At 44.4% G+C, this 72,089-nt stretch overlaps 1 protein-coding gene and 3 non-coding genes across 4 annotated transcripts; all 4 read left to right on the top strand.

The window, feature by feature from the left end:
- Positions 1 to 55,178: 55,178 nt before the first annotated feature.
- On the top strand, positions 55,179 to 58,241 carry LOC125510795 (elongation factor 1-alpha). The gene is made up of 3 exons (XM_048676058.1): positions 55,179 to 55,327; positions 56,088 to 56,557; positions 57,181 to 58,241. Exons 2-3 carry the CDS (start codon positions 56,096 to 56,098, stop codon positions 58,060 to 58,062), a joined length of 1,344 nt encoding a protein of 447 aa, XP_048532015.1. The 5' UTR covers positions 55,179 to 55,327; positions 56,088 to 56,095; the 3' UTR covers positions 58,063 to 58,241.
- A 789-nt stretch (positions 58,242 to 59,030) lies between these two features.
- On the top strand, positions 59,031 to 59,124 carry LOC125511792. Its single transcript, XR_007285118.1, has one exon. It is a non-coding gene; the product is annotated as a small nucleolar RNA Z221/R21b (small nucleolar RNA).
- Positions 59,125 to 59,466: 342 nt separating this feature from the next.
- Positions 59,467 to 59,557, top strand: LOC125511794. Its single transcript, XR_007285120.1, has one exon. It is a non-coding gene; the product is annotated as a small nucleolar RNA Z221/R21b (small nucleolar RNA).
- A 484-nt stretch (positions 59,558 to 60,041) lies between these two features.
- On the top strand, positions 60,042 to 60,135 carry LOC125511793. Its single transcript, XR_007285119.1, has one exon. It is a non-coding gene; the product is annotated as a small nucleolar RNA Z221/R21b (small nucleolar RNA).
- The last annotated feature ends 11,954 nt before the right edge of the window (positions 60,136 to 72,089 follow it).

Genomic DNA, 72,089 nt, shown 5'->3' with positions numbered 1-72,089 from the left:
CGCAAAAAAAACGTTCCCCCCCCCCTGACTGCTGGGACCCACCAGCTACACCTTCGCACGCAAGGAAGTGCGTCCGGGCAAAAAAATGATTCGCCCCCCTGACTGCTGGGACCCACCAGCTACATCTTCGCACGCAAGGAAGTGCCTGACAGTCGGGACCCACCTGGTCGAAGCATACGTAGCGTTGTCATTCTGGTCGCGAACGTGTACGTACATACTGGTCGATGTAGAGGCGCGCACGTGTCATAGTAGAGGCGCGCATGTGTCGTAGTAGAGGCGCGCACGTAGCATGTACACGTACGTACAACGGCCAGGGTGCAAGAAAGAAAATACGGCCACGTATGTGTACATACGGGCGGGGTCTCGAACGCCTACTCGCACATACGTACGGCCAGGGCTCGTGTACATGGCTGGGTCGGAATGGAGAAACAGCGTCGTCGTCGTGTTCATGGGGAGGCAACGGAATGTGTCGTATTCATGGGGAGGCAACGGAATGCGTCGTGTTCATAGGGAGGCAACGAAATGCGTCGTGTTCATCGGGAGGCAACGAAACGCGTGGGAGCCAACCGGCTGGGTCGGAACGAAATGCGTGGTCGTGTTCATCGAGAAGGCTTGGACGGAACAGGCGATGGAAATGAGGCCTGGTGTATCGTAGAACGGAGGAAACAGACCTCCTACGGTCGAAACGGGGGTCCTGTTGATCGGGAGGGGTGTGGAGTACCGCAAAACAGAGGAAACGGACCCCCTACGGTCGAAACGAGGGTCCTGTTGATCGGGAGGGGTGTGGCGTACCGCAAAACGGACGAAACGGACTTGTGTTGGAGCGCTACGGTCGAAATGGGGGTCCTGTTCATCGGGATGGGTGTGGCGTACCGCAAAACGGGACTCCACGGGATACTGTTCATCTCCACCGTTGACCTCCTCCAGCCTCCACGGGCTACCATTGACCTCCTCCAGCCTCCACGGGCTCATGTTCATCCAGTCTCCACCGCGCGCTACTCCACCGGCTACTGTTCAACCACCCCTCCACGGGCACCCCTCCTGTGACGCCCCGAGACCGATGTGCCAGGTGTCTTCCAGTTATTCGCCTGCGTGTTGCATCTTGTCATGTCATCATGTGCATTGCATCATCATGTTTTGAAAACTTGTATTCGTTCGGGTTCCCCTAGTCCGTCTGTTGTCCGTTCTGAGCCCAGACACACTTGCACGCGCCCGCGACATGTCCGAAATATTATTTTATAAGTGCCGGAAAATGTTCTCAGATTGGGTTGAAAGTTGGCATGCAGTGTTGTTATAGCGTTAGTAGGTCGCCTGCCAAGTTTCATCGCTTTCGGAGTTCGTTTGATAGCCCAACCATTAAACTATAGAGGCATTATAGCCGGGCACACGTCGGACGTTTTCGGTCTCCGAAAACAGTCGCCGGGCCTCCCTCTCTTCTCTTCTCTCAGCTCGAGACCGTCTACATAGCTCACTACCTACCGCCAGGCCCTACCTAACCTCTCTCGTCAGCCCGCGACCCTCCTCGCACGCGCGCCCGAAAGCTGTCCCGGACCCGACTCGGGCTGTCGCTACCGTTGTGTCCGGATCATCCCTGAACGTCTACAAAACATCACCGTTTTCTTATTTGAACTCCCTACCTATTTTATTCTCGTCCGTCAGATTTTGAACCGATGATCCAAATCCCTCTCCTTTAATCCCTTTGCTATATATATCTAGCCTAACCCTAGAACCTAGGAGGCTTGTCCCTCCCCGCCGCCACTCCTCTCCCACATCAGGATCTCCTCCCGATCCAAATCCATCCCCTCCCAAATCCCTCTCGTTTTCAACACCAGACCAACCCGAGCTCCTCCCTCGCTTGAACATGCCGTCCCCAACCACTCTTGCTCGATCTCCACTGCAGCCGGTGCTCAAGCCCTCATCGCCCCCACCTCCTTCCTCTCCCTTCCCTGTCGGGCTCGTCCCACCGCTGCGCAAGGCCCAGCTCCTCCCGGCCGGCTCCTCTCCACTTCGTCAGGCCCAGCCGATGGCCAGATCCGGCCCCGTGCACCCCAGCCCATCACCTCTGATGGCCCAAGGCCCAGGGTGAGCAGCCCCTGGTTTTTTTCCCTCTGTTCGTTGGGCCAGCCTTCAGATTCGGCCCATATCATGTTTTTTCCAACGCCTGCGAATTTAGCTATTTTCCAGAAAACTGCTATTTTACAGATTAGTCCCTCTACTTCATGCTTTTAATATCTCACAAACCGTGCATCGGATTAAAACAAACTTAACATGAAACTTGCTTAGTTTTTCATCTAGTTTAATAATATGCCACTTTCATCCATGTTTAAAATGTTTAAATTGATGTTTGGTTAAATTTGCTCCTATGCCATGTTAAAATGCTTTAATTCATAACTAATTAACCGTAGCTCCAAATTTAACAAACTTTATATGTAAATGGGGTGGAAAATGCCTAGTTTAACATGGTGGCTTTACTTTGCATGTTTAACAACTCTAAAATAATGTTTAGGGCAGAACAGTACCAAATCTATAATATGCTCATGAGGAGTTTTCGGACTTGTTGTTTGTTGTTTCCGACCTCATTTAAACTTGACTAGATAGGTAGTTTTCTTTGCTTCACCCTCTTGCCATGCTAACAACATTTAACCTTGTTGTATACATAAAACAAGATCGAACTAAATAAGTCATGTGGTGTTTTCTTCAATATGCAACTCCGTTGCATATTGAGCTCCACTTAATTTGTAGGGTTGCTTGTGCACTTTGCCATGCCATGCTTCATTAAACCGGACATGCATCATACTCGATTGCGCATCATGCCATGTTGATGTGTTGGTTGTTTACTACGTTGTTTGCTTCTTTCCGGTGTTGCTTCTTCGGGTCTGTTCCGATAACGTCGTGATTGTGAGGACCCGTTCGACTACGTCTGTTTGTCTTCTTCATGGACTCGTTCTTCTTCCTTGCGGGATTTCAGGCAAGATGACCATACCCTCGAAATCACTTCTATCTTTGCTTGCTAGATGCTCGCTCTTTTGCTATGCCTATGCTGCGATACCTACCACTTGCTTATCATGCCTCCTATATTGTTGAACCAAGCCTCTAACCCACCTTGTCCTAGCAAACCCTTTGTTTGGCTATGTTACCGCTCTGCTCAGCCCCTCTTATAGCGTTGTTAGTTGCAGGTGAAGATTGAAGTTTGTTCCTTATTGGAACATGGAGATGTTGTTCCTTGTTGGAACATGTTTACTTGTTGGGATATCACAATATACCTTATTTAATTAATGCATCTATATACTTGGTAAAGGGTGGAAGGCTCGGCCTTATGCCTGGTGTTTTGTTCCACTCTTGCCGCCCTAGTTTCCGTCATATCGGTGTTATGTTCCCGGATTTTTCGTTCCTTACGCGGTTGGGTTATAATGGGAACCCCTTGACAGTTCGCCTTGAATAAAACTCCTCCAGCAAGGCCCAACATTGGTTTTACCATTCGCCACCTAGCCTTTTCTTTCCCTTGGGTTCTGCAGACTCAAGGGTCATCTTACTTTAACCCCCCACCCCCCCCGGGGCCAGTGCTCCTCTGAGTGTTGGTCCAAGGCTACCAGGGGCAACTCTGGGCTGGCTTACTCGACGTCTTGCTCATCCGGTGTGCCCTGAGAACGAGATATGTGCAGCTCCTATCGGGATTTGTCGGCACATCTGGGTGGCTTTGCTGGTCTTGTTTTACCATTGTCGAAATGTCTTGTAACCGGGATTCCGAGTCTGATCGGGTCTTCCCGCTAGAAGGAATATCCTTCGTTGACCGTGAGAGCTTGTGATGGGCTAAGTTGGGACACCCCTGCAGGGTTATGAACTTTCGAAAGCCGTGCCCGCGGTTATGGGCAGATGGGAATTTGTTAATGTCCGGTTGTAGAAAACCTGAAGTTGACCTTAATTAAAATACATCAACCGCGTGTGTAACCATGATGGTCTCTTTCCGGCGGAGTCCGGGAAGTGAACACGGTGTTGGAGTTATGCTTGACGTAGGTTGTTCTAGGATCACTTCTTGATCATAGTTTTTATCGACCGTGCCTTGCCTTCTCTTCTCGCTCTCATTTGCGTATGTTAGCCACCATATATGCTTGTCACTTGCTGCAGCTCCACCTCATACCTTTTACCTTACCCATAAGCTTAAATAGTCTTGATCGCGAGGGTGCGAGATTGCTGAGTCCCTGTCACTCACAGATTACTTCCAAACCAGCTTGCAGGTGCCGTTGAACCATGCAGATGTCGCAACCAAGCTCAAGGAGGAGCTCGATGAAGATCTTGTCCTTGGTGTTGTTTCATTCTAGTTGATCAGTAGTGGAGCCCAGTTGGGGTCGATCGAGGACCATGTCGCATTTGGGGTTCTTGCTTTTATTTTGGTTCCGTAGTCGGACCTTGACTGTATTTGGATGATGTAATGCTTTATTCATGTACTTGTGTGAAGTGGCGATTGTAAGCCAACTATGTATCCTTTCCCTTATGTATTACATGGGTTGTGTGAAGATTACCTCACTTGCGACATTGCTTTCAATGCGGTTATGCCTCTAAGTCGTGCTTCGACATGTGGGAGATATAGCCGCATCGAGGGCGTTACAAGTTGGTAATCAGAGCCTTCCCCGACCTTAGGAGCCCCACTGCTTGATCGAATTAGCGGACGAGTTGAGTCTAGAAAAATGTTTTGAGTCTTCTAGGAATTATATATCAGAGAGTTTAGGAATTCTTTTTACTCCCCAGTCCCTTCATCGCTCTGGTGAGGCATCCTGACGTAGAGTTTTGACTCTTCTCTTCTCAAATTTCACTAAAAAAATTAGGATCACGCGGGTATCTTGGAATCGTTCCGATCGATTTGTGACGAGAACATTGTTCTTGGTGCCTCCTGTCATTTAGGGGTTGTGGCAGTGTCCCGGGGAGTTGAGCTCTGAGGTGTTGTCGTCACAATTTTATCGTTGCAGTTCTGGAATACCTGAGATTAGTTCGCCGACATCGAAAATCTCTTTTATGCAGTTGTTGGTGAGATAACCTCGACGCCACCCAGTACTGGGGCGGGAGTTTGGGAGTATTGCCATAACTCGTATAACGGATGCTTTTCGAAGGTTGAGGTAGATGATTTCCGAAGGTTTCTTGGTTATGTGTTGAAGGATGGATACAACTGGATGTAGGATTTGTTAGTTTGGGTGAGATATTATGCTTCCCCTGTATCCCTAACACCTGATTGCATAACCGGAAAATTTCGGGAGTTTATAAGCGGGAATTCAAGTAGATCTTAGGATTTCTTTCCGATAGATGTATGATATGAAATTGGGGTTCGACGTCTAGTGGTCCGCCTATTCACGGTTGGTTTTACAGTGGTCTCGTTGTGTCTTAAAGAGTCCTTGGCTATGCCGACTCGGGGTCGCTTCGTATGTCATGTGCACTGCCTTGTACATGATGGTGCTGTACGATCGAGCCCGTGTAGGCCCCACCACGAAAACTTCGGACAAAATCTCTATCATATGTTTGTTCCGGCTTATTCTGCAAGCCAATACTTTGTTTTGTTTTGAGTTGTGGTATTCAAGTTGCTTCGAAGTCAAATGTTGATTCCATCCCTTGTCTAAGTGGTGTTCTCATACTCCGTTGTGAATACCAATCCTTCTCGATAATTGAGATTGTTATGCCAATCTTGTTCTACCGGTGTGTCTCTCTTCAAGTGGATCCGATCATTTCAACTTCCACAAGATCAATTATCACTTCTTCTCAACGGTGTTTGTTTCATCCGCCCAAATTGCCTTTGTTTTCCCACCCTCCCTCCCTTGTTTTCTTCAAGGACTCATATTTCTTAATCAAGTATCCATGTTATTGATGCGAAGTCTCTCCATTCCTTTTCCGTCAATGTTCTTACCCGGTGATTCTCATGAAGATTCTAATGGAGCTTCAAGCTCATCATTCTCGGTTTTCTTTCTTCTCCGGTGGGTTCAATTCAAGCGTTGGTTTTGACCATAGTCCTTTCGTTTTGCCCAATACCTTCTCTTGCCGGTGCACCTCTAAATCATTAACTTTTCGTTATTCATTTGTTCCGGAGTGCTGAAGATATCTCGAAGATTCGTGTATCCACTCTTCTTTCATTCAACCTATTTCGAGGATGTTATATCATTCAAGCCTTTTTATTCAACCGGTGCATTCTCCTTTTCAAGTAATCTTTTCAACGGTGTATCTTTTGAGTGGGCCCTAACCCACAGGTCTTTTCCCAGGATCTTACCTGACTCTTCTTATTTTCCTGGTGTTACTCTCAAATTCTTTTCCAAGTTTGACGTACGAATGAGTTATCATCAGTCAAATGTTTTTCTCCAAGATCTTTCAAATTCTTTTCATCATTGACTCAATCTCTTCGCTTTTGATTCTTCCGGAGTGCCTAAACGATTCTTGATGGTGTTTCTCATCATCATTCTCATATTTTGAAGACCAAAGAAGAGTTTCTTTTAAATCTTGCTCCATTCTCTTCAAGATTTGTGATTCTAGCTTGTTGCCATCCTCTCATAATTATTTTCGATTGTGGGAATTCTTTTCACCCATCCGGTGCAATTCAGGAGTCTTTTCAGGTTGAGTATCCAGAGTCCATCAATTCGGGTTTATTCATTCTCAGCTTTCAGTTATCATTCTCCAATCTTACCGGTGCTTCGTTCAAGTGATCTCTATTCGGCTTGTGATCTCCTCGTTCTCATGTATCTAAATCCTCTCAAGCATCTTCGTTCATTTTATAATTCTTCCCGGAGTTTCTTTATCTTCTCGTCGTTCATTTTCAATTCTTACGGTGTTTCGCTCAAGATCTCTTCCTTGGTTGTCATACTAATTCTTTCATTGTTTTCTATCCTACCGGTGACTTGTTGAAGACTTTCTCAAGTTTGCGCTATATCTATCTTAATCCTTTCGACAAGAATAAGTAGTGTGCCAAATCCGTTGATTGTCATCAATTTAATTGGTGAAGGATACGCATAACGTAATTCTTATTCTTGCTTCATCCAAGTGATTAATTCTTTATTCCGGAGGCTCATCAAATTCGCGGTTTCACTTGATTCATCTTTCTTTCCCGGAGTCCCAAGCTCTCGCAATTATATCACCATGGAGATTCATCTAAATCATTACAAGGTTTCAGCTTGTGTTTTCAACTTCTTTTTCCTTTTGTTTGATCATCCTTTTGTTATCGGAGTTCTTCATGAAGGTTCTACATGATGGTTCATCAAGGATTTAATTCCTTCTCGAAGTGTTCATCGAGATTCTTTTCTAAGGAGCTCAAGCATTCTTCATCTTGCTATCCGGGGTGCAATTCTTTCTTCCGTATTATTGGAGGTGGTATTATGTCATTTTTGACAATTTCCGTGTGTTTCATGATTCACATGTTGTCAAGAATGAGATATTTTAAATCCACCAATCTCTTCGTTGGAGTTATCTTGTATCATGTTTCTCCTAAAGCCTTCTCTAAGGATTGTTGCTATTTATGGTGCTTATAAATGATCCAATTTCTTCATCTATCATACCGGTGTAATAGTTTTTCTCGTCTCCTTGTTCATATCAATCCAATTCTTCTTCCCGTGAGTGGCTGGTTGTCACCTCATAATTTGAGATGTATTCCATAAGACCATATCAAGCTTATTATTTTCGTTGTTGGTTTGTCAACAACTCCGTTCGACCCTTCTTCTAAAGATGCCTTCTCAAGCTCTTTTGTGACAGAAGTTGGCATTTTCTTCTCCATTCTTTTATCTCAATTATCTATCTTCTATTTCTTTCGTTCCGGAAGCTTTGTGGTTGCTCTTCTCAACCCATCATCTCTTTCGTCAAAGGTCATGTTCTTTTCATGATTGTCCATTTAACCGGAGTGTCGTGCCCTCTTTTCAAGTTCTATCACCTTATCAAGTTCTTATTCAATTACTTTCTTTTAATCGGAGTGCTGCCTGAATTTGCTCTTCCTTGTTTCTCTTTTCTAACGGAGTGTTTTCAACTTCGTTCATCCCCGTTGTATTCTTTTCTCGATATGGCTTAACCTTTTCAAGGTTCTTTGGTTTCACTCATTTGTCAAAGGAGCAACTAAGTTTACCTTTTCTCTTTTTCTTTTCCATTGTCCCTCCGGTACCATTCTAGATCTCGGGACGAGATCCTCTCATAGTGGTGGAGTGTTGTGACGCCCCGAGACCGATGTGCCAGGTGTCTTCCAGTTATTCGCATGTGTGTTGCATCTTGTCATGTCATCATGTGCATTGCATCATCATGTTTTCAAAACTTGTATTCGTTCGGGTTCCCCCAGTCCGTCTGTTGTCCGTTCTGAGCCCAGACACACTTGCACGCGCCCGCGACATGTCCGAAATAGTATTTTATAAGTGGCCGGAAAATGTTCTCGGATTGGGTTGAAAGTTGGCATGCGGTGCTGTTATAGCGTTAGTAGGTCGCCTGCCAAGTTTCATCACTTCCGGAGTTCGTTTGATAGCCCAACCATTAAACTATAGCGGCATTATAGCCGGGCACACATCGGACGTTTTCGGTCTCCGAAAACAGTCGTCGGGCCTCCCTCTCTTCTCTTCTCTCAGCTCGAGACTGTCTACACAGCTCACTACCTACCGCCAGGCCCTACCTAACCTCTCTCGTCAGCCCGCGACCCTCCTCGCGCGCGCGCCCAAAAGCTGTTCTGGACCCGACTCGGGCTGTCGCTACTGTTGTGTCCGGATCATCCCCGAACATCCACAAAACATCACCGTTTTCTTATTTGAACTCCCTACCTATTTTATTCTTGTCCGTCGGATTTCGTTCCGATGATCCAAATCCCTCTCCTTTAATCCTTTTGCTATATATATCTAGCCTAACCCTAGAACCTAGGAGGCTTGTCCCTCCCCGCCGCCACTCCTCTCCCACATCGGGATCTCCTCCCAATCCATATCCATCCCCTCACAAATCCCTCTCGTTTTCAACACCAGACCAACCCGAGCTCCTCCCTCGCTTGAACATGCCGCCGCCAGCCACTCTTGCTCGATCTCCACTGCAGCCGGTGCTCAAGCCCTCATCGCCCCCACCTCCTTCCTCTCCCTTCCCTGCCTTTCTCCCTCACCTCACATCTCTCCCTCTTCGTTTGCTCGAACAGGAGACCACGTCGCCGCCCAGGGATGCCAAGCCATCAAGCTCCATCGTCACCGAGAGCAATTTCATCCTGCCCCATGGAGCTACACTGCAGGACCTCCTCTGCATCGAACCCAAGTCAGGCGCCCATGTCGACCAACCCTCGTTGATCCGCTTCTACTTCGGCCTGCGTCGGATCCCGGTGTCCCCAGCTCGCCTGCTGCGCCGCCAAGTCCGGTCGGCCTGCTCTTCGCCGTTTCCCGCTCCTCCTGCGCTCGCACCTGCAGATCGCCGCCGAACCAGATCCTCGCGGCCTCTCTGTTTCTTCAGACGAATAGGAGCTCCAGGAGTCCATGGCGACGCCCTTGCCTCGTCTTGCTCCGGGGGATTCGAACGCCAAGTGCCTCTGCCCCGTCCTCACCTCGTCGGAGAGGTTTCTCCTTCGCCAAGTCCAGCGCCGCGCCCTGCTTCCTCTGAATCGAAGACGCACGCAGCCAGCGCCCCTGATCCTCGCGTTGACCGTGCCATGTACCCGCTCCTTCCATGTCCCTCCAGACAGAGCTCGATCCAGCCGACTCGGACTCGTCCCATCGCTGCGCAAGGCCCAGCTCCTTGCTACGTCTCGAGCTAGCATTGGTTTTCCCCGAAGAGGAGGGGGTGATGCAGCACAGTAGCGTAAGTATTTCCCTCAGTTTTTAAGAACCAAGGTATCAATCCAGTAGGAGGTCACGTGCAAGTCCCTCGTACCTGCACAAAACGGTAGCAACTCGCAACCAACGCTTAGGGGTTGTCAATCCCTTCACGGTCACTTACGAGGGTGAGATCTGATAGAGATAATATTTTTGGTATTTTTGGTATAAAGATGCAAAGTGAAAAGTAAAAGCAAAACAAGTAAAATAAAGTAATGGAGATTGATATGATGAGAATAGACCCAGGGGCCATAGGTTTCACTAGTGGCTTCTCTCAAGTGCATAGATATTCTACGGTGGGTGAACAAATTACTGTTGAGCAATTGATAGAATTGAGCATAGTTATGAGGTTATCTAGGTATGATCATGTATATAGGCATCACGTCCGTGACAAGTAGACCGACTCCTGCCTGCATCTACTACTATTACTCCACTCATCGACCGCTATCCAGCATGCATCTAGAGTATTAAGTTAAAAACAGAGTAACGCCTTAAGCAAGATGACATGATGTAGAGGAATAAATTCATGCAATATGATAAATACCCCATCTTGTTATCCTCGATGGCAACAATACAATACGTGCCTTGCAACTCTTTCTGTCACTGAGTAAGGACACCGCAAGACTGAACCCAAAGCTAAGCACTTCTCCCATTGCAAGAACTACCAATCTAGTTGGCCAAACCAAACGGATAATTCGAAGAGACTTGCAAAGATAACTCAATCATACATAAAAGAATTCAGAGAAGATTCAAATATTATTCATAGATAAGTTGGATAATAAACCCACAATTCATCGGTCTCAAAAAACACACCGCAAAAAGAAGATTACATCGAATAGATCTCCACGAGAGAGGGGGAGAACATTGTATTGAGATCCAAAAAGAGAGAAGAAGCCATCTAGCTACTAGCTATGGACCCGAAGGTCTGAAGTAAACTACTCACACTTCATCGGAAGGGCTATGGTGTTGATGTAGAAGCCCTCCGTGATAGATGCCCTCTCCGGCGGAGCTCCAGAAGAGGCCCCAAGATGGGATCTCGTGGATACAGGAAGTTGCGGCGGTGGAATTAGGTTTTTGGCTCCGTCTTTGGTCTAATGGGGGTACGTAGGTATATATAGGAGGAAGGAGCACGTCGGTGGAGCTCCGAGGGGCCCACGAGGCAGGGGGCACGCCCAGAGGGGCGCGCCCTCCACCCTCGTGACCTCCCCAGAAACTTCTTGGAGTAGGGTCCAAGTCTCCTGGATCACGTTCGGTGAGAAGATCACGTTCCCGGAGGTTTCATTCCGTTTGGACTCCGTTTGATATTCTGTTTCCTCGAAATACTGAAATAGGCAAAAAACAGCAATTCTGGGCTGGGCCTCCGGTTAATAGGTTAGTCCCAAAAATAATATAAAAGTGGAAAATAAAGCCCAATATAGTCCAAAATAGTAGATAAAGTAGCATGGAGCAATCAAAAATTATAGATATGTTGGAGACGTATCAGGCAGCCCCAAGCTTAATTCCTGCTCGTCCTCGAGTAGGTAAATGATAAAAAGAGAATTTTTGATGCGGAGTGATACTTTGGCATAATTTCAATGTAAATATTCTCTATCATGGTATGAATATTCAGATCCGAAAGGTTCAAGACAAAAGTTCATATTGACATAAAAATGATAATACTTCAAGCATACTAATCAAACAATTATGTCATCTTAAAATAACATGGCCAAAGGAAGTTCATCCCTACAAAATCATATAGTTAGGCTATGCTTCATTTTCGTCACAAAAAGATGTTCCCAACTTCTATACCCCCGATGACAAGCCAAGCAATTGTTTCATACTCAAATAATCTCAAACTTTTTCAACCTTCGCGCAATACATGAGCGCGAGCCATGGACATAGCACTATGGGTGGTATAGAATATGATGATGGGGATTGTGTGGAGAAGACAAAAAAGGAGAAAGTCTCACGTCAACGAGGCTAATCAATGAGCTATGGAGATGCCCATCAATTGATGTTAATGCAAGGAGTAGGGATTGCCATGCAACGGATGCACTAGAGCTAAGAATGCTCAACAAAAGAAAACTAGTGGGTGTGCATCCAACTTGCTTGCTCATGAAGACCTGGGGCATTTTGAGGAAGCCCATCGTTGGAATATACAAGCCAAGTTCTATAATGAAAAATTCCCACTAGTATGAACAAGACAACTTATGAGACTCACTATATGAAAATCATGGTGCTACTTTGAAGCACAATATATGAGACTCACCACATGAAGAACAAGGTGCTACTTTGAAGCACAAGTGTGGAAAAAGAGATAGTAGCATTGCCCTTTTTATTTTCTCTTTTTTGGGGCCTTTCTTTTTTTCTTTTTGGCCTTTCTCTCTTTTTTTGATTGGGCAATGCTCTAATAATGATGATCATCACACTTCTATTGATTACAACATAATGATTACAACTCGATACTAGAACAAGATATGACTCTATATGAATGCCTCCGACGGTGTACCGGGATGGTGCAATGAATCAAGAGTGACATGTATGAAAAATAATGCATGGTGGCTTTGCCACAAATATGATGTCAACTACAAGATCATGCAATGGCAATATGACAAAAGTAAAGCATGTCATGATGATGATGATGGTGATGATGGAAGTTGCATGGCAATATATCTCGGAATGGCTATGGAAATGCCATGATAGGTAGGTATGGTGGCTGTTTTGAGGAAGATATAGGGAGATTTATGTGTGAAAGAGCGTATCATATCACGGGGTTTGGATGCACCGGCGAAGTTTGCACCAACTCTCAATGTGAGAAAGGGCAATGCACGGTACCGAAGAGGCTAGCAAATGGCGGAAAGGTAAAAGTGCGTATAATCCATGGACTCAACATTAGTCAAAAGAACTCATATACTTATTGCAAAAATTTAGAAGTCGTCAAAAATCAAGTACTACACGCATGCTCCTAGGGGGATAGATTGGTAGGAAAAGACCATCGCTCGTCCCCGACCGCCACTCATAAGGATGCACAAGCCAGGTACACTTCATGCTTCAAATTTGTTACACAACTTTAACCATACATGCATGCTACGGGACTTGCTAACTTCAACACAAGTATTTCTCAAATTCACAACTACTCAACTAGCACGACTATGATATTATCACCTCCATATCTCAAAACAATTATCAAGCATCAAACTTATCTTAGTATTCAACCCACTAAAAAGAAAGTTTCACATATCTTGAATACCAAGTATATTAACATTAAGCAAATTACCATGCTATTAACGACTCTCAAAATAATCTAAGTGAAGCATGAGAGATCAAGTTTCTTTAAAACAAACCATCACCGTGCTCTAAAAGATCTAAGTGAAGCACTAGAGCAAAAATTATCACGCTCAAAAAGATATAAGTGAAGCACATAGAGTAAACTATCAAGCTCAAAAGATATAAGTGAAGCACATAGAGTATTCTAACAAATTTCAATTCATACATGGCTCTCTCAAAAGGTGTGTACAGCAAGGATGATTGTGGTAGACTAACAAGAAAAGACACAAATAATACAAGACACTCCAAGCAAAACACATATCATGTGGTGAATAAAAATATAGCTCCAAGTAAATTACCGATGGAAGTGGACGAAAGAGGGGATGCCTTCCGGGGCATCCCCAAGCTTTGACTTTTTGGTGTCCTTGGATTATCTTGGGGATGCCATGGTAATCCCCAAGCTTAGGCCCTTGCCACTCCTTGTTCCATAATCCATCAAAAGAATTCACCCAAAACTTGAAAACTTCACAACACAAAACTCAATAGAAATCTCGTGAGCTCCGTTAGAGAAAGAAAACAAAAGACTACTTTAAGGTACTGTAGTGAACTTGTTCTTTATTTGTATTGGTATTAAAACTACTATATTCCAACTTCTATATGGTTTATAAACTATTTTACTAGCCATAGATTCATCAAAATAAGCAAACAACACACGCAAAACAGAATCTGTCAAAAACAGAACAGTCTGTAGTAATCTGTTACTAACGCAAACTTCTGGAACCCAAAAAATTCTACCAAAATTAGACGACCTGGGCAATTTGTTTATTGATCAGCAGCAATTGGAATCACTATTTTATCACGTCCTGGTGATTTTTGACAATTCGGGCACTGAGCGCAAAGATTCTGGAAATTACAGCAAGATCAAATAACTATCTTCCAAGAAGATCTAATAGGTTTAACTTGGCACAAACACTAGTTAAGAGATAAAACCACATCTAAACATAATCTATATGGATTATTTATTCCTAAACAGAACCAAAAACAAAAAACACAAAATAAAATTGGGTTGCCTCCCAACAAGCGCTATCGTTTAACGCCCCTAGCTAGGCATAAAAGTAAGGATAGATCTAGGTATTGCCATCTTTGGTAGGCAATCCATAAGTGGCTCTCATGATAGATTCATATGGTAATTTTATTTTCTTTCTAGGAAAGTGTTCCATGCCCTTCTTCAAGGGAAATTGGAATTTAATATTCCCTTCCTTCATATCAATAATTGCACCAATCGTTCTAAGGAAAGGTCTACCAAGAATAATAGGACATGAAGGATTGCAATCTATATCAAGAACGATAAAATCTACGGGCACATAATTCCTATTTGCAACAATAAGAACATCATTAATTCTTCCCATAGGCTTTTTAATAGTGGAATCTGCAAGATGCAAGTTTAGAGAGCAATCATCAAAGTCACGGAAATCTAGCAAATCACACAAAGCTTTGGGGATAGTAGAGACACTAGCACCCAAATCACACAAAGCATAAAACTCGTAATTTTTAATTTTAATCTTAATTGTAGGTTCCCACTCATCATGGAGTTTTCTAGGGATAGAAACTTTCAACTCAAGCTTTTCTTCATAAGATTGCATTAAGGCGTCAACAATGTGTTCGGTAAAGGCCTTATTTCGACTATAAGCATGAGGAGAATTTAACACGGATTGCAACAAGGAAATACAATCAATTAAATAGCAATTTTCATAGTTAAATTCCTTGAGATACAAAATAGTGGGTTTAGCAATATCTAGATTTTTATTTCTTTCAATCCCTTTTTTATCAATTTCATCATTAGGATCTAAAAACTCAGAATTCTTAGAATGCCTTCTAGGTAAGGGAAGATCATAATCAGATTCATCAAGATTCATATTGCAAAACAAAGATTTAATAGGGGACACATCAATAACTTTTAGATCTTCATCTTGATTCTCATAGTTATTCGGTTTAGCGGCCATCTTATTGACTAAGGTGGCTTGCATATCCGAAATTTCAGCGGTCATTTTTTCAAGATGAGCAATTTGGGCTCTTACACCATCAAATTCTTTGGACATATCATCGAGCTCTTTATTCATATAACTCATAAAACTCTTTTGTTCCTTAAGCTCGTTTCTAAAGAAATTATTATGCTCAAATTGCAAGACCATAAACTTCCTGACATTGTTTTCGATATCTTCTAGCCTTTTAAGGTGAAGATCACCAAAATTAGGTAAGGCCATCGTGACGAACAAGCAAGCAAACTAACACACGAGCAAACAAAAGGCAAAGGGAAAGAGAGGGTGAATAAAACGGCAAGGGTGAAGTGGGGGAGAGGAAAACGAGAGGCAAATGGCAAATAATGTAATGCGAGAGATAGAGATTGTGATGGGTACTTGGTATGTTGACTTTTGCGTAGGCTTCCCCGGCAACGGCGCCAGAAATGGCTCGTTGACGGGAGAGTAAATCTTGAATTGACTTGGCGTAGGCCTCCCCGGCAACAGCGCCAGAAATCCTTCTTGCTACGTCTCGAGCTAGCGTTGGTTTTCCCCGAAGAGAAGGGGGTGATGCAGCACAATAGCGTAAGTATTTCCCTCAGTTTTTGAGAACCAAGGTATCAATCCAGTAGGAGGTCATGCGCAAGTCCCTCGTACCTGCACAAAACGGTAGCAACTCGCAACCAACGCTTAGGGGTTGTCAATCCCTTCACGGTCACTTACGAGGGTGAGATCTGATAGAGATAATATTTTTGGTATTTTTGGTATAAAGATGCAAAGTGAAAAGTAAAAGCAAAACAAGTAAAATAAAGTAATGGAGATTGATATGATGAGAATAGACCCAGGGGCCATAGGTTTCACTAGTGGCTTCTCTCAAGTGCATAGATATTCTACGGTGGGTGAACAAATTACTGTTGAGCAATTGATAGAATTGAGCATAGTTATGAGGTTATCTAGGTATGATCATGTATATAGGCATCACGTCCGTGACAAGTAGACCGACTCCTGCCTGCATCTACTACTATTACTCCACTCATCGACCGCTATCCAGCATGCATCTAGAGTATTAAGTTAAAAACAGAGTAACGCCTTAAGCAAGATGACATGATGTAGAGGAATAAATTCATGCAATATGATAAATACCCCATCTTGTTATCCTCGATGGCAACAATACAATACATGCCTTGCAACTCTTTCTGTCACTGAGTAAGGACACCGCAAGATTGAACCCAAAGCTAAGCACTTCTCCCATTGCAAGAACTACCAATCTAGTTGGCCAAACCAAACGGATAATTCGAAGAGACTTGCAAAGATAACTCAATCATACATAAAAGAATTCAGAGAAGATTCAAATATTATTCATAGATAAGTTGGATCATAAACCCACAATTCATCGATCTCAAAAAACACACCGCAAAAAGAAGATTACATCGAATAGATCTCCACGAGAGAGGGGGAGAACATTGTATTGAGATCCAAAAAGAGAGAAGAAGCCATCTAGCTACTAGATATGGACCCGAAGGTCTGAAGTAAACTACTCACACTTCATCGAAAGGGCTATGGTGTTGATGTAGAAGCCCTCCGTGATAGATGCCCTCTCCGGCGAAGCACCGGAACAGGCCCCAAGATGGGATCTCATGGATACAGGAAGTTGCGGCGGTGGAATTAGGTTTTTGGCTCCGTCTTTGGTCTAATGAGGGTACGTAGGTATATATAGGAGGAAGGAGCACGTCGGTGGAGCTCCGAGGGGCCCACGAGGCAGGGGGCGCGCCCCCCTGGGCGCGCCTCCATCCTCGTGACCTCCCCGGAAACTTCTTGGAGTAGGGTCCAAGTCTCCTAGATCACGTTCGGTGAGAAGATCACGTTCCCGAAGGTTTCATTCCGTTTGGACTCCGTTTGATATTCTGTTTCCTCGAAATACTGAAATAGGCAAAAAACAGCAATTCTGGGCTGGGCCTCCGGTTAATAGGTTAGTCCCAAAAATAATATAAAAGTGGAAAATAAAGCCCAATATAGTCCAAAACAATAGATAAAGTAGCATGGAGCAATCAAAAATTATAGATACGTTGGAGACGTATCACTCCTCCCGAGCCGGCTCCTCTCCACTTCGCCAGGCCCAGCCGATGGCTAGATCCGGCCCCGTGCACCCCAGCCATCACCTCTGATGGCCCAAGGCCCAGGGTGAGCAGCCCCTGGTTTTTTTCCCTCTGTTCGTTGGGCCAGCCTTCAGATTCGGCCCATATCATGTTTTTTTCCAGCGCCTGCGAATTTAGCTATTTTCCAGAAAACTGTCGTTTTACAGATTAGTCCCTCTACTTCATGCTTTTAATATCTCACAAACCGTGCATCGGATTAAAACAAACTTAACATGAAACTTGCTTAGTTTTTCATCTAGTTTAATAATATGCCACTTTCATCCATGTTTAAAATGTTTAAATTGATGTTTGGTTAAATTTGCTCCTATGCCATGTTAAAATGCTTTAATTCATAACTAATTAACCGTAGCTCCAAATTTAACAAACTTTATATGTAAATGGGGTGGAAAAATGCCTAGTTTAACATGGTGGCTTTACTTTGCATGTTTAACAACTCTAAAATAATGTTTAGGGTAGAACAGTACCAAATCTATAATATGCTCATGAGGAGTTTCCGGACTTGTTGTTTGTTGTTTCCGGCCTCATTTAAACTTGACTAGATAGGTAGTTTTCTTTGCTTCACCCTCTTGCCATGCTAACAACATTTAACATTGTTGTATACATAAAACAAGATCGAACTAAATAAGTCATGTGGTGTTTTCTTCAATATGCAACTCCGTTGCATATTGAGCTCCACTTAATTTGTAGGGTTTGCTTTGTGCACTTTGCCATGCCATGCTTCATTAAACCGGACATGCATCATACTTGATTGTGCATCATGCCATGATGTGTGGTTGTTTACTATGTTGTTTGCTTCTTTCCGGTGTTTGCTTCTTCGGGTTGGTTCCGGTAACGTCGCGTTTGTGAGGACCCGTTCGATACGTCCGTTTGTCTTCTTCATGGACTCGTTCTTCTTCCTTGCGGGATTTCAGGCAAGATGACCATACCCTCGAAATCACTTCTATCTTTGCTTGCTAGATGCTCGCTCTTTTGCTATGCCTATGCTGCGATACCTACCACTTGCTTATCATGCCTCCTATTGTTGAACCAAGCCTCTAACCCACCTTGTCCTAGCAAACCGTTGTTTGGCTATGTTACCGCTTTGCTCAGCCCCTCTTATAGCGTTGTTAGTTGCAGGTGAAGATTGAAGTTTGTTCCTTGTTGGAACATGGAGATGTTGTTCCTTGTTGGGAACATGTTTACTTGTTGGGATATCACCTCTATTTAATTAATGCATCTATATACTTGGTAAAGGGTGGAAGGCTCGGCCTTATGCCTGGTGTTTTGTTCCACTCTTGCCGCCCTAGTTTCCGTCATATCGGTGTTATGTTCCCGGATTTTGCGTTCCTTACGCGGTTGGGTTATAATGGGAACCCCTTGACAGTTCGCCTTGAATAAAACTCCTCCAGCAAGGCCCAACCTTGGTTTTACCATTCGCCACCTAGCCTTTTCTTCCCTTGGGTTCTGCGCTCAAGGGTCATCTTTACCCCCCGGCCAGTGCTCCTCTGAGTGTTGGTCCAACTGAGCGATGTCCGAGGCTACCAGGGGCAACTCTGGGCTGGCTTACCCGACGTCTTGCTCATCCGGTGTGCCCTGAGAACGAGATATGTGCAGCTCCTATCGGGATTTGTCGGCACATCTGGGTGGCTTTGCTGGTCTTGTTTTACCATTGTCGAAATGTCTTGTAACCGGGATTCCGAGTCTGATCGGGTCTTCCCGCTAGAAGGAATATCCTTCGTTGACCGTGAGAGCTTGTGATGGGCTAAGTTGGGACACCCCTGCAGGGTTATGAACTTTCGAAAGCCGTGCCCGCGGTTATGGGCAGATGGGAATTTGTTAATGTCCGGTTGTAGAAAACCTGAAGTTGACCTTAATTAAAATACATCAACCGCGTGTGTAACCGTGATGGTCTCTTTCCGGCGGAGTCCGGGAAGTGAACACGGTGTTGGAGTTATGCTTGACGTAGGTTGTTCTAGGATCACTTCTTGATCATAGTTTTTATCGACCGTGCCTTGCCTTCTCTTCTCGCTCTCATTTGCGTATGTTAGCCACCATATATGCTTGTCGCTTGCTGCAGCTCCACCTCATACCTTTTACCTTACCCATAAGCTTAAATAGTCTTGATCGCGAGGGTGCGAGATTGCTGAGTCCCTGTCACTCACAGATTACTTCCAAACCAGCTTGCAGGTGCCGTTGAACCGTGCAGATGTCGCAACCAAGCTCAAGGAGGAGCTCGATGAAGATCTTGTCCTTGGTGTTGTTTCGTTCTAGTTGATCAGTAGTGGAGCCCAGTTGGGGTCGATCGGGGACCGTGTCGCATTTGGGGTTCTTCTTTTATTTTGGTTCCGTAGTCGGACCTTGGCTGTATTTGGATGATGTAATGCTTTATTCATGTACTTGTGTGAAGTGGCAATTGTAAGCCAACTATGTATCCTTTCTCTTATGTATTACATGGGTTGTGTGAAGATTACCTCACTTGCGACATTGCTTTCAATGCGGTTATGCCTCTAAGTCATGCTTCGACACGTGGGAGATATAGCCGCATCGAGGGCGTTACACCTCCACCGTCTATTGTTCATCCAGCTCTCCACACCACGGGGTCCTGTTCAACCACCCCTCCACGGGCACCCCTCCATCGTCTACTGTTCATCCAGCCCTCCACCACACCACGGGGTCTTGTTCATCCAGAGGCAACGCCACCGCTCACTGTTCATCCAAACCCCCCTGCAACGCTCACTGTTCATCCCAGAGGCAGCATCGATCGGCTTCAGTTAACAGCAGTAGCGAAGGAATCGCTCGATCGGGTTCAGTTAACATCCATCGATCGATCGCTTGGGTTCAGTACGCGTAGCCTGCAGTGCAATCGCTCGGGTTCAGTTAGAGCCCAACGCCTCGCTCGGGTTCAGTTAGAGCCAACGCCTCGCACACACGCGCGTACATGTACGAGAGAAACGCGCATCGCTCGGCCCCCGACCTCCCACCGTAACTGGGAACTTCCCGAAATTTTCCTCCCCCTCGCTTCTACCACGGTTTTTTCCGTCATGGACAGCCCAAAGAATGCCATGCAGCTGCGTCTCCGGCCCGCCCAGGATGAAAAGCCCATTTTCTGTCATGATTTTTTGTCATAGAAGTAGGAGCCCACCACATCTATGATGATACCGGGTTTTGTCACAATTATCGTCATAGAAGTGTCATATGTATGACAGAAAAAAAATTCGTTCGGCCCAAAATGTCACGGATGTGTCTTTTTTTTGTAGTGTAGGCATAATGCATAGATCTAACTATTGTCATCTTTATTTCCATTTTCCTTAGAGGTGTTTTTGTCAGGAGGTTTTGCAAAAAAAAACATAAAACACCTTATCCATAGAGACTTTAGCACTATCAAGTTGCTTATCATCATATCCCCTTTGATTTCCGACAACAATCCAAGAATAGTGTTGATTAACATCATTGAAAACTTGTTGGATTATGTCTAAAACAGGGACTTCCTTTTTAAGATTCTCATCAAAGATTCGATTATCCCCAAGCAAATGTCTTAGCACATAATCACTATTATAAAGAATCTCATCTATCACCGGTTTTTCATGATTCATACCATAGAAATCAAAAATTTCCCTAGCTTCTCATATTATGTAATCAAATTCATTCATAAGAACAAGGGTGGCCAACTTTTTAGCTTTGGGATTCTTTATAATGGGCAACTCAAAAAACAATCTTTGCAAGGTAGGATGGGTACGGATGAATTTATTTTCAAGTTTCAGAACTAGTGCTGAAATGGCTTCCGCATAAGATTTAGTCCTTTTAAGTATAGGAACATCATCAAGACTTAAATTTCCAACACAATTGAAAACTTCTTGGATACGTTCTTTTCCTATAACATTCCCTTGCCTCAAAACAAAAGTTAGCATCCAGATTGCCCGATCGTCCAATAGGAGTTAGGCCATCATCTGTTTCTGCCATACCAAAGTCACTCACGGTAACGAATCTTAGCAAACAAAAATTCCAACGAGAAACACGAACGAAAAAGGAGGGCGAATAAAACGGCAAATTTTTGTGAAGTGGGGGAGATTAAAATGAGAGGCAAATGGCAAATAATGTAAATTGCAAGGAGATGAGATTTGTTATTACGAACCTGATAGATGTTGATGATGTCTCCCCGGCAACGGTGCTAGAAATTGGCACGTTGACGAGAGACTATCTTGACTTGATCCTCCCCGACAACGGCGCCAGAAATTCCTTTTGATGCGGCTTAAAACACGTCGGTATTTCCCCAAAGAGGAAGGGATGATGCGGCACAACTACGGTATTTCCCTCAGTGATGAGACCAAGGTTATCGAACCAGTAGGAGAACCACGCAATACTATGTAAACGGTACCTGCACACAAAGAACAAATACTTGCAAGCCGACATAAAAGAGGGGTTGTCAATCACTCCAGGGTAAAAAGATAGATAAATTGTAGTACATTGGATAAATAGATCTCGCGGGAACGTGAGATAAAATAAATAACAAAAAATTGCAACATGGTATTTTTGGGTTTTGGATTAATAGATCTGAAAATAAAAGCGAGTAAAAATAGATATCGAAGGCAAATGTGATAAAGAAGAGACCCGGGGGCCGTAGATTTCACCAGTGGCTTCTCTCGATAAAATAGCATATGGTAGGTAAACAAATTATTGTTGGGCAATTGATATAACCTCAAATAATTATGATGATATCCAGGCAATGATCATTATATAGGCATCACGTCCAAGATTAGTAGACCGACTCTTGCCTGCATCTACTACTATTACTCCACACATCGGTCGCTATCCAGCATGCATCTAGTGTATTAAGTTCATGGAGAAAAGGAGTAATGCAATAAGAATGATGACATGATGTAGATAAGATCTATTCATGTAGGAATAGACCCCATCTTATTATCCTTAATAGCAACGATACATACATGTCATTTCCCCTTGTGTCACTGGGATTGAGCATCGTAAGATCGAACCCATCACAAAGCACCTCTTCCCATGGTAAGAAAAATCGATCTAGTCGGCCTAACTAAACCAAAGATTAGAAGAAGAAATACGAGGCTATAAGCAATCATACATATAAGAGATCAAAACTCAAATAACTTTCATGGATAAAATAGATATGATCATAAACTCAAAGTTCATCGGATCCCAACAAACACACCACAAAAGAATTACATCAAATAGATCTCCAAGAGACCATTGTATTGACAATCAAGAGAGAGAGGGGGGAGGCCATCTAGCTACTAACTATGGACTCGTAGGTCTACAATGAACTACTCACGCATCATCGGAGAGGCACCAATGAGGATGATGAACCCCTCTGTGATGGTGTCTAGATTGGATCTGTGGTTTCTGGAACTTGTTGCGGCTGGAATTGTGTTTCGTCGACTCCCCTAGGGTTTTTGGATTTTCGGGGTATTTATAGAGCAAAGAGGCGGTGTGGGAGGCCACTGAGGTGGGCAGGCGCGCCCAGGTGGGTTGTGCCCCCCTTGGGGAACCCCTCTGGTACTTCTTCTGCCCATCTTGTATCTTCTGGTCCAAAAAATTCCCCAAAAAGTTTCGCTGCGTTTGGACTCCGTCTGGTATTGATTTTCCATGAAGTAAAAAACAGCAACTGGCACTAGGCACTAAGTCAATAGGTTAGTCCCAAAAAATGATATAAAGTTGCTATAAAATGATTGTAAAACATCCAAGAATGATAATATAACAACATGAAACAATCAAAAATTATAGATACGTTGGAGACATATCACGCGCCCAGGAGCCCAGGCGCGCCCAGGGGGTTATGCCCCCACGGAGCCCCCCTGCATTGCCTCTTCGCCCTATAAATACCCAAATATTCCGGAAACCCTAGGGGAGTCGACGAAACACAATTCCAGCCGTCGTAAGTTCTAGATCCACAAGATCCAGTCTAACACCATCACGGAGGGGTTCATCATCCTCATTGGTGCCTCTCCGATGATGTGTGAGTAGTCCACCATAGACCTAAAGGTCCATAGGCAGTAGCTAGATGGCTTCCTCTCTCTCTCTCTCTTGATTCTGAATACAATGGTCTCTTGGAGATCTATTTAATGTAACTCTTTTTGCGGTGTGTTTGTTGGGATCTGATGAACTTTGAGTTTATGATCAGATATATATCCATGAATATTATTTGAGTCTTCTTTGATATCTTATATGCATGATTATTTATAGCCTCGTATTTCTATTTTGGATCTTTGGTTAGTTAGGCCAACTAGATCGATTTTCTTGCCATGGGAAGAGGTGCTTTGTGATGGGTTCGATCTTGCGGTGTTCTTTCCAAGTGACAGAAGGGGCAACAAGACACACATGTATCATTGATATTAAGGATAACAAGATGGGGGCTATTTCTACATGAATAGATCTCGTCTACATCATTTCATCGTTCTTATTGCATTACTCTGTTTCTCCATGAACTTAATACACTAGATGCATGCTGGATAGCGGTCGACGTGTGGAGTAATAGTAGTAGATGCAGGTAGGAGTCGGTCTACACATATAGGACGTGATGCGTATATATTGATCATTGCCTTGGATATCTTCATAATTATTCGATCTTCTATCAATTTCCCAACAGTAATTTGTTTACCCACCGTGTGCTATTTCTTGAGAGAAGCCACTAGTGAAATCTACGCCCCCCAGGTCTGTTCTTTATCATATTTGCTTTGAGATCTATTTTTATTCGCTTTTGTTTTCAGATATATTATTCCAGAACCCAAAAATACCTTGCTGCACTTTTTTATTATTTATTTTGTTTTGTGTTATTGCGAGATCTATTTATCCAAAATCATACAAAACAATCTATCTTTTGCCCGAGGAGGGATTGACAGCCCCTCTTATGCGTCGGGTTGCAAGTATTTGTTCTTTGTGTGCAGGTACCGTTTACATAGTGTTGCTTGGTTCTCCTACTGGATTAATACCTTGGTTTCACAACTGAGGGAAATACCTACCGCAGTTGTACTGCATCATCTCTTCCTCTTTGGGGAAATACCGACGCAGTTTCAAGTGACATCAAAAGGAATTTCTTGTGTCGTTGCCGGGGAGACACAAATCTCATCAGGTTCCTAATCACAAATCTCATCTCCTTGCAATTTACATTATTTTCCATTTGCCTCTCGTTTTCATCTCCCCGACTTCACAAAAAATTGCCTTTTTATTCGCCTTCTTTTTCGTTTGCCTTTTTCTCGTTCGATCTTTCGTTTGCTTGTGTTGCCATGTGTCTTCTATTTGCTTGCATCTTCGCTTGCTAAAAATCTATTGATATGGATCGTCATCCACTTTCTAATCTTTTCAAAAGATCCAATTATGACGAACCAATTGCTAGTGAGTCGAGTGCACTAGATTATCTTTATGAAGTTTTGCTTGAAATTCGTGAATCTGAAAATTGTGATGAAGTGTTAAAAGAAGAAATTTATAAGGTGATCCACGATAGCTCCTTGAATGAAAAGCATGATTTAAATGATATTATTATAAATTCTATTATGTCAATTGTGTTAGTGATATGCAAACCCCCAAGCTTACGGATGCTTGTTTTGTTATGTCCACTACTTATTGCAATGATTATGATTGGGGTGATAATGATTCTTATGATCTTGAAATTTTATTTAAACCTCATGATGAATATGCTTGCGATAGTATTGAAAGTGGGTTTGGAAGAGTGTCAACTTTATGTAATAATGATCCCACTATTTTGGAGGGTGTTGAATCTTATTGTGATAGTTATCAAAGTGGGCTTGGAGAGGTCATGCCTTTATTTGATGATAATCCCACTATTTAGGAAGAGTGTCAACTTTGCATGCATGTGGATCATGTAGAGAATATTTTATGTGATAGTTATATGGTTTAATTTGAATATGACCCCACATGTAATTATTATGAGAGGGGGAAATATGGTTGTAAAAAAACTCATGTTACTAAATTACCTCTCTTCATGCTGAGATTATCAATATTTTATTCCTCTCTTTGCATATGCTAGATGTTTCTTGTCTTAATAATTTGTTTGCTTATAAAATTCCTATGCATAGGAAGTATGTTCAAAATAAATGTGTTTCTCACATGCTACATGATGCTCTCTTCATGTTTCAGTTTCTATCTTTCATGTGAGCATCATTGAAATCTCAAGCCTATCTTAATGACTATAAAGAAAGAGCTTGTTGGGAGGCAACCCAATGAATAAAATATTTTTATATGTTTCTATCTGTTCTTGAGTGTTTGCACAATTATGATACTGTTATGATTGTGTTTTTTATATTTTAATTAGTGTTTGTGCCAAGTAAAGCCTTTGGGATCATGTTTGGTGATAGTTGATTTGATCTTGTTGAATAACAAAAACTTTTGCGTCTAGTAACAGAATTGTTTAAAATCGCAGAAGTGAGATAAAATTCTGAATTTTTGTACACAAGATACATATACAAATTACCTATGTTGTCCTATTTTTTCAGATTTTAGGAGTTACAGAAGTATACGAAGTTTCCAGATTACTACAGACTGTTCTGTTTTTGATAGATCTTGTTTTCTTTGCATTGTGTGCTTATTTTGATGAATCCCTGGATTGTATCGAGGGGGTATAAGCCATGGTAAAGTTAGAATACAGTAGGTACAATGCAAAAATAAAATATGAATGGGTTTGCAACATACTTAGAGTGGTGATTTGCTTTGTTATACTAACGGATCTCATGAAGGTTTTGTTAAGTTTTGTGTGATTGAAGTTTCAAGTTTTGGGTGAGATCACGATGGATGAAGGAATAAGGAGTGAAAAGAGCCCAAGCTTGGGATGCCCCATGGCACCCCAAGTTATTATTCAAGGATAACCAAGCAACTAAGCTTGGGGATGCCCCGGAAGGCATCCCCACTTTATTCTAACGACCATCGGTATTTTACTAGGAGCTATATTTTTATTCATCACATATCATGAGTATTTCTTGAAGCGTCTTGTATTATATGAGTCTTTGCTTGTTTTTCTTTTTAGTTTTTCACAAGTATCCTTGCTGGATAGACCTATTTGAGAGAGCCAAAATTATGCTATGATTTGTTAGAATTGCTCTTTATGCTTCACTTAATTTTTTTGAGATATGGAATTGCTCTAGTGCTTCACTTATATCTTTTTAAGCACGGTGTGCTTTAATGCTTTTGAAGAAATGCTCTCATGCTTCACTTAGATTTATTTGAGAGTTAGTAATTTTTTGAAGAAACTCTCTCATGCTTCACTTATATTATTTTGTGAGAAGAAATTTTTTATGCTCGTGTGCTTCACTTAAATTTGTTTGAGCTTATCAAAAGGGACATATGAAACTAGTCCCAAAGTGATAGATATTCAAGAGGTATATAATAAAAACTTTCATGAAGATCATTGGACAAAATAAACTTGATTCTTTGTAATAGTTTTGAGATATGATGATAGTGATATGTGAGTCATGTTGGTGAGTAATTATGCTTTAGTAAGAATATTGGTGTTAAGGTTTGTGATTCCATATGCAAGCACGAAAGTCACTAGTTATGCAATGAAATTACAACCTACTTATGGTGCATTATTCAGTGTTAGTTATGCTTAATGCTCGCTTATGTGATTTTTTGTTTCTTGGTTGGTTGCTTCTCAATCTATTTGCTAGCCTCCACTTGTACTAAGTAGAAATACTACTTGTGCATCCAAAATCTTTAAACCCAATTTTGCCATATGAGTCCACTGTACCTACCTATATGTGGTATTTCGGTGTCGTTCTAAGCAAATTTGTATGTGCCATCTCTAATTTTCGAAATGAATTTCCTTTTTGTGTGCCCGTACGGCTCATGAAGCGGCGAGGGGTGGCCAATATTTTCCATGCTAGATGTGTTATTCTCAAGATGAGTGTTTATTCACTTGTCATTGCATGAGAGTACGGTGGTAATAGGGGTGCCCAGTCCCGAAATGAAAAAGAAATTTACTTTATGTTGTCAAATCAAATAATAAATTCCTTGGAAAGTGTTGGTATGGAAGGCACCCGTGGATACGGCTAGTCGTGGATTGTGAAAGAATGGTGGAAAAAGGAATAAACTTTATTTTCTATTTGGGAACCACCTATGATATATCTAGCCTGGAAAGTGTTGGCAATTGCTTGGTCGTTTTCGTTGACGGGAAAAGTATGCCTCAAAATTGTCTCTCAATTCGAGTTTTGAGCTCTGGCACCTCTACAAATACCTACTTCCCTCTGCGAAGGGCCTATCTATTTACTTTATGCAATTTTTATTTTTATTTGAGTCTCCATCTTCTCTTATAAATCACCAATTAGGGAGCACTATGATCATACTTGAGCATTGGATGTAGCTAATATGTGAGTGTGTTTCATGAATGGATCAATGATTGAGCATGATGGGCTAAGGATAACTTTCTTTAGTGTTGATATTTTGAAAGACATGGTTGCTTGTTGATATGCTTGAGTATTGAATTCTTCATGTCAAAACTAGACTATTGCTTTGAACCATATAGAAGTCAAAATGTCCATGCTACAAAATAAAAGAATATGTGATGAACATGTTAGGCAGCATTCCACATCAAAAATTCTGTTTTTATCATTTACCTACTCGAGGACGAGCCGGAATTAAGCTAGGGGATGCTGATACGTCTCCAACATATCTATAATTTTTTATTGTTCCATGCTATTATATTATCATTCTTGGATGTGTTACAATCATTTTATAGCAACTGTATATCATTTTTTGGGACTAACCTACTGACATAGTGCCCAGTGCGAGCTGTTGTTTTTTGCTTTTTTTACTTTGCAAAATATCAGTACCAAACAGAGTCCAAACGCAGTGAAACTTTTTGGAGATTTTTTCTGGACCAGAAGACACCCGGTGGGCTAAAGAAGTACTAGAGGGGAGGCCCATGGGGAGCACAACCCACTAGGGCGCCCCTACGAGCCCAGGCGCGCCCAGGGGGGTTGTGCCCCCCACGGAGGCCCCCAGCACCGCCTCTTCGCCCTATAAACACCCAGATATTCCAAAAACTCTAGGGGAGTCGACGAAACACAATTCCACCCGCCACAAGTACAAGAACCATGATATCTAATCTAACACCATAATAGAGGGGTTCATCATCCTCATTGGTCAATAACCAATAGCGGAACCTGGATGCTCATATTGGTTCCTACATATTCTACGAAGATCTTTATCGTTCAAACCGCATAACAACATACGTTGTTCCCTTTGTCATTGGTATCCTCATACCTAGTTCAATCTCGTTACTGACAAGTCTCTTCACTCGTTCCATAATACATCATCCCACAACTAACTCATTAGTCACAATGCTTGCAAGGCTTATAGTGATGTGCATTACCGAGAGGGCCTAGAGATACCTCTCCAACAATCGGAGTGACAAATCCTAATCTCGATCTATGCCAACTCAACAAGCACCATTGGAGACACCTGTAGAGCACCTTTATAATCACCCAATTACGTTGTGACATTTAGTAGCACACAAAGTGTTCCTCCGGTACTCGGGAGTTGCATAATCTCATAGTCATAGGAACATGTATAAGTCATGAAGAAAGCAATAGCAACAAACTAAACGATCATTGTGCTAAGCTAACGGATGGGTCAAGTCAATCACACAATTCTCTAATGATGTGATCCCGTTAATCAAATGACAACTCATGTCTATGGTTAGGAAACATAACCATCATTGATTCAACGAGCTAGTCAAGTAGAGGCAAACTAGTGACACTCTGTTTGTCTATATATGCACACATGTACTAAGTTTCCGGTTAATACAATTCTACCATGAATAATAAACATTTATCATGATATAAGGAAATATAAATAACAACTTTATTATTGCCTCTAGGGCATATTTCCTTCAGTCTCCCACTTGCACTAGAGTCAATAACCTAGATTACACAGTAATGATTCTAACACCCATGGAGTCTTGGTGCTGATCATGTTTTGCTCGTGAGAGAGGCTTAGTCAATGGGTCTGCAACATTCAGATCCGTATGTATCTTGCAAATCTCCATGTCTCCCTCCTTGACTTTATCGCGGATGGAATTGAAGCATCTCTTGATGTGTTTGGTTCTTTTGTGAAATCTGGATTCTTTTGCCAAGGCAATTGCACCAGTATTGTCACAAAAGATTTTTATTGGACCCGATGCACTAGGTATGACACCTAGATCGGATATGAACTCCTTCATCCAGACTCCTTCATTTTGCTGCTTCCGAAGCAGCTATGTACTCCACTTCACACGTAGATCCCGCCACGACGCTTTGCTTAGAACTGCACCAACTGACAGCTCCACCGTTCAATAAAAACACGTATCCGGTTTGTGACTTAGAGTCATCTGGATTAGTGTCAAAGCTTGCATCGCCATAACCATTTACGACGAGCTCTTTGTCACCTCCATAAACGAGAAACATATCCTTAGTCCTTTTCAGGTATTTCAGGATGTTCTTGACCGCTGTCCAGTGATCCACTCCTGGATTACTTTGTTACCTCCCTGCTAAGCTAATAGCAAGGCACACATCAGGTCTGGTACACAACATTGCATACATGATAGAGCCTATGGCTGAAGCATAGGAAACATCTTTCATTTTCTCTCTATCTTCTGCAGTGGTCGGGCATTGAGTCTAACTCAACTTCACACCTTGTAATACAGGCATGAACCCTTTCTTTGCTTGATCCATTTTGAACTTCTTCAAAACTTTATCAAAGTATGTGCTTTGTGAAAGTCCAATTAAGCGTATTGATCTATGTCTATAGATCTTGATGCCCAATATATAAGCAGCTTCACCGAGGTCTTCCATTGAAAAACTCTTATTCAAGTGTCCCTTTATGCTATCCAGAAATTCTATATCATTTCCAATCAACAATATGCCATCCACATATAATATTAGAAATGCTACAGAGCTCCTACTCACTTTATTGTAAATACAGGCTTCTCCAAAAGTCTGTATAAAACCATATTCTTTGATCACACTATCAAAACGTTTATTCCAACTCTGAGATGCTTGCACCAGTCCATAGATGGATCGCTGGAGCTTGCACACTTTGTTAGCACCCTTTGGATCGATAAAACCTTCAGGTTGCATCGTATACAACTCTTCTTCCAGAAATCCATTTAGGAATGCAGTCTTTACATCCATTTGCCTAATTTCATAATCATAAAATGCGGAAATTGCTAACATGATTCGGACGGACTTAAGCATCGCTATGGGTGAGAAAGTCTCATCGTAGTCAACTCCTTGAACTTGTCGAAAACCTTTTGCAACAAGTCGAGCTTTGTAGACAGTAACATTACCGTCAGCGTCAGTCTTCTTCTTCAAGATCCATTTATTCTCGATGGCTTGCTGATCATCGGGCAAGTCAACCAAAGTCCACACTTTCTTCTCATACATGGATCCCATCTCAGATTTCATGGCCTCAAGCCATTTTGCGAAATCTGGGCTCATCATCGCTTCCTCATAGTTCATAGGTTCGTCATGGTCAAGTAACATGACTTCCAGAACAGGATTACCGTACCACTCTAGTGCGGATCTTACTCTGGTTGACCTACGAGGTTCGGTAGTAACTTGATCTGAAGTTACATGATCTTCATCATTAGCTTCCTCACTAATTGGTGTAGGAGTCACAGGAACAGATTTCTGTGATGAACTACTTTCCAATAAGGGAGCAGGTACAGTTACCCCATCAAGTTCTACTTTCCTCCCACTCACTTCTTTCAAGAGAAACTCCTTCTCTAGAAAGGATCCATTCTTAGCAACGAATGCCTTGCCTTTGGATCTGTGATAGAAGGTGTACCCAATAGTCTCCTTTGGGTATCCTATGAGGACACATTTCTCCGATTTGGGTTCGAGCTTATCAGGTTGAAGTTTTTCACATAAGCATCACAGCCCCAAACTTTAAGAAATGGCAACTTCGGTTTCTTGCCAAACCATAGTTCATAAGGCGTCGTCTCAATGGATTTAGATGGTGCCCTATTTAACGTGAATATAGCCGTCTCTAAAGCATAACCCCAAAACGACAGCGGTAAATCAGTAAGAGACATCATAGATTGCAACATATCTAGTAAAGTATGATTACTACGTTCGGACACACCATTACGCTGGTGTTCCGGGTGGTGTGAGTTGCAAAACTATTCCGCATTGTTTCAAATGAAGACCAAACTCGTAACTCAAATATTCTCCTCCACGATCAGATCGTAGAAACTTTATTTTCTTGTTACGATGATTTTCCACTTCACTCTGAATTTTGTTGAACTTTTCAAATGTTTCAGACTTATGTTTCATCAAGTAGATATACCCATATCTGCTCAAATCATCTGTGAAGGTGAGAAAATAACGATACCCGCCGCGAGCCTCAATCTTCATCGGACCACATACATCAGTATGTATGATTTCTAACAAATCTGTTGCTCGCTCCATAGTTCCGGAGAACGGCGTTTTAGTCGTCTTGCCCATGAGGCATGGTTCGCAAGTACCAAGTGATTTATAATCAAGTGATTCCAAAAGTCCATCAGAATGGAGTTTCTTCATGCGCTTTACACCAATATGACCTAAATGGCAGTGCCACAAATAAGTTGCACTATCATTATCAACTCTGCATCTTTTAGCTTCAATATTATGAATATGTGTATCACTACTATCGAGATTCATCAAAAACAGACCACTCTTCAAGGGTGCATGACCATAAAATATATTACTCATATAAATAGAACAACCATTATTCTCAGATTTAAATGAATAACCGTCTCGCATCAAACAAGATCCAGATATAATGTTCATGCTCAACGCTGGCACCAAATAACAATTATTTAGGTCTAAAACTAATCCCGAAGGTAGATGTAGAGATAGCGTGCCGACCGCGATCACATCGACTTTGGAACCATTTCCCACGCGCATCATCACCTCGTCCTTAGCCAATCTTCGCTTAATCTGTAGCCCCTATTTCGAGTTGCAAATATTAGCAACAGAACCAGTATCAAATACCCAGGTGCTACTGCGAGCATTAGTAAGGTACACATCAATAACATGTATATCACATATACCTTTATTCACCTTGCCATCCTTCTTATCCGCCAAATACTTGGGGCAGTTCTGCTTCCAGTGACCAGTCTCTTTGCAGTAAAAGCATTCAGTCTCAGGCTTAGGTCCAGACTTGGGCTTCTTCACTCGAGCAGCAACTTGCTTGCCGTTCTTCTTGAAGTTCCCCTTCTTCCCTTTACCTTTTTTCTTGAAACTGGTGGTCTTGTTGACCATCAACACCTGATGCTCCTTCTTGATTTCTACCTCCGCAACCTTTAGCATTGCGAAGAGCTCGGGAATCGTCTTATCCATCCCTTGCATATTACAGTTCATCACGAAGCTCTTGTAGCTTGGTGGCAGTGATTGAAGAACTCTGTCAATGACACTATCAACAGGAAGATTAACTCCTAGTTGAGTCAAGTGGTTGTGGTACCCAGACATTCTGAGTATATGTTCACTGACAGAACTATTCTCCTCCATTTGCAGCTGTAGAACTTATTGGAGACTTCATATCTCTCAATCCGGGCATTTGCTTGAAATATTAACTTCAACTCCTGGAACATCTCATATGCTCCATGACGTTCAAAACGTCGTTGAAGTCCCGGTTCTAAGCCGTAAAGCATGGCACACTGAACTATCGAGTAGTCATCAGCTTTGCTCTGCCAGACGTTCATAACATCTGGCGTTGCTCCTGCAGCGGGTTTGGCACCTAGCGGTGCTTCCAGGACGTAATTCTTCTAAGCAGCAATGAGGATAATCCTCAAGTTATGGACCCAGTTCGTGTAATGGCTACCATCATCTTTCAACTTTGCTTTCTCAAGGAACGCATTAAAATTCAACGGAACAACAACACGGGCCATCTATCTACAACAACATAGACATGCAAAATACTATCACGTACTAAGTTCATGATAAATTAAAGTTCAATTAATCATATTACTTAAGAACTCCCACTTAGACAGACATCCCTCTAATCATCTAAGTGATCACGTGATCCATATCAACTAAACCATGTCCGATCACCACGCGAGATGGAGTAGTTTTCAATGATGAACATCACTATGTTGATCATATCTACTATATGATTCACGCTCGACCTTTCGGTGTCAGTGTTCCGAGGCCATATCTGCATATGCTAGGCTCATCAAGTTTAACCCGAGTATTCTGCGTGTGCAAAACTGGCTTGCACCCGTTGTATGTGAATGTAGAGCTTATCACACCCGATCATCACGTGGTGTCTCAGCACGATGAACTTTCCCAACAGTGCATACTCGGGGAGAACACTTATACCTTGAAATTTAGTGAGAGATCATCTTATAATGCTACCGTCGATCTAAGCAAAATAAGATGCATAAAAGATAAACATCACATGCAATCAATATAAGTGATATGATATGGCCATCATCATCTTGTGCCTATGATCTCCGTCTCCAAAGCACCGTCATGATCACCACCGTCACCGGCTTGACACCTTGATCTCCATCGAAGCATCATTGTCATCACGCCAACTATTGCCTCCACGACTATCGCTACCGCTTAGTGATAAAGTAAAGCAATTACATGGCGATTGCATTTCATACAATAAAGCGACAACCATATGGCTCCTGCCAGTTGCCGATAACGGTGTTACAAAAACATGATAATCTCGTACAATAAAATTTAGCATCATGTCTTAACCATATCACATCGCAACATGCCCTGCAAAAACAAGTTAGACGTCCTCTACTTTGTTGTTGCAAGTTTTACGTGGCTGCTACGAGCTGAGCAAGAACCGTTCTTACCTACGCATCAAAAACCACAACGCGGTATAGTGATTGCTTTTTGATCTTCAGAAAGAACCCTGTTCATTGAATCCGATTCAACTAAAGTTGGAGAAACTGACACCCACCAGCCACCTGTGTGCGAAGCACGTCGGTAGAACCAGTCTCGCGTAAGCATACGCGTAATGTCGGTCTGGGCCGCTTCATCGAACAATACCGCCGAATCAAGAATCAACTAGTGACGACAAGCAATATGTATATACCCACGCCCACAACTCATTTGTGTTCTACTTGTGCATATAACATCTACGCAAAAACCTCGCTCGGATGCCACTGTTGGGGAACATAGTAATTTCAAAAAAATTCCTACGCACACGCAAGATCATGGTGATGCATAGCAATGAGAGGGGAGAGTATCGACCACATACCCTCGTAGACCGTAAGCGGAAGTGTTATGAGAACGCGGTTGATGTAGTCGTACGTCTTCATGATCCAACCGATCCAAGTACCGAACGCATGGCACCTCCGAGTTCAGCACACGTTCAGCTTGATGACGTCCCACGAACTTCGATCCAGCAAAGCTTTGCAGGAGAGTTCCGTCAACACGATGGCATGATGACGGTGATGATGTTGCTACCAACGCAGGGCTTCGCCAAAGCACTGCTACGATATGATCGACGTGGATTATGGTGGAGGGGGCACCGCACATGGCTTGGAATAATCAACTTGTGTGTCTTTGGGTCCCCCCCCCCCCGCCGCCCTCGTATATAAAGGATCAAGGGGGAGGCCGGCCAGCCTTGGTGCGCCCCAAGGAGAGGAGGAATCCTCTTCCTACTAGGAAGAGGATTCATCCTTTCCTAGTCCAACTAGGAAGAGGGAAGGGGGAAGGAAAGAGAGGGGGAAGGGGGAGGGAAAGAGGGGCCGCGCCCCCCTCCCCTAGTCCAATTCGGACTCCTCATGGGAGGGGGCACACCACCTCCTGGGCTGCAGCCCTCTCTCTCCCCTCAGGCCCACTAAGGCCCAATACTTCCCCGGGGGGGTCCCGTAACCCCTTTGGCATTCCGGTTTTCTCCAAAACCATCCGGAACACTTCCGGTGTCCGAATATAGCCGTCCAATATATCAATCTTTACGTCTCGACCATTTCGAGACTCCTCATTATGTCCGTGATCACATCCAGGACTCCGAACTACCTTCGGTACATCAAAACACATAAACTCATAATACCTATCGCCACCGAACTTTAAGCGTGCAGACCCTACGGGTTCGAGAACTATGTAGACATGATCGAGACTCGTCTCCGGTCAATAACCAATAGCGGAACCTGGATGCTCATATTGGTTCCTACATATTCTACGAAGATCTTTATCGGTCAAACCGCATAACAACATACGTTGTTCCCTTTGTCATCGGTATGTTACTTGCCCGAGATTCGATCGTCGGTATCCTCATACCTAGTTCAATCTCGTTACCGGCAAGTCTCTTTACTTGTTCCGTAATACATCATCCCGCAACTAACTCATTAGTCACAATGCTTGCAAGGCTTATAGTGATGCGCATTACCGAGAGGGCCCAGAGATACCTCTCCGACAATCGGAGTGACAAATCCTAATCTCGATCTATGCCAACTCAACAAGCACCATCGGAGACACCTGTAGAGCACCTTTATAATCACCCAGTTACGTTATGACGTTTGGTAGCACACAAAGTGTTCCTCCGGTACTCGGGAGTTGCATAATCTCATAGTCATAGGAACATGTATAAGTCATGAAGAAAGCAATAGCAACAAACTAAACGATCATCGTGCTAAGCTAACGGATGGGTCAAGTCAATCACATCATTCTCTAATGATGTGATCCCGTTAATCAAATGATAACTCATGTCTATGGTTAGGAAACATAACCATCATTGATTCAACGAGCTAGTCAAGCAAAGGCAAACTAGCGACACTCTCTTTGTCTATATATTCACACATGTACTAAGTTTCCGGTTAATACAATTCTAGCGTGAATAATAAACATTTATCATGATATAATGAAATATAAATAACAACTTTATTATTGCCTCTAGGGCATATTTCCTTCAACATGCTGGATAGCGGTCGATGTGTGGAGTAATAGTAGTAGATGCACGCAGGAGTCGGTCTATTAATCTTGGACGTGGTGCCTATATATTGATCATTGCTTGGATATCGTCATAATTATTTGAAGTTCTATCAATTGCCCAACAATAATTCATTTACCCACCGTGTGTTATTTCTTGAGAGAAGCCACTAGTGAAATCTACGGCCCCGGGTCTATTCTTTATCAATTTGCCTTTGAGATCCATTTTTATTTGCTTTTGTTTTCAGATCTATTATTCCAATAACCCAAAAATACGTTGCTGCACTTTTACATTTTTTATTCCATGTTTATTCGAGATATATTTATCCAATCTATCCAATTTTGTCCCATCAACTTGACAATTTCCTACACTGTTACCTGTAAGAGGGATTGACAACCCCTCATAAGTGTCGGGTTGCAAGTATTTGTTCTTTGTATGCATGTACCATTTACATAGTGTTGCTTGGTTCTCCTACTAGATTGATACCTTGGTTTCATAACTGAGGGAAATACCTATCGTAGTTGTGTTGCATCATCCCTTCCTCTTTGGGGAAATACTGACGTAGTTCAAGCGACATTAGTGCCTCGCTGCCCCTTCTGTCACTGGGAGAGGACACAGCAAGATCGAACCCATCACAAAGCACCTCTTCCCATGGCAAAAATATCGATCTAGTCGGCCTAACTAAACCAAAGATTCGGAGAAGAAATACGAGGCTATAAATAATCATGCATATAAGAGATCAAAGAAGACTCAAATAATATTCATGGATATAGATTTGATCATAAACTCAAAGTTCATCAGATCCCAACAAATTGAACACACCAGAAAAAGAGTTACATGAAATAGATTTCCAAGAGACCATTGTATTGACAATCAAAAAGAGAGAAGAAGCCATCCAGCTACTGCCTACGGACCCTTAGGTCTATGGTGGACTACTCACGCATCATTGGAGAGGCACCAATGAGGATGATGAACCCCTTCGTGATGGTGTTAGATTGGATCTCGTGGTTCTGGTACTTCCGGCAGCTGGAATTGTGTTTTGTCGACTCCCCTAGGGTTTTTGGAATATTTCGTAATTTATAGGGCAAAGAGGTGGTGCAGGAGACCTCCGTGGGGCCCACAACCCCCATGGGCGCGCCTGGGCCTCCTGGTGCGCCTAGGTGTCTTGTGGTCCCCACAGGGATCCTCTCTGGTACTTTCTTGGCCCCCAAGGTGTCTTCTGGTCCAAAAAATCTCAAAAAAGTTTCGCTGCGTTTGGACTTCGTTTGGTACTGATATTCTGCAAAGTAAAGAAACAACAACTAGCACTGGGCATTATGTTAGTAGATTAGTCCCAAAAATGATATAAAGTTGCCATAAAATGATTGTAAAACATCCAAGAATGACAATATAACAACATGGAACAATAAAAAATTATAGATATGTTGGAGACGTATGAGGATGTATTGTTCCATCTCCTGCATAAGGATTAGCTAGCAGTTTCTCTATCATACCTGAAGGAATCTCATAATAAATATTTTGAGTAGGTGCAATAGGTTGAGGACCAACTCTTTGTGCGTCGAGATGAGGTGAAGATACCCCAAACAAACCCCTCAAAGGATTGTTTTCCAAAGTAACTAGTGACAGTAAATTTTAGCACATAATATAAATGTTTCCTTACCAAATTCCACTCACCAAAGGCGCTTCACTCCCTAGCAATGGCTCCAGAAAAGAGTCTTGATGACCCACAAGTATAGAGGATCAATCATAGTCCATTCGATAAGTAAGAGTGTCGAACCTAACGAGGAGCAGAAGGAAATGACAAGCGGTTTTCAGCAAGGTATTTTCTGCAAGCATAGAAATTATCGGTAACAATTAGTTTGATAGCAAGGTAATTTGTACAAGCAACAAGTAACATTAGTAACTAAAATTCAGCAAGGTAGCCCAATCCTTTTCTACGGTAAAGGAAAGGCCGGAACGGTCTCTTATAATAAGCAAAGCGTTCTTGAGGACACACGGGAATTTCATCTAGTCACTTTCGTCATGTTTGTTTGGTTCACATTCGTTACTTTGATAATTTGATGTGTGGGTGGACTCGTGCTTGGGTGATGTTCTTACTTGAACAAGCCTCCCACTTATGATTAACCCCTCTCGCAAGCATCCGCAACTACGAAAGAAGATTAAGATAAATCTAACCATAGCATAAAACATATGGATCCAAATCAGCCCCTTACGGAATGGTGCATAAACTAGGGTTTAAAATTCTGTCACTCTAGCAACCCATCATCTAATTACTACTCCACAATGCCTTCCCTTAGGCCCAAAGGCGGTGAAGTGTCATGTAGTCTATGTTCACATGACACCACTAAAGGAAGCAACAACATACATTATAACACCCGGATAGTTAAGCTACAGTAACCCTCGAAAGGTGATGCCATGTCATCACTTTCACTGTTGCTAAATCCCTCGTTGATTCAAACTGATTTAAATTCAAATTCAAATTAAAGTCAAAATTCAAATTTCTCAAACGTGCAAACTAAAATGTCCAAAGTGTTTCAATTAATCCCTGGATATTTTTCATGTTGAAACCCATATTTTATAAAATATTTAAATGCCCCTAAATGAATAAAGCATGGACTAAAACAATTATTTAATTACTTTTAAATAATAAACCAATGCAAACTATTTAATAGGGTGCCAAATTATTTGTGGCAGTGGCATATTTATTGATACTAATTTTGGGGATAGTATTGTTTTTTCTTCAAAAACTAAAATAAAAGGAAACAAAAAAAGAATAGAAAAATAAAATTAAAAGGAAACCCCCAGTTCCCCCACCCCCTGGCTTTGGCTCAGCCGGCCTAGCCCACCCTTGCCCCCGTCGGTCGTCTCTCTCCTTTCCCCCCTTTTCAACCGACCGACTCCTCCCCGCTCGCCCCCGCCAGATCGTCTTGCCGGCCACGTCACTACAGCGACCGCCCTGTAGCCCTTGCGTGGATAAGAGCGGCGCCACGCATGCTCTGGACCCTCGCTAGATCTTTTCCCCTTCCTCCTCTCGCTGATGCGTCCTCCCCCGCCATGGCGGCCACTGCCATCATCGTCGCCTTGCCGCCCGCATAGCCACAGAGCTCCCCGCACCCAGCCACAGTGCCCATGAGGTCCACCGTGCTCCGCTACGTTGCCTACGTCCATGAGCTCGAGCTGAAGAGCCCCACATCGCTGGATCCAACCGTCTCCTTCCTCGACGGCCACCGGCGATCCCTGACGATTCCGGCGCCTCCCCGACTCCTCCCCGAGCCCGCTTGTGCTCAACTACAGGGCCTCCGTGAGCCCCTCTCCCCTCCCCCTCTTTTCCCCGAACGATTCCGTCCCCGTAGCTCCCTTCGTCATAGCCGTGTTGTTGCTGCCACCGGACCTTGCTGGGCCGGCGATTTCGTCCGCCCCCGCCGCGGTCTGGCTGCTCCTGCCCTGCACTCTCTCTGGTCGTCCAGGCCACGCTCGTCGTGACCCCGACCGTGCCCCCTCGCGACCAAGGCCACGTCGCCCCCGCTCACCACTGTCTGCGGCCTCGCGTCCCTGCTGCCCACTATATTTTGCTGCTGCACGCTGCCTTCCACCACGCCGGCCATCGCCCGGGGCCCTGCTTCGCATCACCGTCGCCACTGGCGCCCACGGTCGCTGCCCCGCGACGCCGCATCGCACCCGCCCGCTTCCCCCGTGCGCGCTCGCCGCGCTCAGGCCTCGCCTCACGCGCGCGTGGCCGCTGCCCGCCGGTCGGCCTCCACCAGCTGCTGGCTACTATTGCTGCCGAGCCATCCTCTGCTGCTTGCTGCTCCGCTGCCAACCGCCACTGCTCATCGCTCGCACCCCCGCCGCCCCGCTGCTGCACCCCCTCCCGCGGCGCCGCCGGGTCTGCCCCCTGCCGCCGTCGCCGACGGCCGGCTGCACCAGCCGCGCCGCTCGGCCCCGCTGCCGACCGCACCTCTCCCGGTCGCATCGCCGCCTTCACCTCGCCCCGCCTCCTCCTTCAGTCGCGCCCGACCACCAGAGCCCGAGCCGCCCCTGGTGCCATGCATGCCCAGGGCCGCGCGCTCTAGCGCCCGCACGTGCGCCACCGGGGCGGAGCCCCGTTTAGCTCCGCTCCCACAGCCCAGTAACCCGCCCCGTTGCCTCCCCTGTGTCACTGACCGCAGGGCCCATGCCCCTGTTTTATATAAAAAAAGATTAAAAAGAAATGAAAATAATTAGCTAATTAATTAACTTAACTAATGAGGTTTAATTAACCTAATCGTATAGTTAAACTAATTACCCACATTTAATTAACCGACAAATTAGTCTAACTGCTGTTAATTAGTTAACAATCATTGACGAATGGGCCACATCTGCTAGTTTGACCGGTCAACGATCAGAGTTGACCACTGATGTCAGGATGACATCATGCTGACATCATAATTGTATTTTCTAAATTAATTAATTCTGTTAATCCGAAAGATGGTTTAAATCTTTAAAAATTAATACAAAATAATCCGTAGTTCAGATGAAAAAACTTTGTACATGAAAGTTGCTCAGAATGACGAGACGAATCCAAATACGTAGCCCGTTTGTCCTCCACACATCCCTAGCATAGTGAACACGCAACTTTCCCCCTCCGGTTCTTTTGTCTGAAAACACGAAACACCGGGAATACTTTCCCGGATGTTTCCCCCCTTCGCCGGTATCACCTATCCCTGCGTTAGGTCACCCGTAACACAACGTATTGTCGCGTCTTGCTTTGTGTTACATTTGATTGCTTTGTTATTTATTGTGTTCCCCCTCCGTTACTTCTTTTTGGTAGACTCCGAGACTGCTGCCGATGTTCGTGTGTTCGACTACATTGAAGATGGCCCCTCCTTGCCAGAGCAACCAGGCAAGCCCCCCCTGATCACCAGATATCGCCTACTCTTCTCTCTACTGCTTGCATTAGAGTAGTGTAGCATGTTACTGCTTTCCGTTAATCCTATTCTGATGCATAGCATGTCATTGTTGTTACAGCTGTTGATACCTTACCTGCAATCCTAAATGCTTAGTATAGGATGCTAGTTCATCATTAGTGGCCCTACATTCTTATCTGTCTGCCATGCTATACTATCAGGCCGTGACCACTCGAGAGGTGATCACGGGTATATATTATATACTTTATACATATTACATGTTGTGACTAAAGTCGGGTCGGCTCGTTGAGTACCCGCAAGTGATTCCGATGTTGGGGGTTGAAGGGGCAAGTGGTTCCACCCGAGTAGTGGGGGCCTGGGTTCCCGACGACCCCCGACTGTTACTTTGAGGCAGAGCGACAGGGCAGGTTGAGACCACCTAAGAGAGAGGTGGGCCTGGCCCTGGTCGGCGTCCGTGGATAATTCAATTAACGCGCTTAACGAGATCTGGGTATTTGATCTGAGTCTGGCCACTGGCCTATACGCACTAACCAACTACGCGGGAACAGTTGTGGGCACTCGTGAAGGAAATATGCCCTAGAGGCAATAATAAAGTTATTATTTATTTCCTTATATCATGATAAATGTTTATTATTCATGCTAGAATTGTATTAACCGGAAACATAATACATGTGTGAATACATAGACAAACAGAGTGTCACTAGTATGCCTCTACTTGACTAGCTCGTTAATCAAAGATGGTTATGTTTCCTAACCATGGACAAAAGAGTTGTTATTTGATTAACGAGATCACATCATTAGTTGAATGATCTGATTGACATGACCCATTCCATTAGCTTAGCACCCCGATCGTTTAGTATGTTGCTATTGCTTTCTTCATGACTTATACATGTTCCTATGACTATGAGATTATGCAACTCCCCGTTTGCCGGAGGAACACTTTGGGTGCTACCAAACGTCACAACGTAACTGGGTGATTATAAAGGAGCACTACAGGTGTCTCCAAAGGTACATGTTGGGTTGGCGTATTTCGAGATTAGGATTTGTCACTCCGATTGTCGGAGAGGTATCTCTGGGCCCTCTCGGTAATGCACATCACATAAGCCTTGCAAGCATTACAACTAATATGTTAGTTGTGAGATGATGTATTACGGAACGAGTAAAGAGACTTGCCGGTAACGAGATTGAACTAGGTATTGATACCGACGATCGAATCTCGGGCAAGTAACATACCGATGACAAAGGGAACAACGTATGTTGTTATGCGGTCTGACCGATAAAGATCTTCATAGAATATGTAGGAGCCAATATGGGCATCCAGGTCCCGCTATTGGTTATTGACCGGAGACGTGTCTCGGTCATGTCTACATTGTTCTCGAACTGTAGGGTCTGCACGCTTAAGGTTTCGATGACAGTTATATTATGAGTTTATGAGTTTTGATGTACCGAAGGAGTTCGGAGTCCCGGATGAGATCAGGGACATGACGAGGAGTCTCGAAATGGTCGAGACGTAAAGATCGATATATTGGATGACTATATTCGGACATCGGAAAGGTTTCGAGTGATTCGGGTATTTTTCGGAGTACCGGGTAGTTACGGGAGAAGCAATGGGCCTTGATGGGCTTTAGTGGGAAGAGGAGAAAGGGCCAAGGGGCTGCTGCGCCCCCCCTCCCCTTTGGTCCGAATTGGACTAGGGAAAAGGGGGCCGGCCACCTCTCCTTCTCCTCCACTTCCTTCTCCCTTCCCCCCCTCTTGGTGGACTCCTACTAGGACTTGGAGTCCTAGTAGGACTCCACATCCTGGCCGCACCTTTTGCCTTGGCTGGCCTCCTCCTCCATCCTTTATATACTGAGGCAAGGGGCACCCTAGGACACACAAGTTGATCCACGTGATCGTTCCTTAGCCGTGTGCGGTGCCCCCTGCCACCATATTCCACCTCGATCATATCGTTGTAGTGCTTAGGCGAAGCCCTGCGTCGGTAGAACATCATCATCGTCACCACGCCGTTGTGCTGACGGAACTCTTCCCCAAAGCTTTGCTGGATCGGAGCCCGGGGAACGTCAAAGAGCTGTACGTGTGCTAAGAACTCGGAGGTGCCGGAGTAACGGTGCTTGGATCAGTCGGATAGGGAAGACGTACGACTACTTCCTCTACGTTGCGTCAACGCTTCCGCTGCGGTCTACGAGGGTACGTAGACAACACTCTCCCCTCTCGTTGCTATGCATCACCATGATCTTGCGTGTGTGTAGGAAATTTTTTGAAATTACTGCGTTCCCCAACAGTGGCATCCGAGCCTAGGTTCTATGGTTTGATGTTATATGCACGAGTAGAACACAAGTGAGTTGTGGGCGATATAAGTCATACTGCCTACCAGCATGTCATACTTTGGTTCGGCGGTATTGTTGGATGAAGCGGCCCGGACCGACATTACGCGTACGCTTACGCGAGACCGGTTCTCCCGACGTGCTTTGCACAAAGGTGGCTTGCGGGTGACTGTTTCTCCAACTTTAGTTGAACCGAGTGTGGCTACGCCCGGTCCTTGCGAAGGTTAAAACGGAGTCAAATTGACAAACTATCGTTGTGGTTTTGATGCGTAGGTGAGATTGGTTCTTGCTTAAGCCCGTAGCAGCCACGTAAAACTTGCAACAACAAAGTAGAGGACGTCTAACTTGTTTTTGCAGGGCATGTTGTGATGTGATATGGCCAAGACATGATGCTAAATTTTATTGTATGAGATGATCATGTTTTGTAACCGAGTTATCGGCAACTGGCAGGAGCCATATGGTTGTCGCTTTATTGTATGCAATGCAATCGCGATGTAATGCTTTACTTTATCACTAAGCGGTAGCGATAGTCATGGAAGCATAAGATTGGCGAGACGACAACGATGCTACGATGGAGATCAAGGTGTCGCGCGGGTGACGATGGTGATCACGACGGTGCTTCGGAGATGAAGATCACAAGCACAAGATGATGATGGCCATATCATATCACTTATATTGATTGCATGTGATGTTTATCTTTTATGCATCTTATCTTGCTTTGATTGACGGTAGCATTATAAGATGATCTCTCACTAAATTATCAAGAAGTGTTCTCCCTGAGTATGCACCGTTGCGAAAGTTCTTCGTGCTGAGACACCACGTGATGATCGGGTGTGATAGGTTCTACGTTCAAATACAACGGGTGCAAAACAATTGCACACGCGGAATACTCAGGTTATACTTGACGAGCCAAGCATATACAGATATGGCCTCGGAACACGGAGACCGAAAGGTCGAGCGTGAATCATATAGTAGATATGATCAACACAGTGATGTTCACCAATGAAACTACTCCATCTCACGTGATGATCGGACATGGTTTAGTTGATTTGGATCACGTGATCACTTAGAAGATTAGAGGGATGTCTATCTAAGTGGGAGTTCTTAAGTAATATGATTAATTGAACTTTAATTTATCATGAACTTAGTCCTGGTAGTATTAGCATATCTATGTTGTAGATCAATAGCTCGCGTTGTTGCTTTCATATGGTTATTTTGATATGTTCCTAGAGAAAATTGTGTTGAAAGATGTTAGTAGCAATGATGCGGATTGGATCCGTGATCTGAGGTTTATCCTCATTGCTGCACAGAAGAATTATGTCCTTGATGCACCGCTAGGTGACAGACCTATTGCAGGAGCAGATGCAGACGTTATGAATGTTTGGCTAGCTCAATATGATGACTACTTGATAGTTTAAGTGCACCATGCTTAACGGCTTAGAATCGGGACTTCAAAGACGTTTTGAACATCATGGACCATATGAGATGTTCCAGGAGTTGAAGTTAATATTTCAAGCAAATACCCGAGTTGAGAGATATGAAGTCTCCAACAAGTTCTATAGCTAAAAGATGGAGGAGAATCGCTCAACTAGTGAGCATGTGCTCAGATTGTCTGGGTACTACAATCGCTTGAATCAAGTGGGAGTTAATCTTCCAGATAAGATAGTGATTGACAGAATTCTCTAGTCACCATCACCAAGTTAGTAGAACTTCGTGATGAACTATAATATGCAAGGGATAGCGGAAACAACTCCCAAGCTCTTCGTGATGCTGAAATCAACGAAGGTAGAAATCAAGAAAAACATCAAGTGTTGATGGTTGACAAGATCACTAGTTTCAAGAAAAGGGCAGAGGGAAGAAGGGGAACTTCAAGAAGAACAGCAAGCAAGTTGCTGCTCAAGTGAAGAAGCCCAAGTCTGGTCCTAGGCCTGAGACTAAGTACTTCTACTGCAAAGGGACTGGTCACTGAAAGCGGAACTACCCCAAGTGATTGGCGGATAAGAAGGATGGCAAAGTGAACATAAGTATATTTGATATACATGTTATTGATGTGTACTTTACTAGTGTTTATAGCAAACCCTCAGTATTTGATACTAGTTCAGTTGCTAAGATTAGTAACTCGAAACGGGAGTTGCAGAATAAACAGAGACTAGTTAAGGGTGAAGTGACGATGTGTGTTGGAAGTGGTTCCAAGATTGATATGATCATCATCGCACACTCCCTATAATTTCGGGATTAGTGTTGAACCTAAATAAGTGTTATTTGGTGTTTGCGTTGAGCATGAATATGATTTGATCATGTTTATTGTAATACGGTTATTCATTTAGTAAGATAATAAATTGTTGTTCTGTTTACATGAATAAAACCTTATATGGTTACACACCCAATGAAAATAGTTCGTTGGATCTCGATCGTAATGATACACATAATCATAATATTGAAACCAAAAGATGCAAAGTTAATAATGATAGTGCAACTTATTTGTAGCACTGCCGTTTAGGTCATATTGGTGTAAAGCGCATGAAGAAACTCCATGCTGATGGGCTTTTGGAATCACTTGATTATGAATCAGTTGATGCTTGCGAACCATGCCTCATGGGCAAGATGACTAAGACTCTGTTCTTCGGAACAATGGAGCGAGCAACAGATTTGTTGGAAATCATACATACTGATGTATGTGGTCTGATGAATATTGAGGCTCGCAACAGGTATCATTATTTTCTGATCTTCACAGATGATTTGAGCAGATATGAGTATATCTACTTGATGAAACATAAGTCTGAAACATTTGAAAAGTTCAAAGAAATTTCAGAGTGAAGTGAAAAATCATCGTAACAAGAAAATAAAGTTTCTATGATCTGATCGTAGAGAAGAGTATTTGAGTTACGAGTTTGGCCTTCAGTTAAAAAACAATGTGAAATAGTTTCACTACTCATGCCACCTGGAACACCACAATGTAATGGTGTGTCCGAACGTCATAACCGTACTTTATTAGATATGGTGCGATCTATGATGTCTCTTACCGATCTACCACTATTGTTTTGGGGTTATGCATTAAAGACAGCTACATTCACGTTAAAAGGGCACCATCAAAATCCGTTGAGACGACGCCTTATGAACTGTGGTTTGGCAAGAAACCAAAGATGTCGTTTCTGAAAGTTTGGGGCTGCGATGCTTATGTGAAAAAGCTTCAACCTGATAAGCTCGAACCCAAATCGGAGAAATGTGTCTTCATAGGATATCCAAAGGAAACTAATGGATACACCTTCTATCACAGATCCAAAGGCAAGACTTTTGTTGCTAAATTCGGAAACTTTCTGGAGAAGGAGTTTCTATCGAAAGAAGTGAGTGGGAGGAAAGTAGAACTTGATGAGGTAACTGTACCTGCTCCCTTATTGGAAAGTAGTGCATCACAGAAAATTGTTTCAGTGACACCTACACCAGTTAGTGAGGAAGCTAATGATGATGATCATGTAACTTCAGATCAAGTTACTACTGAATCTCATAGGTAAACCAGAGTGAGATCCGCACCAGAGTGGTACGGTAATCCTGTTCTGGAAGTCATGTTACTAGACCATGACGAACTTCCGAACTATGAGGAAGCGATGATGAGCCCAGATTCCGCGAAATGGTTTGAGGCCATGAAATCTGAGATATGATCCATGTATGAGAACAAAGTATGGACTTTGATGGATTTGCCCGATGATCGACAAGCCATAGAAAATAAATGGATCTTCAAGAGGAAGACGAACGCTGATAGTAGTGTTACTATCTACAAAGCTAGAATTGTCGCAAAAGGATTTCGACAAGTTCAAGGTGTTGACTACGATGAGAGTTTCTCACTCGTATCTATGCTTGAGTCTGTCCGAATCATGTTAGTAATTGCCGCATTTTATGAAATCTGGCAAATGGATAAAAAAACTGCATTCCTTAATGGATTTATTAAAGAAGAGTTGTATATGATGCAACCAGAAGGTTTTGTCAATCCGAAAGGTGCTGACAAAATGTGCAAACTCCAGCGATCCATCTGTGGACTGGTGCAAGCATCTCGGAGTTGGAATATACGCTTTGATGAGTTGATCAAAGCATATAGTTTGATACAGACTTGCGGTGAAGCCTGTATTTACGATAAAGTGAGTGGAAGCACCACAGCATTTCTGATAAGTATATGTGAATGACATATTGTTGATCGGAAATAATGTAGAATTATTCTGTAAAGCATAAAGGAGTGTTTGAAAGGAGTTTTTTCAAAGAAAGACTTCGGTGAAGCTGCTTACATATTGAGCTTCAAGATCTATAGAGATAGATCAAGACGCTTGATAAGTTTTTTCAATGAGTACATACCTTGACAAGGTTTTGAAGTAGTTCAAAAATGGAGCAGTCAAAGAAAGAGTTCTTGCCTGTATTACAAGGTGTGAAGTTGAGTAAGACTCAAAGCCCGACCATGGCAGAAGATAGAAAGAGAATGAAAATCATTCCCTATGCCTCAGTCATAGGTTCTATAAAGTGTGCCATGCTGTGTACCAGATCTATTGTATACACTGCACTGATTTGGCAAGGGAGTACAATAGTGATCTAGGAGTAGATCACTGGACAGCGGTCAAAATTATCCTTAGTAGAATAAGGAAATATTTCTCGATTATGGAGGTGACAAAAGGTTGGTCGTAAAAAGTTATGTCGATGCAAGTTTTGACACGGATCTGGATGACTCTAAGTCTCAATGTAGATACATATTGAAAGTGGGAGCAATTAGCTAGAGTAGCTCCATGCAGAGCATTGTAGACATAGAAAATTGCAAAATACATAACGGATCTGAATGTGAAAGACCGTTGACTAAGATTCTCTCACAAGCAAAACATGATCACACCTTAGTACTCTTTGGGTGTTAATCACATAGCGATGTGAACTAGATTACCGAATCTAGTAAACCCTTTGGGTGTTGGTCACATGACGATGTGAACTATGGGTGTTAATCACATGATGATGTGAACTATCGATGTTAATCACATGGTGATGTGATCTAGATTATTGACTCTAGTGCAAGTGGGAGACTGAAGGAAATATGCCCTAGAGGCAATAATAAAGTTATTATTTATTTCCTTATATCATGATAAATGTTTATTATTCATGCTAGAATTGTATTAACCGGAAACATAATACATGTGTGAATACATAGACAAACAGAGTGTCACTAGTATGCCTCTACTTGACTAGCTCGTTAATCAAAGATGGTTATGTTTCCTAACCATGGACAAAAGAGTTGTTATTTGATTAACGAGATCACATCATTAGTTGAATGATCTGATTGACATGACCCATTCCATTAGCTTAGCACCCGATCGTTTAGTATGTTGCTATTGCTTTCTTCATGACTTATACATGTTCCTATGACTATGAGATTATGCAACTCCCGTTTGCCGGAGGAACACTTTGGGTGCTACCAAACGTCACAACGTAACTGGGTGATTATAAAGGTGCTCTACAGGTGTCTCCAAAGGTACATGTTGGGTTGGCGTATTTCGAGATTAGGATTTGTCACTCCGATTGTCGGAGAGGTATCTCTGGGCCCTCTCGGTAATGCACATCACATAAGCCTTGCAAGCATTACAACTAATATGTCAGTTGTGAGATGATGTATTACGGAACGAGTAAAGAGACTTGCCGGTAACGAGATTGAACTAGGTATTGGATACCGACGATCGAATCTCGGGCAAGTAACATACCGATGACAAAGGGAACAACGTATACTGTTATGCGGTCTGACCGATAAAGATCTTCGTAGAATATGTAGGAGCCAATATGGGCATCCAGGTCCCGCTATTGGTTATTGACCGGAGACGTGTCTCGGTCATGTCTACATTGTTCTCGAACCGTAGGGTCCGCACGCTTAAGGTTTCGATGACAGTTATATTATGAGTTTATGAGTTTTGATGTACCGAAGGAGTTCGGAGTCCCGGATGAGATCGGGGACATGACGAGGAGTCTCGAAATGGTCGAGACGTAAAGATCGATATATTGGACGACTATATTCGGACATCGGAAAGGTTTCGAGTGATTCGGGTATTTTTCGGAGTACCGGGTAGTTACGGGAGAAGCAATGGGCCTTGATGGGCTTTAGTGGGAAGAGGAGAAAGGGCCAAGGGGCTGCTGCGCCCCCCCTCCCCTTTGGTCCGAATTGGACTAGGGAAAAGGGGGCCGGCCACCTCTCCTTCTCCTCCACTTCCTTCTCCCTCCCCCCCCCTCTTGGTGGACTCCTACTAGGACTTGGAGTCCTAGTAGGACTCCACATCCTGGCCGCACCTTTTGCCTTGGCCGGCCTCCTCCTCCTCCATTCTTTATATACTGAGGCAAGGGGCACCCTAGGGCACACAAGTTGATCCACGTGATCATTCCTTAGCCGTGTGCGGTGCCCCCTGCCACCATATTCCACCTCGATCATATCGTTGTAGTGCTTAGGCGAAGCCCTGCGTCGGTAGAACATCATCATCGTCACCACGCCGTTGTGCTGACGGAACTCTTCCCCGAAGCTTTGCTGGATTGGAGCCCGGGGAACGTCAAAGAGCTGTACGTGTGCTAAGAACTCGGAGGGGCCGGAGTAACGGTGCTTGGATCGGTCGGATCGGGAAGACGTACGACTACTTCCTCTACGTTGCGTCAACGCTTCCGTTGCGGTCTACGAGGGTACGTAGACAACACTCTCCCCTCTCGTTGCTATGCATCACCATGATCTTGCGTGTGCGTAGGAAATTTTTTGAAATTACTGCGTTCCCCAACAACTCGACGTCGCGATATCAGCCGAAGCCTTCGTGACGTCATCGACTAAGCGGCGCGCGCCGGGTTGGACTGGAACGCCTGCTCTTGTATAAGGGAGGCTAGCTTTGCTCGCCGGCCGTGTACGCAACGTGCAGGTGTGCAATGGGTGATGGGCCCAGACCCCTGCGCCATAGGATTTAGACCGGCGTGCTAACCTCTCTGTTGTGCCTAGGTAGGGCTGCGACGTGTTGATCTACCAAGGCCGGGCATGACCCAGAAAAGTGTGTCCGGACAAAGGGGATCGAGTGTGTTGGGAATGTGGTGCACCCCTGCAGGGAAGTTTATCTATTCGAATAGCCATGTCCCTCGGTAAAAGGACGACCCGGAGTTGTACCTTGACCTTATGACAACTAGAACCGTATACTTAATAAAACACACCCTTCCAAGTGCCAGATACAACCGGTGATCGCTCTCTCACAGGGGGACAAGGGGAGGATCACCGGGTAGGATTATGCTATGCGATGATACTTGGTTAACTTACCATCTACTCTCTTCTACTGCTTCAAGATGGAGGCTGTCAGAAGCGTAGTCTTCGATAGGACTAGCTATCCCTCTCTTATTCTGACATTCTGTAGTTCAGTCCACAGATACTACCCATTTCATTGATACCAATGCATATGTAGTGTAGATCCTTGCGTGCGAGTACTTTGGATGAGTACTCACGGTATGATGGAGTCCAGGAGCCAGAGGATCCCGAGGATGATTCTACGTGGAGTTCGACTTCGAGGAGTAGCTAGGTGGTCCCAGGCAGGAGGCCTTGCCTTTTCGATCGTTACTACTTTTGTGCTAGCCTTCTTAAGGCAAACTTGTTTAACCTATGTCTGTACTCAGATATTATTGCTTCCGCTGACTCTTGTGTATTCGAGCTTATGTATTCGAGCCCTCGAGGCCCCTGGCTTGTAATATAAAGCTTGTATTATTTTAATTTGTGTCTAGAGTTGTGTTGTGATATCTTCCTGTGAGTCCTTGATATTGATCGTACACATTTGCGTGTATGGTCAAATCGGGGGCGTCACATACATATCATCAAAATATTGAACGAATACCAAATTCACATGATTACTTATGACAAGACTTTTCCCATGTCCTCCAGAACAAAAGTAACTACTCACAAATCATATTCATGTTCAAGATCAGAGGGGTATGGAATAGCATTAAGGATTTGAACATTTGATCTTCCACCAAATAAACCAATTATCATCAACTACAAGATGTAAGCAACACTACTAGCAACCCATAGGTACCAATTTGAGGTTTTGATACAAAGATTGATTACAAGAGATGAACTAGAGTTTGAGATGAGATGGTGCTGGTGAAGATGTATAATGAATATTGGTCCTCCCATGATGAGAGGGTTGTTGGTGATGTTGATGGCTTCATTTCCCCCTCCTAGAAGGAAGTATCCCCGGAAGAATCGCTCCGCTGGAGAGCAAAAGTGCTCCTGCCCAAGTTCCGCCTCGAGTTGGCGGTGCTCCATTCCGAAAATCCTCTATTTATTTTTGTAAGGCAAATGGGCTTATATACCATAAGATGGGCACCAGAGGCTGGCCAGGGGCCCCACAAGCCACCAGGGCGCGCCCTGGTGCCTCGTGAGCACCTCGGTTGCCCCCTCTGGTATTTCTTTTCACAAATAATTTTTATTTATTCCAAAATAATTCTTCATGAAATTTTATCTCATTTGGAGATGTGCAGAATAGGTATCTCTAACATAGCCTTTTCAGGTCCAGAATTCCAGCTACCGGCAATCACCCTCTTCATATAAATTTTGCAAATTAAGAGAGAAAATGCATTAGAATGGTACCATAAAGTATTATATTGATAAAAACATTATAAATAACAATAGGAAAACATGATGCAAAATGGACGTATCGGCGGGCACCATGCTACCGTCCCTGGCTGGCTAGCTCGAAGTGTCTGTCACCCATCGTCCACATCCACGACTCGAGTGAGCTATCTGCGGCTCATCATCTACATCCCTGGCTCACGTGCATCCACCATTTGTTGTCCATGTCTGGTGATAAGAGTAAGCAGACATTCGTTGATGTAATGACGATTCCAAAACAAGCATTGAAGGATCATTGAAGCATACATCGTGTAATTCGGGGCTACCCGAACTCAGAATATCAAGTATTTTAATTTGTGGGTTTCAGTTTCGTGGGAGATATTTCGGGTGTTGTTATAGAAAACCTATATTTTAGATAACCCAAGTTACTCAATCCAAAATTTTGGGTAAACCCTAACGCCACGGGGCTAACTGCAACTCCAACATGTAAACCTCCCCTTAGCAATGTGTTTGGTTCGAGGAAATTAGAGATGGGGAATGGGAGTTGAGACGTGAGAAGATTAGAAGTCCTTACTTAGAGGGAATGCTAGTTTAAGTGAAAAGGGACGAGAGTTGAGAGAGCCTATTCTCACATATTTCTTTACATGGGGTATCCTGTTAATCCATGGGCAAAGTTCCAACTCACGCTAATTCCCATCATATAAAAAATGGATGAACGGGAGTAAAAGTCTACTTCCCATGTCCAATCCTTAAACAAACCCGCTCCTGCAAACACACATTCCCCTGCCCCAGTGATTACCAAACATGTTGTAAAAGTTGTTTTACGGTATGACCATAGAGTATAGGGGAAGTTGTCACGTAGCTACTTTTCCCAGTTCGTGTACAACCTTTTCTCCTAAAATAACATTTCCTATTTCCCACTAAACATCGTTGAGCCCGGCAAGTCAGTGACACAACGTTGGAAGGTGTGGCGACGGCTGCCGGAGCAGTTAGGCGGCGCGACAGGGGAGGTGCGGCAGCAACACCATGAATGGTTGAAGGGGTGGGGCAGGGCGACAATGCAGGGCGTGTGCCGTGAACTTTCAGGCGGTTTTTAGAGCATCTCTAACAGATCCCTTAAAAAGGCCAAACCTATAAAATTCCGGCGGATTTATGGTCCTGGACCAATGTTGTGTCCAGAACAGACCCTGTAAAAGTTCGATGAACCATAAACGTTTTACAGGCCACCAAAAACGCGAGCCTCCGCCCCTACTTATACAGGTCTGAGAGGACAATATACAAGCCATGAACCGGGTCCTTCTGCTGCCCTCTCCTCCCGCGCCGCCGTCCGTACCACCCGTCTCCAGCCGTCGATTTCTCCCAGCTCCAACTAAATTCTGCATTGTAGAAGGATCGAGCGCGTGCTTGCTGCCATAGCTGATCCCGTCAACGCAGGAGAGAGGAACGGGATGCGGCGGCCCCGTGACACCGGCGGCTCCGTATTTGGCAGCTACGCGGACGGGAGCTAGCTAGCTCCTAGGTCGATCGATTAGAGCATCTCCACTCGCCCCCAACAGGCCCACAAGCCCCTTTTTTATCGCCGACGTGAAAAATGGCCCAGTCGCGCCCCCAGAAGCCCATTTTTCGCCGGTTGGGGCCGAATTTGGCGCCGGCGGACCCAGACCGAACCCGACGCACTGGGGGCGCCGGGCGAAACAATTTTGGCACGAATCATGTGGACCAGCCGAGTCAGCGACTGGGCCAGCGACTGGGCGCCTTCGTCGTCCTCATCGCCTCGGTTTCCCGCGGGAATCAATGCGAAGGCTGCCGCCGGTCAGCTTTCCATTGATTCCTCACGGGCGACGCAGTGAAGGCGTGTCGACACACGTCCCACCCCCTCCCGCCACGCGCACAGACGGCTGCTGCCTGCTCGCCGCCCACTCGCTGCTATAAAAGCCGCCCCTCCCTCGCCGGTGGCCGCACACTCCCTCGCCACAACCCCTTTCCTTCTCTCACGGCCGACACCCCTCTCGCCCTCTCGCCGCTGACACCCCTCTCCCCTCTCTCCCTCATCCACCATGGCCAAGCGCTACCCCAACAACGGAGCGGCGACCAATGGCTTCGGCATGTAGAAGGGCTCAAGGCGACGACGACGTAGTAGTAGTAGTTTTTAGTTTGTACAAATATCAATGAACGCCTGAATTTTCTCCAATTTTGTGTCGTTTTGTATGAAGTTTGGCCGAATTTTGGCCGACTTTGGTTTTCAAAAAGCGGCGTCTGGGGCCAGCTCGGACCGGCGGTTGGGAAACCGACCGGCCCCACGCCGATTTTATCGTCGGTCGACCCCCAGACGGTGCTATTTCAGGGGCTGAACGGCTGGAGATGCTCTTAGCTAGCTAGCAGCTAGCTCCTGAATCGATTCAAGTCGGCGCTAGCTAGCTTCTGGACCGATTCGAGCAGCGACGGCGACGCTGGGCACTTTGTGCGAGCCGTCCTGAACGCTAGCGGCTCCGTATTTGGTCGCTTCGTGCGCCGTCCACCGGTTTCATAGGAGCGAGCTTGCTAACCGTGGACACGGATGAGAGGAAGAAAAAGACGTTGAGAAGAATATACGCGAATATTTGGTTTTACAGTCTACGTTTAAGAGGTCTGCTCGCCGCAGCTCAAACCGATCCTTAAAATGCGTTTTTCGCGAACTAAAAACCACGTTTTGAGTTTCACGGGTTAAGGGGTCTACTAGAGATGCTCTTACCCGCCAAATTATATTGGAAGGACTATCTTCCCATATAGTTACGAAAAGGTGGGAGTGTTTTTACGGAATCCCGTATTTTTTTCTTCGAATTTATGGAAGCTGTTGCTGTTTTTTTTTAACTTCTTATTTGAGATTTATGTGAGTTGGTTTAACGTTGCATGAGACTAGTACGGATTTGAGAATTTGGTTGATGGATCCGGGTTGTGTAGACGCAATTTTCATACTGTCCGCGGGCGCATCCGGATGGACGGCCCATATGCTCTAAGTTTAATAAAAGGTCCTCCAGAGAACCAGAAGCATAATTAACCAATTATTATGAGCACACTATGGCACGATCTGAAGTGGGTGAGAAATGGGCATTATTTTACTGGTCCGGAGATGGAGATAATCGCAGAAAATACAGACAGCTGGAGCCAAGCCAAGCCAAACCCACTTCCCGGTAGGACCCGCCCACTGGATAGACGCGGAAAACTTGCGGCCCCCGAAACGTCTAGAAGCAGGCGCTCCGCGCGATGGAGATCCAACGGATCAGATCTCCCCCGACGGCGGCCCTCGGACCCGGATCAGACGGCCAAGAAGAAACCCTAGCGCCCCTCGCCGCCCATATATAGAGTCACCCCTCTCGCCCTAACCCCTTCCTACCATTCCCCCCGCCCGCCGCCGCCGCCTCCTCCTCCTCCTCTCGGCTCCTTCTCCTTCCTTCGAGGTGAGCATCCCGATCCGCCCCCTTCCCCTGCTACGATGCGTCGTCTGTGGTCTCCGATGGCTTCAGATCTGTGGCTGTGCGTCTGTTTCGTGCTCCTTTCCGCGGTGATTCGTGCTGTTCTCGTACGTAGTTTGAAGGATTCGAGCATGCTTCTGTTTCGTATCCGTGCTCTGCCAGTAGATCGGGTTTTAGATTCTATTATGCGCTGATGCATGTTGTTCTCGTACGTGGTTTGAAGGATGCACGCTTGCTTCTGTTTCGTAGCCGTAGTCTGTTGGTAGATCGGGTCGCAGGTGTTTATTTTGAGCTGATGCATGTGGTTCTCGTCCGTGGTCTGAAGGATTTTCTCCACGTGCTAGCTTTGTAGCCGTAAATCTACCTGTGGATCTAGTTTAGAATCTCTTTATGTGCTGATGTGCTCATGCTGTAGCCTTGATATGTATGATTTCTCTGTTATATGTTGTTAGCGAGGACATGTTGCTCATGACGTCGTCAGATTTGTGTTCTACTTATGTTTGGTTCTAGGATCTGCTGTGAGTCGTGAGTAGAATATATGATTTCCCGTCTGCAGTCTTGGTATATATGTTCTGCCATGCATGTTTTTGTTCAATGCAAGGTTTATTGGATCTAACTTGCCTTCTGTCTGATTGGCTTGAGTGTCACCTTTTCCTATTAAGGCCATTTCATTTGCTAAGCATGATGGCTCCTAAATTCTGTTCTGCATCTTCTGTTCTGACACCTGTTTACTCTGGTCTTGCAGTTTCAGCCATGGGTAAGGAGAAGACTCACATCAACATCGTGGTCATTGGCCATGTCGACTCTGGCAAGTCGACCACCACTGGCCATCTGATCTACAAGCTTGGAGGTATCGACAAGCGTGTGATCGAGAGGTTCGAGAAGGAAGCCGCTGAGATGAACAAGAGGTCCTTCAAGTACGCCTGGGTGCTTGACAAGCTGAAGGCCGAGCGTGAGAGGGGTATCACCATTGATATTGCCCTGTGGAAGTTTGAGACCACCAAGTACTACTGCACCGTCATTGATGCCCCTGGTCACCGTGACTTCATCAAGAACATGATCACCGGTACCTCCCAGGCTGACTGTGCTGTGCTCATCATCGACTCCACCACTGGTGGTTTTGAGGCTGGTATCTCGAAGGACGGCCAGACCCGTGAGCACGCCCTCCTTGCTTTCACTCTTGGTGTGAAGCAGATGATCTGCTGCTGCAACAAGGTATACTTACTATTAACCTTTCAATGCTTGTTCTTATGTGTAGCCGTATGATGTGTTTACTGTTTTGCTATCCACTTTGATTGAGAATTACTTGATGACTGTCCATGTTAAGTAGTACAGAAACTCCATGTGAACTGGCTGCCATTTATTTAGGTTTGTGATTATAACATATGTTGCTCATTTGGTTAGTTACATCTTAATTCACAGTACTACCACTATTTTGCTATATACTTCAGAATCAGTAAAATGCACATGTTCACAAGTAGCACTGAATTGCCAGTGTCAATCCTGGTTGTTTCATAGCATTTCTTCACTGAGTATGAGTAGGTCACTAGAGGAGATTTCTTAGCATTACTTCACTAAGTGGGATCTTCATTTGGTACCGACTTTGTTATATATTGCTACCTCTGATTGAACTGTAAAATTGTCTTCTACTTAGTTATGGAGGTTGTAATTTAAAAACTAAATAGTTTGTTTGCCTATTATACTTGTTCTGTGGAACTTGCATTGTATGATAGATATGCTGCTAAACACACTTCTCTTGTTATTGTTACATGCTAGTGATTTACTAGTTCACCATATCTGTTTTAATCTGATGTGATTGCTCTTATGATCTGTCACAGATGGATGCCACCACTCCCAAGTACTCGAAGGCCCGTTATGAGGAAATCGTCAAGGAAGTCTCATCGTACCTGAAGAAGGTCGGCTACAACCCTGAGAAGGTTCCCTTTGTTCCCATCTCTGGGTTTGAGGGTGACAACATGATTGAGAGGTCCACCAACCTTGACTGGTACAAGGGCCCTACCCTTCTTGAGGCTCTTGACCAGATCAATGAGCCCAAGAGGCCCTCAGACAAGCCCCTGCGTCTTCCCCTTCAGGATGTTTACAAGATTGGTGGCATTGGAACTGTGCCTGTTGGACGTGTTGAGACTGGTGTCATCAAGCCTGGTATGGTTGTTACCTTTGGCCCCACTGGTCTGACAACTGAGGTCAAGTCTGTTGAGATGCACCACGAGTCCCTCCTGGAGGCGCTTCCTGGTGACAATGTCGGCTTCAACGTGAAGAACGTTGCTGTCAAGGATCTGAAGCGTGGGTTTGTTGCATCCAACTCCAAGGATGACCCTGCCAAGGAGGCAGCCAACTTCACCTCTCAGGTCATCATCATGAACCACCCTGGTCAGATCGGCAACGGCTACGCCCCAGTGCTGGACTGCCACACCTCCCACATTGCTGTCAAGTTTGCTGAGCTGGTGACCAAGATTGACAGGCGATCTGGTAAGGAGATTGAGGCTGCGCCCAAGTTCCTGAAGAACGGTGACGCTGGTATTGTGAAGATGATTCCCACCAAGCCCATGGTTGTGGAGACCTTCGCCACCTACCCTCCTCTTGGCCGCTTCGCTGTGCGTGACATGAGACAAACGGTTGCTGTTGGTGTCATCAAGGGCGTTGAGAAGAAGGACCCCACCGGCGCCAAGGTTACCAAGGCTGCCATCAAGAAGAAATGAGTGCTCTGGTGTCTGCCATCGAGTTATCTAGCAGAAGTTTTAGTGTCAAGTCTTTTTTGGAGAATCTTAGTGTATGTTAAGTGGTGTTTCTGGGCGTTGTTGCACTTCGACTCCTGCACCTGTGTGCGAGCTATGATGTGTCGTTTAAATACTCTATTTCGATTCCATTATTGTGCTCTTATCCCATTTGTGGTTTTGTCTGCCTGTGTTGAATGCTCTTAATAGATGGTTATGATTACCTGCTTTCCCGTTTGCAATTTCACTCTGCTATCATGCTGGGGTGAATACTGCTTTGTGATGATGAGCTTGTTTCCTGCCATTTGATTTTGTGTGTGCCTCTCTCACCTTTGGCTTCTTGAGGTCGACCTTTCTCAAAGTTGCCCAGTCAGAGGCGCATAGTGATTCGTTAGTTCTGGCCTTACTTGTGCTTCAGGTGCATCTCAGTTTTGGCAACTTGAGATGCCACATTGGTTTAACTGTTTTTGGCTATGCTTCCAGTCTTGACTTTGTGCTTATCTCAAAACATTTCTGCTCATTGCCTTTTGATTATAGTGTTAGAGTTGAGTTCTGAAAATTTAATTTTTGGCATGCTTATTTTGGCTGCAAGTTCAAGCCCCCTGTTTCAGGGAGAATGAAGCAGAGACTTTGTATAATATTGTGCTGCTTATTGCCCAGTGATTTTAGTAGTATGGTTGAATTCAGGTGCTTGATTTATTTACTTAGCAACTGCCTTTGTTGCATGCCATCTTAAATTTGAATTACCTGTGGTTTTCCGATGATGATTCTGTCTGCAAAACAGATGCTCTGTGGACTCGAGCCCCTTTTTCAGGGAGAACCGCTTGAGGAATCAGATGTAAAATGACATCAAATGACAAATCTGAGGCATTCCATATTGCGCTTCCTAGTATTATAATGTCAATCGACAAATCTGCTGTATTCCATGACATTGTTCTCCCTGGTGAAACAAAAGGCTATGATGAGAAAAGTCATGCACCACTCTGAAGAAATTTTTCTCTTTGTGCTGATAAAGCAAAACTTACAACCCATTTTACATCTGAGCCACCTCATGGAGACCTGCTTTCGTATTTTTTGTTTATTGTCTCGGCATAGATGTCTTCAGAAACTGTTTCCAGATTTAGCCATTGGGAAAATACTTTAGTTTTGAACAAGAGTCTTAAGATTAACTAGATCGGGGAGTAATGTACAGAGCCCAACATTTATCCTACCATGATGCGGACTGAAATTACATTGAGGTTAAATGATGGTTATATTTTCATTACTCCGTAATCTTGAATGGTATTTTTTTCCTATTGGTGGCTTCCTGAACCTCGTTTCATTACATCTGAATTACTTGTTCTGGGTTTATCATTCTGTCTGCAAAATGGATGCTCTGTGGAAGCAAAAAGGCTATGATGAGAAAAGTCATGAACCACTTTGAAGAGATTTATCTCTGTGCTGATAAACAAACTTTACAACCCATTGTAAATCTGAGCCACCTCATGGATACATATTTTGTATTTTCTGATTTTTTATCCTATATTTTCGACATAGACGTCTATTTGTTTTTAGGAATTGTTTCCAGCTTTTGCCTTCAGGTAAATTCTGTAGTTTGAAAATAGAAGTCTTGAAGGTTAAGTGGATTTTAGGGATAATGTACAGAAGCAAATGATGAGGGTAGCCTATGAGCGGTCCTAAGATGATGCTTACTGAAATTACATTAAGGTCAGATACATTTGCCGCTGATGGGTCCTCTTTCCGATCCCCCTTTCTTCTTATTTCCAACCCCCCTATCCTGAACGGATTTCTCCTTCCTATTTTGAATGGGCCAGTCTAAACATATGGAGTGCCCTCATCTGATACCTGTGTTTTCCCCCTCTGCAGCTCAGTATCTGGTTTCGTGAACCTTGTTGCATTTCATCTGAATTAGTTGGTTTTCCGATGATGATTCTGTCTGCAAATGGATGCTCTGTGGAAGCAAAAGGCTATGATGAGAAAAGTCATGCACCACTCTGAAGAGATTTTTATCTCTTTGTGCTGATAAAGAAACTTACAACCCATTTGACATCTGAGCCGCCTCAAGGATAAATACTTGTATTTTCAAGTTTGTTTGTCTGCAATTTTTGCCATAGACATCAAGTGTTTTTTGAGAAAATGTTTCCAGCTGGGTTGCCTGTGAGCGATCCTACCATGATGCGGACTGTATTATGTTGAGTTGAAAGGATTTGCTGCTGATGGTTCTTCCCAATCCTTCCTGTGTCTTTTAACAGATTCCGCCTTGTTCTATTTGTTGATACATTTTTTTCTGCATCTTTTGTGAACTGTGTTGCATCACAAGGCAGCAGCTTTACCACTGCGCCTAGGCTCTCCTTCTTGCCAATGATGTTTTTGTCTGCAAAATGGATGCTCGAGCCCCTGTTAAAGGGAGAACCTCTCGAGAAAATGACAACAATCGACAAACCTGAGGCATTGTGTAAAACAAAAATCATTTACTGGAGCTTGTATTTTTGTTGCTTAATGTTGTATATATTGCTTGACGAAGTGTTTCATCTGTCCAGTTTATATATGGGCGCTGATCTGCGCTGGCTTTGGGCCGGTCGCATCCGCGCCGTACGATGCAAGGCATCTCGTCCGCCAGATCAGCTTCCCCCCTTCGTTCCCCACCCATCGTTTCGAGCGAGTAGTAGAAAAATTCCCCTCGCCCCATCAAATCGACCCGCCCACCACGACCACCTGCCCACCACGCAGGTCGCCGCCCCTGCCGCGGGTCGGAGTTCGTCGTCGCCGCGTCTCCACTACCCCCCCCCCCCCCCCCCCCCCCCCCCCCCCCCTCCCTCGTCTCCCCCGTGTCCATGCTCAGTGACCATGCACCTCCTCCTTCCCCCCAATCCTTTGCATGCTTCTACTGCAGTGCCAGCCAACTCGCCGGCGGTAGCCCGACGACGCCCCCACGGTTGCAACTCTGAATGTGGTGCCCAAAAAGACAGAACATGGTGGAAGCAAAAATAATGATAGGATCTAGCAAAAACAGAACATGGTGGAAGTAAAAAAGTAGACTCAGCTGGGGATTCAGTGGTCAATTGTAGCAAAAAAGTAGACTAGTTTCAGCAGAAAAAACAATGATTGTAGCAAAATTAAGCACGAGATTCAGTGGTTGATCATAGCAAAAAAGTAGACTAATTTTAGCAAAAAAAACAATGGTTGTAGCAAAATTAAGCAATTTAGAACCGTAGGATCTCCTTCCTTCTTCCCATGTGTCTTCTTCCCTGGGAAGCAGCCCCATGCCATAGATGAGCGATGCGCCCGGCCTAGAAGCATCGCCTGGCACGTCTCGCTGCTGGACAGCAAGGGTCACCGCTGTCATCTCTGTTGAGAGAAAACCTCTATCACTTTCATTAGATGATTGTAGGCATTTATACAAGGAGAAGGGATGTGATGAAGAGGCATCCATTCGGGAGAGATGGCAGTTACAAGAGGAGACTTACCCCATAATTAACTCATGTTAATTAAACTTTAACACTCTCCCTAATCTACACAAAAAATCCATGGGTATTTGAACCCGGAAAAAGCAGAATATTTGATGGAAGTGCAAAGATTTGATGAAAAATTTGTGTTCTATTGATTCTGGGCAAAGCCCTATTTATACAAGGATTTGGGACGCTTTCAGAGAGGCGTCCGTTTACAACAGGCGCCCGTGGCAAGAAGACGCCTGTACGGACGTTCGTGTCCGTACGACGCTTTGGACACACGTGACGACTCTTAGTGTTAATGACGTTGCTTTATTCTTAACACTTCCCCTTATATAAAGATGCTTCTTCTATGTCTTGTATCCTTGTATAACTTTGAAAATATTACTCTTAATCACAAGCGTATATGATCTTGAATAACTCCTCCGAAAACTTTGTTGGAAAAATATGGAAAAAATATGAGGAGAATAGAACTTGATATGTTGTTAAAACTCCATTAAAACCCAGTAGGAAAAATAAGGAGAAAATGTTAACATATGTTATCGTCTCTTTGAAACCTTGAGGATAAAACTCATTGGTAAGTTTAGACGACAATTAATATGTCTTGTATACACTCATTAAAAACCCCGGTGGGGAAAAATAGAATGTATGACATATATTTTTATGTTGATATTACCTCATTAAAAATCTTAATGAGAACCATGAGAGTAAACTCATAAAGGGAAAAAGAGTGCAATATAATGTTTGAACAGGTTATGATTCAGAGAGGCTCTCCCCCTGATCTTTGCAAATCTCGAAGTCGTCGCATACCAATCCCATGAACATATTTTTCAAATGTTGAAGCTGTGAGTGACTTTGTGAATAGATCGGCTAGATTATCGCATGATTTGCTTGCAAAATGTTTATCTTCCCTTTCTTTTGTAATTGACGGGGAAAAAATAATTTAAAAGAAATATGCTTAGTGATATTGCTTTTTATGTAACCTGTTTGCATTTGAGCAACACAAGCTGCATTATCTTCGTAGATAATGGTTGGAGATTCGATAGAATCTTTACCACATGATTTTTGTATGTGGTTTATCATTTTGCAAAGCCATATATATTCACGTGTTGCCTCAAATAAAGAGATTATTTCAGAATGATTGGTGGATGTAGCCACTAGAGTCTGTTTGGAAGACTTTCATAATATGGCTGTCCCACCATATAGGAACACAAAACCGATTTGTGATCTGGCACTGTGGGGGTCAGATAAGTAGTCAGCATCAGCATACCCAATCATATCAACGTCCAAATTTCTCTGAAATTGAAAGAATAGGCCAAGATCCTTTGTGCCTTGGAGATATCGAAAGATATTCTTAACTCCCGTCCAATGGCGTTTAGTAGGAGCTGCGCTATGTCTAGCTAGTAAATTCACTGCAAATGCAATATCAGGCCTGGTGCAATTTGCAAGATACATGAGTGCTCCAATGGCACTGAGATATGGAACTTCAGGTCCTAATATCTCTTCTCCATTATCCATTGGTCTAAATTGATCTTTCTCTACGTCTAGAGATCGAACTACCATAGGAGTTTTGGATGGATATGATTTGTCCATATTGAATTTTTCCAATATTTTCTGGATATATGCGGTTTGATGAACCAAAATACCCGAGGGAAGGTGCTCAAGTTGTAATCCTAAGCAAAATTTGGTTTTACCCAAATCCTTCATCTCAAATTCTATCGTTAGGTGATTGCGTGCTTCATCAATATCTTGTGTGGTTCCAATGATGTTCAGATCATCAACATACACAGAAATAATGCAAAATCCAGTTGTGGACTTTTTTATGAAAACACATGGGCAATCATCATTATTGGAGTATCCTTTTTTCAAAAGGAACTCACTAAGTCGGTTGTACCACATGCGACCCGACTGTTTTAAGCCGTATAAAGACTTATTTAGTTTTACACAATATGCGTTGCGTTTTGCGTTTGGATTCGGGATTGGGACTCCATCAGGAACCTTCATGTATATGTCCGAATCAAGTGAACTGTAAAGGTAAGCAGTCACTACGTCCATCAACTACATAGATAGACAATTTTGCACTGCCAAAAATATAAGATATCGGAAAGTGGTTGCACTTATTACTGGAGAATATGTTTCAGTGAAATCAATGCCGGGTTTTTGCGTGAAACCTTGTGCTACGAGCCTTGCTTTATATCTCACCACCTCGTTGTTCTCGTTTCTTTTACGAACAAAAACCCATTTGAATCCCACGGGGAAAACTCTGGGAGGTGTAGGTATTGCTTTAGTGAATACCTTTCATTTATTGAGCGAGGCTAATTCTGCTTGGATTGCATCCTTCCATTTAGGCCAGTCGGAGCGTTTCTTGCACTCTGACATGGTCTTTGGATCATGATCAGTGAGAAGGGTATCTGCAATCTTTTCAGCAAAATATATGTCGACAGTCGTAGTCTTACGGTCAAATGATTCTCCAGAATCAACGTAGTTGATAGAAATTTCCTGCACCCTTAGTGACTCTTCGTGATTTCCCAATACGATTGAGTCTGGGTGTTCCGATGTCCCAGTTAGTTTGTGCACAACTGAGCTGGGTTGTGGAGGTTGTTCTTCCACTGGGTGTATATTACCCATTTGATGATCATCATCACTAGGTTGGTTTATATTTACTGGTTCGGAGAGTTTCTTTCTCTGTTTCCTTTGTTGCTTGTGAGGAGCTGAATCCTGTTCCGTGGCCGTACTTCTCCCCCTCTTCCTTTGAACAGGGGGTTGAGTAGTTTTGGTTGGTACCTCCACTCTTTCGGGCGCGTTTTTAGCAGGATTGTAGGATTTGGTAACACCTTTATAGTCAGTAAATGAATCTGGCAGGTTATTTGCAATGTATTGCAAATTAATTATTTTCCAAACTTGAAGTTCAGTTTCTTGAGTACGTGGATCGGAGGAGGAAATGCCTTGGGCATTCCAATCAATTTCCGGACATTCTTTTTGGTACTTGATGTCTCCCCCTAATGCCGGGAAATGGTCCTCATTGAAGATGCAGTCAGCGTGACGGGTTGTGAACAGATCTCCCGTGAGGGGTTCAAGGTACTTGATTATCGACGGTGATTTGTACCCCACATAGATCCCCAATTTTCCGTGTGGGCCCATGGATGTACGCTGCGGTGGTGAGATTGGCACATATGTGGCGCATCCGAATTTACGCAGATGGGAAATATTTGGTAGGTTTCCACGTACTAATTGCAGAGGGGAAGTGCTGTGATATGCAGTTGGTCGCAATTGGATTAAGTCAGCAGCGTGTAAAACTGCGTGACCCCAACAAGAAGTTGGTAAATTGCAATTCATTAGTAAGGGTCGTGCAATGAGCTTAATTCTCTTAATTAGAGATTCGACCAATCCATTTTGAGTGTGGACATATGGGACCGAGTGCTGAACTTCAATGCCTAATGCCATGCAATAATCATTGAAAGCATGCGAAGAGAATTCAGCAGCGTTGTCCATTCGAATTGATTTAATTCGATTCTCAGGATAATGAGCTTGCAATTTGATAACTTGTCTCATTATTTTGGCAAATGCATGGTTTCGTGTAGATAGTAAACACACATGAGACCATCGTGTAGATGCATCTATTAGAACCATGAAATACCTAAAAGGTCCAGACAATGGTTGGATCGGACCACAAATATCACCTTGAATTCGTTCAAGGAATTGTAGTGGTTCTGCTTGAATTTTAAGATATGAGGGTCTTAAAATGAGTTTCCCAGTAGCACATGCAGTGCACATAAAATCTGAAGATTGTGGGAATTTGGCTTCATTTAAGTCATGACCATTGGAATTGCGGATAATTTTCCTCATCATCCCTATACCAGGATGACCAAGGCGATCATGCCAAGTTTGGAATGCATTTACATTCTGAAAAATTACCTTATACGCAACGTGCTCTACGGGTTTTATGTACGTGTAGTACAATCCTGATGATAAAGAGGGAATTTTCTCAAATATATGTTTGCCATATCCGTTGTCTTTGGTAAAGAGGAGATATTCCTCTTTGTTATCTTCATAAGTTTCAATGTGGAAACCATTTTTGCGGATATCTCTATAACCTATGAGGGTACGAGTTGAATCGGGATACAATAAAGCATCCTCAATTACAATTTGTGTACCCATAGGGAGGGTAAATATGGCACGTTCTTTGCCAACAATTACCGCATCGCGTCCAGCGATTGTTAAAATATCTCCATTCAATTTTGTAAGAGTTTGGAAATACTTTATTTCCCTAAGTATAGAGTTTGTGGTGCCACTGTCCACAAGGCACATTTCCTCCTCCATTGGATTGACTCCCGTAGAAATCTATATATTAAAAATGTGGAATTTTCAGTTTAATGAAAAACACTTTATTGGATATATAGAATACATACAAATTTTATTGATATCAAAGTGCTGATACAATATATATTGTGTTTTTACAATATAGAATGATGACAATAACAATAATAATATGTTTTTATTACAACAATCTGATGGATGTAATAAATATCTAAATGGAGTCAATTGACTAGTCAAAGTCCCCGAACATGTCGGCGGCGTATTCGGTCATCATATTCTCCGTGTCCATGGAGTCCCGTGATATATGGAATTCCTTGTTGTTACTTGGTGCTCCTCGAACATCTTGCGAACAACCAGCTTCCTTGTTGTTATCAGGTTGAAGATTGAAGTGAGCTTCATATCTTGCTCCTTGGGCAGGTCTGTTACGTCCCATGGATTGCAGGTAGAGGTTTACCAGATGTCTTGGGGTGCGGCATTTTTTGGTGACATGCTTGTAGCATCCACATTTCTGGCAAAGTTTAGTTTTATAAAACTTATTCTTTGTTATGCCCTTCCCCTTGTCTGAATTTTGTGGCTTGTTCTTCTTGTTGTGGTTGCTCTTACCCTTGAAGTTCTTGTTTTGGCCTTTGAAAGAACCATTGAACTTGGTATTTTTCTGAAAATTTGCATGTACTTCAGGCAGAGGAGCGGCCCCAACTGGGCGTTGATTACTATTCTTTAGCAGAAGTTCATCGTGTTTCTCAGCCTGGAGGAGCACATGTATAAGTTCAGAGTAAACTGTATAATTGCGGGCACGATATTGTTACTGTAGGATCCTGTCAGCTGGGAGCATAGTGGATAGAGTCTTTTCTATCTTATCTGCTTCTGTAGGCTCCTTCTCGCAAAACCGCAACTTTGAGCAAATTTTATGAACCTCATGATTATAAGCTCCGATCGATTTGAAATCTTGGAGTCTTAAATGGGTCCACTCATGACTAGCTTCAGGAAGTATAACTGCCTTTTGCTGTTCATATCTAGTTTTAAGTGATTGCCACATATTGCTTGGAGATTCCTCCATCAAATATTCAGATTTCAGATCTGGATGGATATGGTGCCTTATTATGTATAAAGCAGCATATTGTTGTTGTTCGTTTAATTGTGCAATTCCCTCTTGGGGAGGGTCTGCAGGAGGTATGAGTGCAGCTGCAATTCCATGGGATGAAAGACTGATTTTAACATCCATAGCCCATGTAGGATAGTTGTGTCCGTCGAGCGCAAGCTCTTCAAATTCTTTGACGGTCATTTTGTCCTACAAGATTGAGAACCAGATAATCAATCAATTTACTTGTATGTAAATTAAAATCATCATGGTCATGTTGTAATAAATTTTGCAATTGTTGTGAATTCAAGTAAAGACTTGAACTTTGTTTAAATTCTATTCGAATTAAGTCTATTTTTGTGCTACATAGGCATTTTTGGACTTAATTGATGGCGAATTAATATTTGAGTTGCAAGAATAAATGATTTTCAATTGCAAAATAATATTATTGTACCATTTGTACATGTTATAGGGATTGCAAATTGCAAACACATTGAACATATAATGATTTATAGAAATAATATGGTCTAAACATCAATACACAATTTAATTGAGTACAATATATAATCACATCGAGATACAAGGTCTAAAACATGACAAGTACTTAATTATAGCACTAGTAGTTGAACCTATCTGCGAATTCCCAAATTTACGGGGCTAAAACATGACAAGCACTAAATTAGTACTAGTAGTTGGACTAATGCATGAAATCCTGATAATATAAGGATTTTTGTGCAATCTAGCCTATAACCCGTTGTTTTTTTTCTGGTCGTTGCAACATGGGCCACAGCCCACGAGGCCTTTCGGCCCAGGCCCATGGCGGCGCCGCTGATGGAGACATCAAGCGGATAAGGGGGACGGGAGGTGGGGCGGTTGGGGTCAATTCCCCCCATTCCACCACCACCTCCACGGGATCCCGCCGGCCGCCACCGATGGCGCCTAGCGCCGGCGATCTTCAGGAGGAGGGTGCCCCCCCCGCAGCGTAGCCGGGGAGGTGGAGGCCTGCAGGGTCCCAGGAGCCGGAGCGGAGGCCGGGGCGGTGCTGCTCCAGCGCCGCCGTGAAACGGCGAAGGATCCGGTGAGCCGTCGGTGGGGGCGTTCGCGGGCTTGCCGGGGGCGGAGGCGGTGGAGATGCTGGGGCCTTGGAAGACGATGCCGCTTCCTCGATCTTCCCGCCGGTGGCAGTGTTGAGGTCGGGGATGTGGCTCCGGGTTCGTCGGTCTCCGCCGGCGTGGTTGGCTCCGGCTTCACAACGGAGTTGAGCCACTGCTCCTCCTCTTCGTTCGGTGTCACCTCCCACTCCATCATGGTGGGCACAGGGCCATAGCCTGGAGGGGCGAAGTGCTCCTTGTCTTCATCGGCGGGAGTACGCGTTGGGAGGTCCGGGTAGGCGAGTGGCTCATCGATGACCTCCGGTTCCGGTGGTGGAGTGGCCGGCGGTGAAGGGCACTGTCGGTGTCAAAACCGGCGGATCTCGGGTAGGGGGTCCCGAACTGTGCGTCTAGGCCGGATGGTAACAGGAGGCAGGGAACACGATGTTTTACCCAGGTTCGGGCCCTCTTGATGGAGGTAAAACCTTACGTCCTACTTGATTAATATTGATGATATGGGTAGTACAAGAGTAGATCTACCACGAGATCAAGGAGGCTAAACCCTAGAAGCTAGCCTATGGTATGATTGTTGTATATGGAGTTGATTGCCTACGGACTACAACCCTCCGGTTTATATAGACACCGGATAGGGTTAGGGTTACATAGAGTCGGTTACAATGGTAGGAGATCTTGAATATCCGCATCGCCAAGCTTGCCTTCCACGCCAAGGAAAGTCCCATCCGGACACGGGACGAAGTCTTCAATCTTGTATCTTCATAGTCCAGGAGTCCGGCTGAAGGTATAGTACGGCTACCCGAACACCCCCTAATCCAGGACTCCCTCAGTAGCCCTTGAACCAGGCTTCAATGACGACGAGTCCGGCGCGCAAATTGTCTTCGGCATTGCAAGGCGGGTTCCTCCTCCAAGTCCTTCATAGAAGATTGTAAACAGCAAGAGTAGTGTCCGGCTCTGCAAAATAAGCTTCCACATATTGCCATAGAGAGAATAATATTAACACAAATCAAATCTGCTGACGTATTCCGCAGTGCATCATCACACTACAGCCAAGTCCTTTACTCGAATCAATTTCACCTTTCCACCTCAGCGTATTTTGCGAGGCAGTTTCCTTGGCACGTCTTGTCAAAGCAGAGATCGTGTGCCCCCCTTTTACGGGATTCTCATCAATACGGACGTGGGTAACCCAATCGTGCCCGTTAGCATGTTTTCTTGATTAAAGGCGAGTCCCAAACGGTTACGGGGAGGGCTCCTGGTATTCAACCTCTTATAAAGAGACCAGGGCCTTACTCCTTTTCTCCAATCCCAAAACGAGTTCGCCCGTCGCCTCGAGTTCCAACACCCTAGGCTCCAAATTCCGGGCGCCTCAGACCTTCGACAATGTCCGGTTCCGACCTTCAAGGCCGATGGATGCTGACGGAGGAGGACGTGCTAAAGTTGAGAGAGGCTAAGTTCTTGACCGCCGAAATTTCGCATAGGTTGCCTGCTCAAGGGCAGGCTATCCCCAGTCCCCAGCCCGGTGAGAGCGTAGTGTTCGTGTCTCACTTCCTTCGGGGGTTAGGCTTCCCAATGGATCCCTTTGTGAGGGGACTGCTGTTTTATTACGGGCTGGAATTTCACGACTTAGCTCCGGAGTCCATCCTCCATATCTCCTCGTTTATCGTCGTATGCGAAGCGTTCCTCCGTGTTACCCCTCACTTCGGATTATGGCTCAAGACTTTCGAAGTGGAGCCGAAGATGATCAAGGGACGGCACGCAGAGTGCGGAGGCGCTGTTATAAGAAAAAATGCTGATGCTCCATGGCCCGAGGGCTCTTTTCAAGAGGAGCTAGGCTTGTGGCAACGAGAGTGGTTTTATATCACCACTCCCCGGAGCACCAAGTGGGTGGCGCTTCCTGCCTTTTGCTCGGGTCCCCCACCACGGCTAGCGTCATGGGTTAACAGAGGGTTAGATTGGGGTTTGCCCAAAGACGTGCCCTTGTTACAGGGCCGCATTAAGGATCTCTTGGAAGGAGACCTCAGCTTGGTCAAGGTGACGCAGGTCATGCTGATTTGCCGAATATTGCCTGGCAAACGTCGCTCCCTTCGCCTGTGGGAGTTTAACCCAGAGGGACCACGAGCTCTCCAGAATTTCATGGGTGCAACGCCCGCGGAGATGTATAAACTGTTCTTCGGATCACAAGGGATGTGTCTGGATTTAACCGAGGACGCAGGCCTAAGTTGCAATCGCCCGGATACTCAAGTAAGCAACCTTGTGCCCGGACCTTCTATCCGTATAATTGTCATAAAATTGCCCCTAAAAGAGCCGTCCTTTTAAACAGGAGTGGATAGAGAAGGCAAAGCTGATCAGGTGTCCGGCTCCCCTTCCTGAAACCAGGCCGGATCCCGTGCTAGTCAGGATGCTGGAGATAATGCCTTTGGAGGGGGAGGACAAGGAAGCTATGGCCTCCTCGAAGGAGGCTGCTCCGAAGGGAGGAACCGACAATTCCTCTCCTAAGGGGAAGAAGAGAGCCGCCTCTGACGACCCGGAAACCATGGCCTCGAAGCGGGGGAGAAAATCCTCGTCAGAGGGTCCGGCGCCGGGGAGTTCCTCGGCCGGACTACGCCCTCAAGGGGATCAGCCCTCCAGCGAGCCGTAAGTAGAGAAAGATTTTCCTTTTGAGGGATGAGGGAAATCCTTGATTTATATCTGAAAATATTAACCGAATTTTTACCTTGTAGCTCGGACCTCAGCCCTTCTCAGCAGAGCTCGTCTTCGGGGGATCTCCTTCCGGAGATGATGGAGAGCGGGACGCCTCCCCCTGCCGTGCCGCCTAGAGAGGCGGGCGACCCTGAGGTGTCGTCGCGGAGGGTTTCTCCGAATCCGTCAGGGGCGGAAGATAGCTATGTGGCCCCCCGAGGTTCTCCGCGTCCGGCCTTCGAAAGAGGTCGTGGGACAAGTCCAGCACCATCTGGTGCTCGGCCGGAGGAGCTAAAGATTCTGCTGGGGCGAGCTTCTATCTCGGAGGAGCACCGTGCATTGATGGGCACGGTGATTGAAAGGATCTCATCCGTAGAGAGCGGATTGCATGAGGCCGTCAAAAGTGTACTGACGGGTTTTGAGGTACATTAGATAATGTACACTTTTGTCACTTGCGCATGAATAAGATGCGCCCTGTGTAGATAGTAGCCCCTGAGACTCTGCGCGTCGTCAAGAAATGATGGCACGCGGAGGATCATAATCCCAAGTCTAAGATGTCACATTTGAATGTAGGCGGCAGGATGTCTGGAATTGAGCCGAACTGATGATTTTGCCGAACTAAAGCGGCAACTGGATGTGGCAGATGCCGACATCGCGCTTGTCAGCAAGCGGCTTGATGAGGCTCAAGGTATGTAATTCCTCGGGCGGCATTAGGTAAGAAGAGTTTTATGCCAGTGTCTTACGATGTGTGTGCTTGACGCAGATGGTGCGGCCACCGTGGAGAGTCTTAGGGCAGAACTTGCCCGAGCTAAAGATCAAGCCAGAGAAAGTGATGCGGCTGCCAAGAAAGCCCTTGAAGAGCTGAGAGCCGAACAGGCTGCTCATTGCCGAAGCAAGGAAGAGATGGCCGAAAAGTTAAAGAGTGCTGTAGACCGTTGCAGACTTCTTGAGAAAGAAGACCAGGCAAAACAGACAGACTTAGAGAAGGCCGTTGCCAATGCCAAGGACGCACGCTCTACGATGAGAGCTGCGAAGGAGGAGCTGCGTCAGGCCGAACAGATTACTGCTGGAAAGCCCTTTATGCTGCGAAGGAAATTTTGCAATCCGAAGTTTGCTCCGCTGGACCGGATGTGGAGTGTGGAGGATACCTATCTGGATCTGGCAACGAGTGCTGTTGATGCGACCGAACACTTTCGTGATCAGAAAGATCGCGAAGTGGAAAAGCTTTTCTGGTCGCAGTTTCATAATCCAGAGCATCCACTGGCAGTGGACGATCGTTTGGCTCAATGGGCCGAACTGAATAGGTTGTCCGGACTCGCCATGAAGTACGTCATGGGTCATTTGTGGCCGGGGAGATCGGAGCCGAAGAGTTATTTCAGCTTG

The sequence above is a fragment of the Triticum urartu genome, chromosome 5, assembly GCF_003073215.2.
Source record: "Triticum urartu cultivar G1812 chromosome 5, Tu2.1, whole genome shotgun sequence".
Lineage (NCBI taxonomy): Eukaryota > Viridiplantae > Streptophyta > Magnoliopsida > Poales > Poaceae > Triticum > Triticum urartu.
Note: the sequence above shows the minus strand (reverse complement) of the source record. Positions and strands in the feature narration are given on the sequence as shown.

Excerpts from the sequence above, each read along its gene's own strand:
- LOC125510795 (XM_048676058.1), top strand. The coding sequence starts at position 56,096 with ATGGGTAAGGAGAAGACTCACATCAACATCGTGGTCATTGGCCATGTC. Across the intron at positions 56,558-57,180 it reads TGATCTGCTGCTGCAACAAG|ATGGATGCCACCACTCCCAA; the intron begins GTATACTTACTA and ends GATCTGTCACAG.